At 38.5% G+C, this 72089-nt stretch overlaps 3 protein-coding genes and 1 long non-coding RNA gene across 5 annotated transcripts in view; 2 read left to right on the top strand and 2 right to left on the bottom strand.

Annotated features, from left to right (window-relative positions):
- The first annotated feature begins 6380 nt into the window (after positions 1-6380).
- On the top strand, positions 6381-6888 carry LOC136258414 (uncharacterized). Its single transcript, XR_010702784.1, has 2 exons — positions 6381-6609; positions 6658-6888. It is a non-coding gene; the product is annotated as an uncharacterized lncRNA (long non-coding RNA).
- Positions 6889-13030: 6142 nt separating this feature from the next.
- On the bottom strand, positions 13031-17537 carry LOC136259471 (uncharacterized). Its single transcript, XM_066052958.1, has 3 exons — positions 17133-17537; positions 13148-16004; positions 13031-13068 (listed from the first exon to the last, which is right to left on the bottom strand). The coding sequence occupies exons 1-3, from the start codon at positions 17535-17537 to the stop codon at positions 13031-13033; spliced, it is 3300 nt and encodes a 1099-aa protein (XP_065909030.1).
- Positions 17538-25089: 7552 nt separating this feature from the next.
- On the bottom strand, positions 25090-65938 carry LOC136258952 (uncharacterized). Of its 2 annotated transcripts, XM_066052343.1 has the most exons (16): positions 65854-65938; positions 50051-50149; positions 46447-46548; positions 44787-44885; positions 43997-44095; positions 42490-42591; positions 37758-37856; positions 36752-36850; positions 36427-36525; positions 34260-34346; positions 27202-29376; positions 27077-27143; positions 26691-27023; positions 26536-26613; positions 26090-26431; positions 25090-25356 (listed from the first exon to the last, which is right to left on the bottom strand). In XM_066052343.1, the coding sequence occupies exons 1-16, from the start codon at positions 65875-65877 to the stop codon at positions 25304-25306; spliced, it is 3957 nt and encodes a 1318-aa protein (XP_065908415.1). In that variant the 5' UTR covers positions 65878-65938; the 3' UTR covers positions 25090-25303. The 2 variants fall into 2 exon arrangements, with proteins under 2 accessions (XP_065908415.1, XP_065908416.1); XM_066052344.1 differs by lacking the exons at positions 43997-44095; positions 44787-44885; positions 46447-46548; positions 50051-50149; positions 65854-65938 and having other exon boundaries at positions 37754-37856; positions 42490-42500.
- A 4415-nt stretch (positions 65939-70353) lies between these two features.
- Positions 70354-72089, top strand: part of LOC136257718 (protein NLRC3-like) — a 3062-nt gene continuing 1326 nt past the window's right edge. Inside the window, exons 1-3 of the mRNA XM_066051006.1 lie at positions 70354-70509; positions 70699-70977; positions 71045-72089. The exon at positions 71045-72089 is cut by the window's right edge and continues 1326 nt beyond it. Coding sequence (XP_065907078.1) covers positions 70470-70509; positions 70699-70977; positions 71045-72089 — 1364 coding nt within the window. The 5' untranslated portion in view covers positions 70354-70469. The remainder of the gene's footprint in view (positions 70510-70698; positions 70978-71044) is intronic.

The raw sequence follows: 72089 nt of genomic DNA, 5'->3' as shown, positions 1-72089 counted from the left end.
ATCCCCTTTCACTATACAGAACGGGTACACGCCCAGCTAGAAGACATGGCCAAGGAAGGCATTATTCGCCCGAGCACAAGCCCATGGTGTGCCCCGGCCGTATATGTGCCTAAGAGCTCTGGGGAGGTAAGAATATGTGTGGATTTTGTAAAACTCAACCAGGTGACTAAGAAGGACTCCTATCCAGTGCCACGACCAGAGGGCCCTCAACAACGACTGGCCGGGAAGAAAGTGTTCTCCAAAATGGACCTGCGGAGTGCCTACTGGCAATTCCCAGTGGACAAACAATCAATTGAGAAGACAGCCTTTTGTCCTGGACCAGGCTATGGTCTCTGGGAGTTCACTGCTATGCCATATGGGCTGACTGGGGCCACACAGACATGTCTGAGAGCCTTGGATCACACTCTAAAAACATGTAAGGATTGTGCTGACAATTATGTTGACGACCTCATAGTGTTTTCAGATGACATGACATCACACATCAGTGATCTTCGCCGAGTGTTGCAGAAATTGAAGGCAGCAGGTTTCACACTCCGTGGATCAAAGTGTTTTTTTGGCAATGCAAAAGCTATACATTTGGGTTTTGAGTACTCTTCTGCAGGTGTGACACCCTCCCCAGAGAAGACAAAGGCTGTACGAGATTGGCCAACACCTTCTTGCAGTAAGGATGTGAGATCTTTTCTTGGCCTGGTGAATTTTTTCAGGAGATTCATTCCCCACTTTGCTGATGTAGCTCACCCATTGACTTCCTTGACAAGCAAGACTACCCAGTTTGTTTGGGAATCTGAGCAACAGGCTGCATTTGTAGCCTTGAAGCAAGCCTTACTGACACAGCCATTGCTAGACTACCCAAAAAGAGATGACCAGTTTGTGCTAGCCACAGATGCTTCTGAGATTGGCCTAGGAGCAATCTTGTCCACTCAATGAGGCACTGTTGTTGAGTATGCCAGCCGCACCCTCAACAAGGCTGAAGGGAACTACTCAACAACCGAGAAAGAATGCTTGGCCATTGTTTGGGCTGTCCACAAATTTCGTCATTATCTAATTGGAGCACATTTTTTACTGGAGACTAATCACAAACCTCCTGAATGGCTGGAAACCACTAAGAAGGCAAGCAAATAACGCTCTCAGCGGTTAGAACGATGGTCACTAGAGTTGCGTGCCTTTCAATTTTCTATAGTACACCGACCTGGTGCAGACAACCCACATGCAGATGCACTGTCAAGGCATCCCCTACAAGTTGTGACTGTCGAAAGCTCTTTAGACCATGTTGCCATTTCCCAGGCCCAGAGATCAGATCCGGTTTTGTCCCAATTAATCAGCCAACTGGAGGCCAACCAACCACCACAAGTTGCTGGCAACTGGAGAAAGTTCCCTCTTCGTCGGTACCTTCAATTGTGGCAACAATTGTTTCTCCAAGATTCAGTCCTCTACCGCAAGATGAGACATCACTCAGCTGCAGAGGAAAAGTTGCTTATTGTGGCTCCTGCCACTCTCCACAAGAAATTCCTTCACATAGCTCACGATGCTGCTGGCCATCAAGGAACTGACAAGACCCTAGCCAGACTATTAGACTTCACTTATTGGGTTGGAATTGCCAAAGATGCAAGCCACTATTGCACCAACTGTATAACTTGTCAGATGGTGAAGGCCCCAGCAAGACCACCAGCTCCCCTACAACCGATTGTGACCAGCAGACCCTGGGAATTGGTAGCGGTGGATATCCTCAAAGTCCCCATGTCAAGTAGAGGGAATCAGTATTTGCTTGTGGCACAAGATTATTTCTCCAAGTGGCCCTTTGCAATTGCACTACCTGATCAAAAAGCAGCTACCATTGTAACAGCACTTCGAGATCAAGTTTTCACCTTGGTTGGACCTCCTCAAAGATTACACTCGGACCAGGGGAGAAACTTTGAGAGCCACATCCTGTCTGAGTTATGCAAGGCATTTGGGGTAGAGAAATCCAGTACAACACCCTACCATCCGATGGGAGATGGACTAGTTGAGAGGATGAATCGCTCCTTGCTTAACTTATTGAGAACACTGATGGAGAGGCAACTCAACTGGGAAGACCATTTGCAGCTGCTTCTCTTTGCATACCGAACCTCTCAGCATTCAACAACAAGACTGTCACCTTATGAAGTGTTATTTGGACGAAATTCTCCCCTGCTCCAGTTACCCTTATCACCCACCTCAGTATTCCCTGATCCAGGTGATTACAGCTGTCAACTTCAGCGGAAGCTCATGGAGATGTGGGAAATGGTTGAGGCCAATACAACCAAATCTGCAGAGGCACAGCAGAGCAACTATGCTGGACAGAAGAAAGTGACATTCGCTGTAGGACAAAGAGTGTTCCAACAAGAGGAAAGCTAGATCCCCGCTGGACTGGTCCATGGAACATCATCAGTATCAAAGGACCTCTCACATTAGAATTACAGATGGGATCCACAAAGCGCATAGTACATATGAACCGAGTGAGACCAATGTTAACTGGTGAAGCTGACAATTCCTCCCCTTGTGAGAACTGGTCACCTCCTTTATTTACACACTATGAGAATCCAGTCCCGACCCAAGACAATCAGACCACTCATAATGCTGAGCCAGTTTCACATTCTCAAGACAATGGAAATTCACTCCAAACCCATCGCACAGTGACTAGAAGTGGACGAGTTATTAGACCTCCAGACTATTATGGAGTATCAGGAAACTTTTAACATTGTTGCACACATACTCAATTTGTAAGTACTGCTCATACTTTAGTTTGAAGGAGGAGGTGTGTAATAGGATTAATTATGTTATTGATGTATGCGTAATCTTGTATCTGGTGATCCACACGTGACCTACCTCTGTCGTCCATGTGCTTGAGTTGTAAGTGTGATCTTTTGTTGTACTTGTTATTGAGTTATTACACTTATAACCAAGATTTGCATATTGTCCAACAACGTAATCATGTCACGTGATAAGGTGGTAGTTTCACACGTGACAGGTTAAGGCTGTGGACACAAAGTAATATAATCTAATCAAAAATAGCCAAACTGTAAAAAAGGGTGCGGCCCCCAAAAAGGCCATGGTGAAAAAAGATGCGAAATCCAAGGTGGCGGTGTCACAGTGATATATGTTTCCCCGGGGTAACGTGTTTCCCGCACACATATCCCTAGAGATCCGTGTTTCCCCGCACACATATCACTAACTCGCTAGCGACCTACAAGTCACAGTGATATGTGTTTCCCCGGGCAATATGTTTCCCCTTTATAAAGTCATGTGCAACGTACATAGTGTTATAGCATATAGGCGCGCATGCACTTTTAATAATCATAGCTAGCCATACCTATACAACTAATACTATAATTATACATGTTGATGGAGGAAATCAAGCCATTCACTGGCATTCAACTATAACTGCTAAACTGTGCTGTGATTTGGCTACGTAGCTATAGCATCAGTTTAATAAAGCAGTAGCTACAAGTACATACAATAAAATACTATCTCTCTAGCTATATAGAGTAAATCATGTGATTGCAGCTATGTATAACTAATCAATGTAGCTACAGCTTTGGCATGCAGTCAGTCATTATCTACCCCCTTGCCAGTTCTATCTGGGGTTCCCCAAGGGAGTATTTTGGGACCCCTACTCTTCATTATTTACATGAATGATTTACCACCTTGTGTTACCATCAGTAAAACTTTACTATTCATTGACGACACCAAGATTTATAATACTGTTTGTAGTCCTTGAGATATTTCACTGTTTCAAAATGATTTAGATTCAGCAACTTTGTGGAGTACGAGATATAATATGTCCTTTAATCCAATAAAGACTGTCCACTTATATTAATGCAAAAGTCATCACTAATTACAAAATAGCTGACAGACAGGTTTTAACAAACAGTTCACATAAAATCTCGGAATTATAGTATCATCAGATCTATCTTGGGATCAACACTACAAAAACATAATCCCTAAGACCTACAGAATGCTAGGACTGCTCCATCGCAGCTTTAGCAAGCATCAAACAACAGTGACAGCCAAGAGAACTTTGTATATTTCCTTAGTGAGATCGCAAGTTATATACGGTTCAGTGATTTGGAAACCTAACCATATCAAGCAGGGGCGGATCCAACTGCAGGGGGGAGGGGGGGCTTTGGGGGCTGAAGCCCCCCTTCATATTTAGGCTTTACTTGATCAATGTGCTGAGAATTATAATGAAATATTGTCTTAGCATAATTATGTGATCACTAATAATACAAATATTCATAAAACCACCTTATAAACATCTTTCCAAGGTATTATCAGTGGATTTATGCTAAAGTTTATGCAACAAGGACGTGGATCAGCATTGGAGGTGTACAAGATCGAGATACTCTAATAGAGCAGTCAGCTAACTACTCTAATAGAACATTAACTGGAAACATGTAGCTAGTTGGTTCTGTTATGAATTTTTTCCAAATCTGCCTACACCTATACATACAATGAAGTGTATTGGTCTGTTTAAAGGGCTTCATTCATCCACTTGTGTAGTTAATATGTATGGCAATACTTAATTCAGGTACACAATTTCCATTGAAAATGCTCTCAGATTCAATCTTGTATTGTTCAAATTTCAAAATTTTCCACTCTCAACATTATTATTCTAACATGCACCTACTCAGTGTTGTGCAATTGTGAGAGGGTGCATCATGTACTTGGTTATCTGTACCTACCCAAACTTTTCCATTATAGCAAAATGCTTCAGAGAGCCATACCTATAATCTAAAGGCAGTATATATAATCTACAGGCAGAAAATATTATGAATTTTATGTGGGAATGTCTCCAAATTGCAGTATTTTTTTTCCACAATTTCCTGGGGGGGGGGGGGGGAGGCATGCCCCCAGGCCCCTCTAGTTCCAGCATACTTTTGCTGGGAAGTGTGCTTTGCACACCTCTACCCAAGAGATTAGTACCTTGAGTTATAGCCCCCTCTTTATAAATCCTAGATCCGCCCCTGTCAAGGACGTCACACTTATTGAGCAGGCCCAGAGAAGAGCAACAAAGTTTATTTTAAATTACTATAGTTCTGATTATTAGTATAGCTAGCTAGTATAATTATTGTATTAGCTTATATAGTAGCTATATAGTTAGTTAGCTAACTATAGCTAAATACATACAATATGCATGGGTGTCTATTAGCTAGATATACCAATATATCTACTGAATGATTGGATCGCGTACTGCTTGCAACTAGCCATAGGACCTTGGAGTTACTGCACGATGGCTATATCTTAGTGGGAAACACGGATCCCTGGTGATATATGTGCGGGGAAACACGAATCCTCAGGGATATGTGTGTGCGGTGAAATATTAAAAAATCGCTACGGGAAAAACATATCACTGACAGCTTTTGGTGGGAAACACGGATCCCTAGTATGTGTGCGAGGAAACACGGATCCCTAGGGATATGTGTGCGGGAAACGCCTTACCCGGGGAAACATATCACTGTGACAGCGGCCAATAAATGGCTGTGATGGTAGGTTAATGGTAAAAATTTTAATAACGACAATTCAGGTGAATTTGGTGCCAAGACCAAGTGGCACAAAATTCACCTGAATTGTCGTTATTAAAATTTTTACCATTAACCTACCATCACAGCCATTTCTTGGCCGCCACCTTGGATTTCACGTCTTTTTTCACCATGGCCTTTTGGGGGGCCGCACCCATTTTTTACAGTTTGGCTATTTTTGATTAGATTATATTACTTTGTGTCCACAGCCTTAACCTGTCACGTGTGAAACTACCACCTTATCACGTGACATGATTACGTTGTTGGACAATATGCAAATCTTGGTTATAAGTAAGAAACTGGTAAATAAGCTTCATTCAGTAGGCCTCGTTACTTCATTGTGGCTAGGCGTTACTCAGAGGATAACTAACGAGACTAGTAACTTCGTTACTTGTAGTCTAAGTTTTTTTAATGCACGTGACTGCCGGCACTATATAACTTGCCTACTTCGTAGCCAAGGGGAGGCATCTGCCCCCCATCACCGTAGTGGTTGTTTTTCTTAACCTCCGTCAAAAGCTTACCAGTATTAAACTGACACGCTAATGACTAAATTATGTGCGCTACTACGCGGTATCACTATCACCAGAGGTTGCTAGTGAACGCGCACACACAACATTCAACTCGCTCGTGAATCCACCGAACGAAAATATCAGAGACACACTTCTAGATTACTCACGTGATAGAACATTTTCGAATCTGAAGAGTGCCCCGCTCTAAGGACCTCGCTGCGGCAGGAGTCGCAACTCACAAGTGACAAAGGAGACCAGATAACGCTACGAACCTACTGCCTACGAGGTGATAAAGTGTTAAATGTACCAAGTTTTTTTATTTCTTTTATTTATTTATTATTGCTTTATGGTGTAAACACACCAAAGGTCTGTTGGTAACATGTACCAACAGCCGCGAAAGTACATTACATTACATTACTTATTTACCTACTTACTTACTTACTTATATACACACATACATACAGATTCTACAAGTAGTTCAGGTTTGAGGTGGGTGGACGTGACTGGTGGCATCTTGAGCAAGGACAGAGATAGTGTAATGAGCAATTGTTGTTATCTTCAAAGTTAGTTATAAAATGATCCCAGAGAAAAGTTTTTAGTTTTGATTTTAGCAGAGGAAACGTTAGATCCAAGTTAAGGATAGGCATGGCATTCCAGAGAGTTGGTAATCTATGGAAATAAGAATGTCTAGATACGTTATTTAAATGATGAGGGATGATCAATTTGTTGCTGGTGCCGGATCTAGTATTAGCTGAGCTGAAGTTGATATGATCATGAATATTGAACTGTTTAGTTTGTACCTTGATTGATTTGATTGCAAATAATATATCTTGTAACTCGAACAGGTACATCAGAGGAAGGATCCTTAGTTTTACTAGACGGGTTTTGTAACTACTGGTGTAATCATTTAATAGATACTTAGTGGCACGGCGCTGGATTTGCTCAAGAGTTAAAATGTCTTTCATCAGGTGTGGACACCATAGTTGGGTGCAATAGAGCAGCTGAGATTGAACCATTGAAATATATAATGTGACCAATGTAGAAGTAGAATGGGTAGGAGCAATAGTACGACGTATTAGTCCCAATACCTTGTATGCACGAGCAGAGATTGATTTGTAGTGTTTGTCCCAACTTAGATTCTCAGATAATATGAGCCCTAAGTCCTTGTGTGAGTCATTATGTGGTATAGTAATATCCGAAATGGTGTAGGTGGTATCTAACTTGCATTTAAATGATAAATGTACGAATTTTTTAGATTAAAATTCAGATCTGTCTCTCTGGACCAAGTAAATAAAGCGATGATATCTTCTTGCAGAGCGTTGTAGTTTAGTTTCTCGAGTCGATCACACTAGATCGATCTATGTACGGCAGTGTAGTCTATTTTTTTAACTTTATCAGTCAGTTAGGTGGATCAGTCACTAGCTTACAAGTTCTACTAGCAAGAAAGACAGGTGGGATCAGTTTCATGCAATACGTGGCATTTGATTTCGCCAAGTGAAGTGAGTGAACGTGTCATCCTGTCAGCAGTGTGCTAGGACTGCAGCAAAAGCTGTGGCTAACGTAAAGTAATTTGTATTACCTGGTAACCACTATAAAATATTAACAATATAGCTCTACCGGACTGTGGATGAATTTGTTGGAGTACAGTTGTGGCACGTGCGATGATGCTCGACGAATTATACCCCCATTGAATCATTGATACGTGATAAGCAATCAGTATTGAAATAGTTACGTAGCTAGTTGTGTAAGCTGTAATAATACAACCAGAGGCGTAGCTAAGGGGGGGCATTTGCCCCCCCATCACTAAATGATTTTTTAAAAACCTTCGTCACAAGTTTACCAGTATTAAACTGACACGCAAATGACTGTACACTACTACGCGGTATCACCAGGGGTTGCTAGTGAATGCGCACACACAACACTCAACTCGCTCGTGAATCCATCGAACGAAAATATTAGAGACATACTTCTATATTTAGCCTAGATTACTCGCGTGATAGAACATTTTTGAATCTAAAAAGAGTGACCCGCTTCTCCGCGGCAGGAGTCACAACTCACAAGTGACAAAGGAGACCAAATGACGCTACGAACCTACTGCCTACGAGATGATAAAGTGTTAGCTAAATAAATGTACCAAGTTTATTTTATCGAGTCGATCACACTGGATCCTTGTACGTACGGCAGTGCAGTCTGTTTTTACTTTGTCAGTCAGTCAGGTGGATCAGTCAAGCTTACAAGTTCTGCTAGCAAGACAGGTGGGATTTGGTGCAATACATGGCATTTGAATTTTGCCGAGTGAAGTGAGTGAATACGTCATCCTGTCAGCAGTGTGCTAGGACTGCAGCACAGGCTGTGGCTAACTTAAAGTAACCTGTATTTGCACTAAAGTATTAGCTCTACGGGACTGTGGATTAATTTGTTGGAGTACAGTTGTGGCACGTGCGTATGGAACGCCGTTTGTAACGAAAATATACCTGACTCCAGCTACCTTATTATCGCCGATAATAAAACACCATCCTTATTATCGCCGATAATAACACTTATTATCGCCGATGATAAGACTATAGTTTATCATCGCCGATGATAAGACTCCAGCTTATTATCGCCGATAATAAGGCGGTGCTTATTTTCCTAGGAAATAATTAAGACAGCGCTTAAATTATTTTTTGGGTGCGTATATTTTAGCGCTTTAAAACTCTATTTATATGATTATGTTTATGATTATGATTATGATGTGATTTGGGTTGAGGCTTAGAAGCCTGTACACCCATTCAATCACATACATATACATACATAAATTAGATGCAATGAACAAAAATTAACTATGAATATGATTATTACATTAACATAAATCTATAGTCATAAAAGTAATTATCTACAGCTGATTTAAAATTATTTAATAAAGAATTTCCTACAATATCACTCGTAAGATTGTTCCAATCATTAATTACTCTAGTACCAAAATATCACACTAAGTTAGTCATAGAAGGCTTACATGGCTGCAGCTACTTCGCGTGAATCTCAACTATGGGGATGGGAAGCATTTTTTGACAAAATTGCAGTTTTTCTTTGCGAGAGCGGTCGCCAATTTGGAAACTGCTCGGAAAATTATGCTAATTATGCCATAGAAATGTTGGAAATCTGCATTATTACTGTCTCTCGCCTTAAGGCACATTTGGAAAATGGTGCAGTACTTGTCCAGCCCGAGTACCATGAAGTTGTGACCGGATATAAGAACAATATGGCTGAGAGCTTGGTAACATATCTGAGATCGTTGTCTGGAGAATGGGAGAGATACATAGCCTCAATGGCACGTGTATCAGAATCTTTGCGATACAGAGTTGCAACAAGGGAAAGTGTAGGTAGCGGAAGACCTCCATTTATTGTAGCAAAGGAACAACTTGAATATTTGCGTTCATTATCATTTTCATGAACCAACATAGCATTGTTGTTGGGCGTTTCCAGGATGACATTGTATAGGAGACGTCAAGAATTTGGAATGCTGGATGAACCAGGCAGGGAACTGACTGATACAGAACTTAGAACTAGAGTGTCAGAAATTAAGGATACACTTCCTGGTGTAGGAGAAAAGTTGATTCTAGGCTGACTTAAGTCAATGGGGTATAGGATGACTAGAGCTCGTGTTCGAGATGCACTGAGGTCTGTAGACCCCATCAACACTGCTCTTAGGTGGCAGGGGGGATTACAACTCGAAGACCTTACTCAGTTCCTGGACCTAATTCCCTATGGCATATAGGTATGCACTTATAGTTGTCTATGTGCTATGTTGTATGTTGCAACATAAATATATTATTATATTAACTGTACAGCACAAAATTTTGAAGGATGCAGAATCTCTATACTGATTTGACAAAGTTTTTGACAGATATAAGAGAGTATAGCTATAATACATATAAAAACTATCACAGTTTTTCTTTGCACCATATACAGAGGGTATCAGTTTGATTTGCACTGTGTTTTGAATCTACATGACACTATGTTGTGCAGTCAAACCTCTCCAATCTCATGCACAGAGACATCAATTCTGTCAATTCACCTGTGTAATCCGACATTGTACAGTATCTTTTGATTATACAGTAAATTAGGAACAATGTTTTTTTTAAATTTGCAACTATTAGCTACAGCTTTTTTCTTTTACAAAAAAATGCTTGGATGCTCAATACTTATACTCTGTGATAGATGTTAATGTAGCTATTAATCTTTGCCATATTGCAAAGGTTGAAAACAATGTATTTCCGAGTCTAGGGAATCCATTTTTTGTCAGATTACAGAGTACAAATGTGTCAGATTACAGAGGTTGTTTTCTATACAAAAGTGTTGGTAAATGACAGCTTGGTTAGATTAGAAAGGATCCTGTATTACACAAGTGTCAGATTAGAGAGGTTCAACTGTATCATGGAACAATATGCCACAACTATTATCATGGCAATCCTTGGCTGTTAGACTATTATTTTCTGTACATAGAATAACATTTTTTCTGTTAGCTTTAACAGCTTATCAGGATTCGCCCAACGACCTACTGCTAATACATGTGGGTGTGAATTGGAGCTGCCTTCAACCTATCTCAGTTATCTTGAGTTTGAGAAAGAGTTCAATGCCATTTTAGCTGATGATGACTATGCTTGGGACATGAATGCTTGTTGACTGTCAGTACACCAGTTGTAGCCAGGACGCTGTGTATATTACTTTAATGATTTTTGCATGTGTGTTTTGTGCCATTCATAACATGGTCTGTTAATAAACATTGATGATTTTGAATAGTTGCATATGATGCATGTGTTAGGTATTGTACAGTATGTACTAAATGCTTTAAGGGAAAATCAGTAGTTTTGCATGGGGGTAGTTATCAGCGAAAATTTTATTGAAATATTTATAATCTAGCAAATACATTTTGGGAGTGTGTTTGCAAATCCACGAAAAAAAATTTTTTTTGACTAGATCAGCTGGTGTTTGCTCGAATTACGACCTTGTTCAACTCAATACTGCTCACTGTTGATGCCACGATTCACTGAAGCAGCCATGACTTAGCTAGCTAACATTAATATTATTAATGCTAAAAGCTAATAGATCTATATACGCGCCCTAGGACATAATTTAAGCGCTGTCTTAATTATATCCTAGGAAAATAAGCGCTGTCTTATTATCGGCGATAATAAGTTAGAGTCCTTATCATCGGCGACAATAAGCTGTAGTCTTATCATCGGCGATAATAAAGCTGTAGTCTTATCATCGGCGATAATAAGGTGAGGTCTTATTATCGGCGATAATATAAGTGTTATTATCGGCGATAATAAGTTTTATTATCGGCGATAATAAGTGTTATTATCGGCGATAATAATTGTTATTATCGGCGATAATAAGGATGGTGTTTTATTATCGGCGATAATAAGGTAGCTGGAGTCAAGTATATTTTTGTTACAAACGGCGTTCCATACGTGCGATGATGCTCGACGAATATAGCTACCTCGATTGGAAGCAGTCAGTACTGAAATAGTTACGTAGCTAGTTATTTCAGCTGTAATAATACAACACCGTATGTTGGCTAGCCCACCATTGGGTCATTAGCCTTTTCTGCAATCATGAATGATTTTGAGTGTTTCGTGGGGGCATGCCTGCCCCTCCATCACCTTCTGGCTAGCTACGCCCCTGAATACAACACCGTATGTTGGCTAGCCCACCATTGGGTCATTAGCCCTTTTTGCAATCATGAATAATTTTGAGCGTTTCGTGGGGGCATGCCTGCCCCTCCATCATGTTCTGGCTAGCTACGCCCCTGCCGCCACCTTGGATTTCACATCTTTTTTCACCATGGCCTTTTTGGGGGCTGCATCCTTTTTTACAGCTTGGCTGTTTTGATTAGATATAACTTCTTTTTGTATTTGTATACTACAAAGCCGGCCAATGGCTGGCTTTGGGGTTTTTTTAACCCATGTGTTTTTTCTTTACCACAGGAAGAAGAAAAGAACTTAAAGATTTTTAATACTTCAATTATTTTTGATTTTATTAGTAACTAGCTGTAGTACCTGCCCTATCGTGCAGGGCAGTATGTACAATGACATGGAAATGAAATGAAATTACAGTTGGTAACATACTATTATAGATACTTTATAAAAGACTAAGGAAACAATGTGGTGTAAGGATTGCATGAATGCAATAATTGTGGAGAAGTGCACTCTTATTGGAATATTTTGTGACTTAAGTTGCTCAAATTCTACCATCAACCAAACATACCATGAATTACTGTAATCTGCACTACAACGATTCTGTTATGACAAAATATAACAGCATGGGCACAGAGTGGGGGCTAGCAAGAAATAATAATAAATGAAAACAAAAAATTTTGAGTCATCCAGCCCAAGACAGCTCATGGAAAAAACCTGCCAGCCTTTTCTTTTGTTTTGCTGCACAGGAAAAACCGAAAAATGCTACACTCTGCTTTGTATGCATGTGTAGAAAGAGATCAAATCATTGCTGCAAAGTCTATAAATAGTTCCCATTTTCACAACGTGCCCCACGTTGTGAAGAACAGTCTGCCACGGGACCGTGTCATTTCACTGTGTAGCTGCAGTCATCCCTCCTCCGAGCTAACCATCCAGGATATGCATAAAGACAAAAGAATAGAAAAGATAAATAGTTTCACACATACATAAATATACAAAGCAACCATCTGATACATTTTTTTACCATAATACCTTCCTTACCACCATCCACAGGTGCTGATCCACAATATCACAAAGCAGCAGTAGCAGCAGACAAACCTAACTAAAGTGCATGTGTTTGCCTATCTAAAAACCTCACTATAGACTACATTACGTGTTTTGCAATCCCCTCTAACTAAAAGTGTCAATCTATCTGCTGAACCTACCCTAGATAGTGCCACATAAAGCATGCCGTGTGTGAAGCTTTCGTCCGTCAAATCTAATCCTACAGCCTTAAAAGTTTGGCCCTGGCTTTTGTTAATGGTCATGGCAAAGCAAAGTGCAATTGGAAATTGAAGCCGTCTAAATTCAAAAGACAAAACTGAGTTACTCGGAATGAGAGGAATGCGTGGTATTATAATATTGTGTGCTGCATATCTACCGTGAGAAATCTTGGCCTCTACTGTGTTAGCCGACAGTTTAGTAACTGCACACCTAGTGCCATTAGTAACCCTTGGAGGATCTAGAGAACGTAGAATAATAATAGGAGCGCCTACTTTAAGTAAGAGAAGATGCTGAGGTAGTCCAGATACCTCTAAAGAGTTCAAGAATTCTGTTGGAAAGTGAACAGCCTGAGATTCATCAGGTATGGTGTCCAAGGACCTGTAGTCACAGCAGTCACCAGGTAACTGCTCCACCAGAGTCACGTTGATGGAATGAGTGGTCTTGTTAAGAGGAGCAAGAATGCAGCGTTCAGAAAGCCAAGCCAAGTCGCTAAAGTTAGAGAGCAAATCTGGATACACCCTGGAAACCAGTTCCTCCTTGCTATCCACAAAGGTTCCCATGGTGTCAGGTAGCTGGACAACATCAGGTAGAGTGTCAATAGGAAACTTCCCATCTCCAATGGCCAATAGTTCTTCAGCGAATTGTCCAGCTGCCACATCCCCACACAGGTGCACTCTCATGTTAGTGTGTAGTTGTTTAACCACCACACTGTCCCACAGATGAGATCGCTTGAGGCAAGCATCAACAATGTTACCTCTAGTGCCACCTTGAATGACAGGTAGAATCTGCCTGAAGTCACCACACAGTAGCATGCACTTGCCTCCCATTGGATTATCATTCCCTGTCAGATCCCTCAGGGTACGGTCCAAAGCTTCAAAAGCACCTCTGTTGGTCATGGGGGCTTCGTCGACTACTATGGCTTTAGCCTCTATGATCACCCTACATAGTGCAGTTCCTTTCTTGATGTTGCACATGGGGATGTCCGATGCATGCAAGTCCAAAGGGATCTTAAAGGTGCTATGCAAGGTACGTCCTCCAGTCAAGAGAGTAGCAGCTATTCCGCTAGAAGCAGTAGCTAATGCTATGTCACCTACAGACCCAAGTTTAGCTAGAATAAGATTGATCAAGAAAGTTTTGCCAGTTCCACCAGGGGCATCCAAGAATAACATGCCTCCCTCATCTCTATCTATCATGGAGCAAAAGGTGTCATAGACATCTTGCTGGTCAGCAATAAGCAATGGAACATTACGATTTACGTATGCCTGTTGCTCTTCAGGATTATAGTCAATCTCCCTACGGTACACACGTGCAAACCTATTGCTATCCACTGCCTGAGGCTGGGGTAGCCCATACTCAGACAGTTCCCTACCTCCCATGGAAATAACTTTTTCCTGCAAGTCATTGAGAGCCACATTGAAGATGTCATCATTGAACTCCAAGTCATCATCCCGATGTTGAGTACGTTGCTGGTGCAAGAAGTCCTCTGCCATTGCTTCCTTGTGGTTCTCGTAAATCTCCAGAGGGTTGGATGGTTCACACCAATTAAGGATCACTGCAAACAGGGTGCGAAGACTTGCAGGTGAGTTGCTGACTGATGCCTTTTCCATAGCCAAGTGGTACTGATTATCATCCTCAAGAAGACCTAACCTCAAACATGCATCCCTAAAGGAACTACAGAGGTCACCTTCAACAGTTCTCAAGTCAGCAAAAGACTGGGGTCCCCTAACATGATGAAGCAGCAATCGAAGGTAGAAGCATTCTCCCTGACGTGGACTGATGGTGTAGACTCTGCCTATAACCTGAGCCTCCTTAACTCCAGGATGGTCAGCGACATCCTTTCCCTGTTTTCTCCTGTTCCAAGTCTTCCTGCTCCACGTGTAGTACTGAGGCACTTCTTCATACAACAGAGTCCTGGTGAAATCATCAGATTGACAGAGAACAAAGAACTCTGTCAACGTAGTCTTCGGAGGGTCACCAGAAGCCTGTTCTTTTGCAGTCTCCTCAGTGAAATACACTCGTTGGCCATTCTCCAAGTGAACAGCAAGCTGTTCAACAGGAGGGAACCTTTCATGTATGGGGAACTCCAGTATTCTCCAGGCAGCCTCGCTGCTGCTGATGTAGCGTGCATTCTGGAAGTCTGAGATCTCATCCACCTGATCAGACCTCAGAGCAAAGGTTGCCTGATCACAACCCTTGTGTACGTATTTCAGTACATACTTGATGGATTTGATGGACACGCAAAGCTCGACATTACAGTGACAGTTTAAAGAATGAAGCAGAAGTTTGTTGTAAGGCACAATCCACCTGTTGTCAATCTCTTGAGTAACGCGAGACCCCATCACCCTCATATTAATGGTAGCCACTTGTCCACCATGCTCAGGGCTCCTCCTCCTGTACAGTGGGTAACTGTCTGCACGTAGTTGGGTATCAGCCTTGAACTGCTTTGGGTAGCTCTTACTGCAGCGGCCATCTTCCATGCAGGGTGAGTCAGGGTTGATGCTCCCACAGGGCCCATGTACCATGTTGGAAATCATGATCTGATGCAGCTCAGGATCAACCATTGGATCAGGGATCTCAGCACAGATGATGTCATCAATCTTATCTGGAGTGATCTTGTGCTCTGGAATAAGCCATTGCAGCAAATGGCAATGTGGCAAACCGCGCTTTTGCCATTCTGTTGAGTAGAGCCAAGCCCATGGTTTCCCAAAAATCATCTCCTTTGTGAGCATCTCTAACAATTTCTTCACCTTAAGCCTAAACACACGGGCCACTAAGTCTGGACGGTCCAGAGGCTCTTGACCTGGTAGTAGATTGTTCCTAATCTCTGGCCAATTAGGATTGGTGGTCATGGTGATAAAGAGGTTGGGGTGGCCATACTTCCTAACGTAGGTCATTGCATCCTGCTGACGCTCATGCATGCAGCGTGGTCCACCAGTAAATGACGACGGTAGGATCACCCTACAACCAACATTCCTGGGGTCACCATCCCCATCTACCATTGCATCCTGCAAATCCTGGTAGCAATCAGCACGTAGTGCCTTTTGCTCACACCTGAGAAACTGTAAGCGCTCAGTTTCAATCTTACAGTAGGCGTCAACCAGGAATTGCTGGAAAAGCCTTTTAGCCTTAAGCAATACAGGCACTTGCTGCCTGACCATGATGTGGTAGCGGTAATATACCATGGCTGTCAATTTCCTACCATTAGCCAATTTCAGGTTGATGTGCCATCCATTGGTGCCATAAGAAAAGAGTAAAGGATACTGTAAAGGATCATACCCCCTATGAAGTTCAGAAATGCACTGCAAAGACCCATCCCTATAGTGCAAAACTATGTCCCTATTATTTACATTATCATTAGGCATTAGCACTCCTACCTCGTCACACATCGGGCTATTGTACCTCCTAGCATGCTCTCCTACAGGCCGTTTGTTCTCATTAATCACTACCCTAATATTTGCTGGCTCATCATGCTGCTCAAATATTTCTTTAGCTACCTTAATAAGTTGAACATAGTGATTATCGTCATGCAAAAGCTCAGTAATACCCCTAACTATGTCAAGCCTTAACCCATCAACTATCCCACATCTTGTAGCTACTTCAGTTTGCTGGTTGTCGATAAAATAAATTTGGGAAAATTTAGGAGACTCACCTGTTGATGGAACTAAACTACCTATACGATGATAGACTTGACCCTGTACTCTAAAAGAAGGATTGAAGCCAGCTATAGTTATCTCGTTACAGCCAAAGCTTGTCATTTGAAATGCACTATTATACTTACGTATGCTAGCTAGAAAATGTTTACCTGCTGTGTTTGTACCTTCATACAGGTGTCTCAAGAATGACTGGGGCTGTGGAAATGCCTCTAACTGGACATTACCCTTCAAGCAACAAAGAGATTCGGTCTCCTGGGGAAATTTTAATGCGCCGCAGTGTGTGCATTCTACACTAAGTGTGCCTACATCTGTAGTGTTGAAGAAGTTGTGTGGCTGATAGTTAAGCCCCCTAAAGCTTGGGTGTGTGCTTGCACGTACCTGTTGTCTGCGTGCTGTGTTAGCCTGCTGCTCCAGAGCTCTGTAGAGTGGATCAACTCGAGCTTGTTGATGGGAAGCTGTATCTTGTTGTTGCTCCTCCCTCCTTGTTACTGGGTCTTCACGCGCAAGTCGACGGGCAGCTGTTTCACGCTGCTGTTCTTCTTCTCTGGTGGCAGGGTCTGCACGCGCAAGTCGATGGGCAGCTGTATCACGCTGCTGTTCTTCTCTGGCCGGGTCCGCACGCGCAAGTCGAAGGGCAGCTGCATCGTGGATCCGTTCCTGTGATCTTTTTTCTTCGTCCTGGCGGGCCACACAATGGGCTTCTGCGTCGCGTTGTCGTCGTCTCTGAGTCCAGTTCACACCTAGCACTGGATGAGGTGGTAGCTCCAGTTGAAGCCTCCTGGCGGCGCAGTATTTGTCGTTCCGTCTCTTCTCTGGATCCAATCTTTGGTTCTGCTTGCGTCTCTTTGCTTGAAACACACAAAAAGTAGACGATCGTTTTCGCTTAGGCGGCATGCTCGGGCATGCTTACACAGCACATCAAATGAATTTGAATTAGAAATATCACGTGTGTACAGTTGGCAAAAACACATGCAGTACAGTGCGAAAAAAGGTGTACTGAAAAGGTGCCCAAAACGAAAAAAAAATTAACACCAGCTGGACTCGAACCCACAACCTCGTGCACGTAAGACAGGCACCTAAACCATTAATCTATCTACTTCACCACATTGTTACAGCAATATTTTTGTCTTATAAAGACTTGTACAAATGGACTGAGATAGGTGTATACTTGCAGTTTGCATGCGGTTTATAGAAAGAATTCAAGCGAATTTTAGTCTACACACCTGCCTTCAACGGCCCCTAGACGACTAACGATAGCTCGCACGAATTTTTCGAAAGCGTCATTGTTGAGCTCAATAATCAGCGATTCCGTGACGCCAAAGACGCTTCGAAACGCGCAGCGGTTCGAGAGTACAATGCGTGACATCAAATGGAATGCAGACAGAAGGACAGACGGCTTTTCACTCTTATAATATAGATTATACAAATTATATACATATATATCACTTTAGCGTGGGCGTTCAAAGGCGCCGCTCGGTATTTAACTCGCATATTTCCCGGGCAATATCAAGATATTGCCCGGGAAATATCATGGGAAAGCGGTTTGCCAATGACTTTGATACCCAGCCAGTTCAAAGAATCGATGCGCTTTGACTCGTTATATTGAGCAACATAGAGCTTTGTATTGTGGGACTCGGTTTTGTAGAGGTTGCTAAGCTTAGTACATAGGCTAAGATAGAGTAGTTGGTTGTTACTAAAGGATAACGAAGGCACAAGATAATTGTTTGGGCGATTGTGGATGCGTATTTCTACCCACCGCGTATCAGTCTTTGAACAGACCATGGAACAGCAAAGGTACTACTGCTACGTTGAAATAGGTTAGTAACGTACAGTTCTAAGTACTTAACTTAATATAATAACTTACTTACTGTCCCAATAGCGAAGTTAGTTGGCTTAACTTAGTACAAAAATGATAACAATATAAACTCCATCCCACAATCGCAAGTTTTCTAACATTGCGTGTTGAAGCATAGTAACGTATTAATGACGTTTTAACGTATGGACAATGTTTTGATGGCTATTAGCCCACGCTATTAAAACCACAATCGATCTTCAGATGCTACTGTATAAAACAAATGGGATGAGTTCTCGTTAGTTCTTTCACCTATTAGGTGAGTGCGCCCCAAGTGATATATATCACTTGTACCATGGCTGCTTGGGATTTTGCTGACATATACACCCGCAGCCCTCGGGCCTGCGGCCCTCGTGCTTTGGGTGTATATATCAGCAAAATCCCTCGCAGCCATGGTATAACTATTGCATATTTATTACATGCCCATTATTCCCCACAGGATATTATTTTGCAGCTGATCTCTCTCCTGGGTGACTTGAAATGTAGCTGAACTATCTATAAGGTGACCTCTATTAGCTGATCTCTCTACAGGGTGATTTGTTTCTAGATGAACTCTCTACAGGTGATTTGTTTGCAGCTAAACTCTCTACATGGCGGTTTCTTTGTAGCTGAACTCTCCACATGATGGTTTCTTTGTAGCTGAACTCTCTACAAGGTGACTTCTTCTAGCTGAACTCTCTACAGAGTGATTTGTTTGCAGCTGAACTCTCTACATGATGGTTTTTTTGTAGCTGAACCATCTACAGGGTGATTTGTTGTAGTTGAATTCTCTACAGGGTGATTTGTTTGAGGCTGAACTCTCTACATGGCAGTTTCTTTGTAACTGAACTCCCTACAAGGTGACTTCTTCTAGCTGATCTTTCTACAGGGTGAATTGTTTGTAGCTGAACTATCTACAAGGTAACTTCTTCTAGCTGATCTCTCTACAGGGTGATTTGTTTGCAGCTGAACTCTTTACATGATGGTTTCTTTGTAGCTGAACTCTCTACAAGGTGACTTCTTCTAGCTGAACTCTCTACAGGGTAATTTCTTTGTAGCTGCACTCTCTATATGATGGTTTCTTTTTAGCTGAACTCTCTACAAGGTGACTTCTTCTAGCTGATCCCTCTACAGGGGGATTTGTCTGTAGCTGAACTCTCAACAAGTGATTTATTTGCAGCTGACCTCTTTATGTGGTGGTTTCTTTGTAGCTGAACTCACTACAAGATGACCTCTTCTCTCCAGGGTGATGTGTTTCTAGCTGAACTCTCTACTGGTGATTTGTTGCAGTTAAACTCTCTACATAGTGGTTTCTTTGTAGCTGAACTCTCTACAAGGTGACCTCTTCTAGCTGATCCTTCTACAGGGCGATTTGTTTGTAGTTGAATTCTCTACACGGTGATTTGTTTGAGGCTGAACTCTCTACATGGCGGTTTCTTTGTAGCTGAACTCTCTACAAGGTGACCTCTTCTAGCTGATCTCTCTACAGGGTGATTTGTTTCTAGCTGAACTCTCTACCGGTTATTTGTTTGCAGCTAATCTCTCTACATGGTGGTTTCTTTGTAGCTGAACTCTCTACAAGGTGACCTCTTCTAGCTGATGTCTCTACAGGGTGATTTGTTTCTAGCTGAACTCTCTACCGGTTATTTGTTTGCAGCTAATCTCTCTACATGGTGGTTTCTTTGTAGCTGAACTCTCTACATGATGGTTTCTGTGTAGCTGAACTCTCTACAAGGTGATTTGTTTGCAGCTGAACTCTCTACATGATGGTTTCTTTGTAGCTGGACTCTCTACAAGGTAGCCTCTTCTAGCTGATCTCTCTACAGGGTGATCTTTTTGTAGCTGAACGCTCTACGGGGTGATTTGTTTGCAGCTGAACTCTCTACATGATGGTTTCTTTGTAGCTGAACTCTCTACAAGGTGACCTCTTCTAGCTGATCTCTCTACATGGTTATTTGTTTCTAGCTGTGTGAACTCTCTACAGGCGATATGTTTGCAGCTGAACTGTCTACATGGTGGTTTCTTTGTACCTGAACTCTCTACAAGGTGACTTGTTTCTAGCTGATCCCTCTACAAGGTGACTTCCTCTAGCTGATCTCTCTATAGGGTTACTTGTATCTAGCTGAACTATCTACAGGATGATTTGTTCATAGTTGAACTCTCTACAGGTTAATTTGTTTGTAGCTGAAATCTCTTGTTTCAAACTGATCTCACTGTAGCATAACTTATTTGTAGCTGAACTCTCTAGAGGATGGCTTCTTTGTAGCTGAACTCTCTACAGAGTGATTTTTTTTTGTAGCTGAACTGTATATAGGGTGATTTGAACTTTCTACAGGGTGATTTGTTTATAGCTGAATGCTCTGCAGGGTGATTTGTTTGTAGTTGATCTCTCTACAGGGTTTCTTTGCAGCTGAGTTCTCTACAGGGTGACTTCTTCTAGCTGAACTCTCTCTTGTTTCTAGCTGATCTCTCTACAGAGTAACTTGTTTGTATAGCTGAACTCTTTACAGAGTAGTATTTTGGTTGCTGAACTCTCTACACGGTGACTTGTTTGTAGCAAAATTGTTTACAGAGTGACTTGTTGGTAGCTGAATTCTCTACAGAGTGACTTACTTGTAGCTGAATTCTCTACAGAGTGACTTACTTGTAGCTGAACACTGTATAAACTATAAATTGACTTGTCTGTAGCTGAACTCTCTTCAGGGTTACTTGTTTGCAGGTGATCTCTATAGGGTAACTTGTTTGTATAGATGAACTCTTTACAGGGTAGTTTCTTTGTAGCTGAACTCTCTCCACAGTGACTTGTTTGTAGCTGAATTCTCTAGAGAGTGTAGCCGAACTCTCTACAGGGTGCATGACTTGTTTATAGCTGAACTCTCTTCAGTGTGACTTGTAATGTTCTGAATCACTACAGCGATATATTTGTAGCTGAACTCTCTATAGGGTGACTTGCTTCTTGCTGAACTGTCTATAAGATTAACTGTTTGCAGCTGAACTCCCTACAGAATAACCTGTAATGTAATAGAATTCTATAATGGAGTAAATAAATTAGCTGAATGCTCTATTAGGGTGACTGTTCTATTAGAGTATCTCGATCTCGCATTTGCTACACGGAGTTGGCTTTCGAATCATAACTCAGTGGTTTGTAATCCAATTCTTCTATACTACTGCAAGGACTTTCAATGAAGATTATTCCAGCTATACACCGATTTTCAGCTCATTGCTCTAAGCGGTTTGCCTAGTAGGCGTGAAAACTAATACTTTTTTATTCCTAAAAATCGATCGCGTAATTGTGACACAGGTTGGGTTTTGTGTCATATCTCCGTGGTCTTTATCTCGATTCTTTTCAAACCACCAAAAGGCACTCCTACGATGGTTACTCCATCTACATAGCAATGTTCTACTCATTCCATGAAGCGGTTTACCCTGTAGGCATGACAACATATCGATCTTGTTTTACGCGAATAATCGGTCATAACTCTTGAATCATTCATCGGAGTTGCACCAAATATGGTGCTAGGATTCGCCTTTTAACTCCCCTTCTGTGTGCCAAATTTCAAGGCGATCGGAGTACGCGTTTGCGTTTTATAGCACTTTTTGCAAGTGTGCGAAAAGACGAAGAAGAAAAAAAAACGAAGGAAAAAAACGAAACTTTGGCCACTCGTATCTCGGAAATGGCTTGAGTGATTTCCTTCAAATTTGGAATGTAGACTCCCCTAGCTAGCGGGCAACTCTGTAGCAAATTTGGTTCCAATCGGATAAGGTATCACCGAGATACAAATGTGTGAAAATGACGTTTTCTTTCTTTCTGTCAATATACTCACTGTGTGGCTGCACTGGCTTCTTGGGCCTATCGTGTGTCTTGATATGTAATATTATTACAGTTACTTTATTTTATGGGTAATATGTAACTGTAACTAAATAGTTCAGTTGCAAGTAATATGTAACTAGTTACTTTTACAAAGTAACTTGCCCAACACTGCTGATATTAAAGACATTCTAACCTTTAAAACATACTGCTTTTATGACTTCACAAAGGATAAAAATAAGGAGTAAGGCAATAATAAGAGGTGATTATTAGCTACTTTAAAATACAGGATAATCTGCTCTTCCCAACCACCTACACCTTAGCCTGTTTGTGCCCCTCCCCTTTCCAGCTCCTGGATTCGCCCCTGGTAAGCATAATAAAATTATCAATAAAGTACATATTACAGACACACATGTATTTATAGCCTGCTTAGCATGCCCTTCCTAATCTTGTACTTTTGAAAATCATGAGCAATTGAGCATGCAAAATTAAAGTACATCTTGAAATAACTTGTCAGGAATAACTTGTCAGGATGGAAGTTATCAGAAATTTTACTTGTTAAGACCTGCAAATTGTTGTACATATTACATAATGGCTAGTATCAAATATAGTGTATGGCTTTTCTGACTAATTGTAAGTTTTATGCTTTGTCTGAAGTTGTGAGAGACCATAATACATATAATTATAATATACATACATACTGTATCATGGCCTCTAAAATTGGACATTCAAAGTAAGGTACAGGTATATGGGCTGGTGCTACTACTGTACCTAAAAAATTGATTGTCTTTGTATTGCGCTGCTGCCCTCCAGCATTAATGGAGTAGATATGAAGTAATTGTCTTGGTACAAACAAAGGTCTAGGCAACAACCAGAAAACATCTGCTTGCTGGATGCTATTTGAGAGCCAATAGATGCACAAAAAGTGTAAACTACAGTAATGAGATATAGTGACTCTACTATGTATGCAGGTATAAATGACATATTATATATATCCAGGAGTTGTACAAGGTAGTTTCCTGATTTGGTAGTGAGGTATCAGTGCAGGGGTCTTGGGATGAAGCTCCCTGCCACAGACTGATTTGAAAATTGAGAAGCTTTGACATTAACTAGATTCATGATTTCATGGATAGCATTAAATATTTTCAATATAATAATAATAATAATAATAATGCAACTGTTGCTAGCAAAGTATTTAGCTACTAATGGAGAGCCTCTGTTACAAGCAGTGTTTCAAGGATCTCAGTGGAGTGGTCTTGAAGAATCACCATCTATATTTAAAAATAGGAGAACAATTGAACACCTTGAAGCATGGAAAGATAAGCCATTGCATGGTCAGTTTATTAGGCAACTTAATGATGGAATAGACGTGCAATAGCAGTGGTCATGGTTATATAACAGTTACCTAAAGAAAGAAACTGAAGGATTTGTTATGGCTGCACAAAACCAGGCTATCTCCACTAATTGTATTAAGGCCAACATTAACCATCAAACATGCTCTGCTCAATTTTGGTTGTGTGGGGGTACTATCGAGACTGTTGATCACATTCTTAGTAGTTGTGCTGTGATTGCCCAATCGTATTACAAATAAAGACATGATAAGGTAGCGAGGAGAATTTGCCATTGATGATAAGTGGTGGACTCACCAACCACTTTCTGTGATGGAGAATACCTCCATGAAACTACTATGGGATTTCACAATCCAATGTGACAGACATATACCACACAATCGACCAGATGTTGTATGTGTAGATTACCTAACCAAGATAATTTATTTAATCGGTGTGGCTATTCCAGGTGACACTAGAGTTACAGAGAAAGTTGTAGAGAAACACCAACGGTACACAGATTTGAAGATTGAACTCCAGAAAATGTGGAACATGCAGGTTGTCATTCTCCCACTTGTCCTGGGTGCTCTCGGATCAGTACCTTTGTGCCTGGAGAAACATTTGAAAACCTTGAACATTCATTACAAAGGACTACTACCAAAGTTACAGAAGAGCGTTATTTTAAGTTCCTGCCATATTACTTGAAGATTTTTGACAGAGTACCATCAATAATCTGAACTATGGTATAGATTCAGATAACTATTTACCACTCTCATGTATGTACATATGTAATGTATTCAATAATAATAATATGCTTATTATTATTAATAAGTAATTACTCTGAAATGTCAATTGTTTTGGTTTATGGCTGGCACTGTTACAAACTCTGATATAAACACATATATATTCAAATTCATCAAATGAAACTACTTTAAATTTCAAGTCATCCTTACATTTATGTATAGTTATATTATTCTGTAATTAACTGCTCTATTGAGTATATTATTTTGATCTTTATCAAGGAGTTTTCAACACAAAGCCTTGTCCCATAAAATAAGATAGTTGTGCTCCTGCCGCAGCCTGCAAGCCTACAAGTTAACATTTCAGAGGGGAGTTTCTGGATCCCAAGAAACCCCCTAAACACTCCCCTAGTATACATTTTGAGACCTCAGAATTGTATACACAGACTGTAGTAAGAGGTGTTCATCTGTGCTTTTGCAAAGAGTGTAACTCAAGATTTCAATGAGAACATCAGCTGTAATGAGTTATACATAAAACACTTTACTCCTAGATGGTGAGCACTTTATTTGGCAGAAAATCATTGTACAGTACATGCAGCAGCTGGAAAAAAAGATGCTTTCTAATGGAATGTATAAGCAGACAAAATGAATGTACAAAAATTATAAATGTTGCAAGATAAGTTGCCGCAATTTTGTAATGTAATATAAATCGTTAACATAAATATTTCTACTTGTCACAAAAATGTCAATAATACGTATTCTCGCTCTAACTCAGAAAACAAACAAAATTCTAGTGTCAGAAAATACACACAATGAATACAGTATGTTTTCACATAACAGTGCAAATATCCTACTTCATTGTTAATCTACACGGAACTGCAAAATTGAATGCAGTACATTGTCTCTTATGTAAATACTTATGTCTCTTTAAGTAGAAATAAATGTACATTACACTACACTGGCATTGCATCCAGCCCATCTGACAGACACTGATCATCTTTGCTATCTACAGTATAATGCATAACATTGCATAACGTGTAATTCTATAGTGTCATAAAGCAATATCTACATTATTATTATTCAGTATGATCAAGAGTTCATAATATATATATTTTTGATGTAGAGCAGAAAGTTTGTTTTTTAATGTTACAAATAAATAGTTTAAATTTGACTGGGTCTGGAAATATTGGTCTTAACACCAACGATGACAAGTTCAATTTTTTCATTACAAACACAAAATTTAATCTACATGAAAACCAAATTTCACTGTGAAAATCAGCAGGAGCTATGCAGTCTGCTTATGTTGAGGTGAATCACTCAGATGATCTAGGGTAATTCTGAGTTCTAACCAATCTGAGGATAGTGGCTACTACAGCTCCAAATAATGACCTGTGCTGTTAAATTCCTTTTATTTTAATCCCTGAATAGCCTGTTCCTCTTATAACAACCTTTTTATCTCCCCCCACCATCCCTCACCTAATATAACATTCACTCATACAAAAATATCTACATGCTGTTGCTCCTGAAGGATAAAACAATTGAGAATATGGTAAATGTAGCATCATAACATTTAACCAGTGGTGAGCCACAGCATGCTTCTTAACACTTGCAAATACATAGGAAATGGACATTTTCCATAGACAGTCAATGCAATGTAACAGTGTAAGTAGTAAGTTGTTATCAAAGTGCGCATAAGCTCATATATGGTAGAGTAAACCATCAGATACCATAATTCTCACCTTCTGTGATAGTTTCTGCCTTGCCATTTGTGGACAGCTGATTTCTAATGGCAAGTGAAAGACTTTTGTTATCAACACTTCCATAATCTTCCAAAATGTTAAGAAATTGATAAAACCCATCACTGCAATTCTTGAACCCTGCTTTCAGTGGATTGACCACTTTGCCCAATATCAGAGCGTTACCCCTAATAGTGGATGTACTTGGTCTGAGAATTTCTTCCTCATCTTTTGGTGATATTATTTTGTGTGAGACAAAGTGATGAGTCAACTGCTTAGCAGACAAACTATCAACTAGTTTACTGTAGTAATCAATGAGTACTGAGTACTCCAATGGTGGACATTCTGAAATGTGACTTACAGATGTTATAGCACCCATAGATCAAAATTAATGTAGGTACCATGCACACCCACACAGTTACATGTGTGAACAAAATACTGTATCTCACCATTTTTAATACCAAGTTTATCATTTAGTTCAGTGAGGGATGCTGACTCCTGGTTAACTGAATGCTGTAACAATGAACCTGTGCCAAAAATACATGTGTATACATACATGTACAGTACAGTATGAAGACACTTGCATGCCTATACAATAAGCTACCTTGCCGACTTCTCTCAGCAGCTTCAGTAAACATTCTTGTTCTCATTTCAAGTGATAATGCCTTAGTAGCATTATTACCATGATGTTCCATAATGGCAAGCATCTTGTTAAGGGGCTCAATATCATCCTCCTCTCGTAATGGAGATGACACTCTACTCAGTAATAGTTTAACTGCCATGTACGATGGAGTAGTGGGTTTAGTGATCTCATCATGATCAGTTAATGAGATCACTCTATGTGATACAAAGTAGTGAGAAAGATCACTGGTAGGCAAGGTGTCAATTAGTTTACTGTAGTACTCAGTGAACAACTTGTACTCTCCTGACTGGGGGCCTACATACACACAAAATTGGGATCCTAGCCTATAAAATAAACAGTATGCATACCTTCATGCTTTTGCTTGGTCTTCTGTGTTTCTATATCTTTTACTACTTCACAATATTTTTGGTGATCCTGATTTGAAAGAAAACTTGTATAAGGTAAAACAAAGTGATAAACAAAATAGACTCACTTCTGTTAGCCACACTATATGAATGCTGTTCAAATTCATAAGTTTCAAACTCCCATGACCACAACGAGCATAATCAAATGGAGGAGTCATAGTGGTGAGCACTGCTATGTGCTCCTCATTGAATCCTTCACACTGACAATGAAAACCATATTGGAGTCTGCCTTGCTTGTAACTCAACTGTTCACAAACACCTTGTAAAGCATCTGCAAGTACATCCTGTACTGCAAGGTGTATGGAAACTTGATGGTAGTATAACTCTCTTTCATGTCTAATTTGAATTTCAAGGTAGAATAGTTTGTCCAGCAGTGACAAGAGATAACCATGTGGTAAACTGAATGATATCAAGTTACTGTAAGTATGGTAAATGTCCCTCTGAGCAAGTACATGATTCCAACCTTTAGGAAGATGCTGTAACAGATGCACTACCAAACAGCATAAAAATCCTCTTGGTAGGAGGTTGGATACAAACTGAATCAAAAGTGGTTCACCTTGAAGGTAGCCATATTGGGATAGCATATCATCACCTTGTGACTGGCTAGTGTAAGTTGGTAGTACATAGGGAATGAAATAGTCCTCTCCACTACCACCTTCTCTTTGTATTGGAGCTATTATTTTCATCTCAACAAGAAGAGATATGAAATAGTCTTCTTTCAGTTCTCCCTCCATTCTGAGTTCCTGAAGAAGTTCTTTGGAGAAAATGCCAGAGTATTTTAGCTTTTTAACAGCAAGTAAATTGGATGAAATTTCTTTAAAGCTGAAGCAAACTAAGTTACTAAGTCTATCAAAAAGCCACTGGTGATCAATGATTACATAATCGCACAAACCAGGAACATCTGGATAATACAACAAAACTCCCAACAGATGATAATATGACAATGCACTTTTTACCTCCAACTCTGGAATCAATTTACTTTCTACAGCAATGGCACAGCATTCTTCAATTGATATGTAAGGTTTAGCCTTGCTTGTGCATACTTGACGTATTTCAAGTTCAAACAACATCCATGTAATTGGTAAATCATACACATCTTTGTCAGAAGCTAACATTTCAATTTTGTTACGGATTAAGTTTGCAATTGGATCTTCTTTGCTGTCATCACCAGCAGTGGTGTTGTCTACAGGGAACAAAACACCGCCATCTTTGTTTGACCAGACTGCTGCTTTGCAGTCAAGCTTTTCAACCATTGCAGTGAGTTTGTTATCTACATTCTGCAAACTTTCTGGAGTAACTATGTCTGCATGAGTTCCCACACAACAAAGATAAGAATTAGTATTCTTGCCAGGAATTGTGACCAGCTCTGGAACCTGACAGGCTGGTCTTTCCAAAGAGTCATTAATTGTGGACATCAGAAACTTGATCATGTCAAAGTTGGAGTACCTCAAATGATAAGGTTCAAACACATGTTCACCGTGTTCACTGTACTCCGCCAACACTTGATCTTCAAGGCTCTTAGATAAATCATGTACCACAAAAGTGACCACAGGATTGGCATTGATGGTTGGTAGTAAATGTATATACTCTGGTTGACCCCCTGTATCCAGCAATGTAATGATGTTTAAAATTTTTCCAGGTTGATGGATAGTTTTGCTGGCTGCTGTACTAGAGGAAGTAGTATGAAGGCTACTGTCTACCAAGCTTTCAAAACTTTCAAGCTTTTTACTCTTAACTTTAGGTGATCCTAAAAGAACATCAGTGAATCGTCTGCCCAAGGACTGGGCTGAGATTGAAACATCACTAGCCACATGGTTTTCACTTTTAAACAATGTTCTGGAATTTTCGTCCTGTAGAATCATTCCAGTGTCTGTCTTCTGCTTGCCAGCAGACAGTTGTTTTTCTTGTTCACAATTTGAGTTGTTTGATGACAATACCTGCCTCATGTAATTCAAGTCACTGTTATGGTCCATCTCCAACCATACCACACCTTGATCATGATCATCAGTCGGTGTTGACTCAACCACAATGGCCTTCTTTACTGCCACAGCCTGGCTAATTTCAACCACATTAGTGCTATCATGTAATTTATTGATTTTCTTTTGTAATAAAAGATTCCGGAAGCTAGTTTTACCAGCTGCCCCTGAGCCAGTAAAGAAAATTTTTATAAATCGTACAAGCACTTTTCCGTGCTGTTTTTTTGCCTTATCAAGACTTCTTTGTAATGATGCAGCCACTTTTTTCTGCAAATAAATATCCAGTAATGGTTACAGATGAGGTCACATACACACTCATTAAGTCTAAACCACTATGCATATCTGTATAACTCCCATTTCAAATATTCAGTATTTGTCTTGCATAATTATATTAGGCTTTTTGACTAAAGCATTTTCACCTTTTATACAGCAAGGTCAAACGCTGATCACAATATAATAACTTATAGAACTTTGTGTGGGCGAGATCACAGGAATAAGTGTGCTGTAAACTTCATAAAGTACACTTTAGGGCAAACAGTGCTTTATTGCCCACAAAGAGTGCTTTATTGCACTGCAATAAAGCACTCTTTGTGGACAATAATGCACAGTTGCCCACCTGCTCTAGTGTGCAATCATATGCGGTGCTCACGCCAGTATAACTGGCAGGCTGGTGAAGGCTGGTACCCCTCTCTGTGCTGAGTGGTCAATCACCCCAGCCAATACAAGTTCTACCAAGGGATTGCTTTTATAAACATACCTAAATGCCATAATTGATTATTAGGCATTATGCGCCTAACAGAGAGTATGATTTAAAAAAAAAGTTTTCTCCAAAATTATAAGCGCATGTACTTAACAACCCGACTTTACGGTATTAGAGGAGCAAAATCCTCACATGGTCACTTTGTAAACTGCGCTCCAGTGAAATTAGTTCATTTGGAGACTCAGTTTTGTAAAATTTATGTCTAATGTAAAAATTTAAAAATGATTTGATGATGGGTGGGAGAATATAATGTTGCCGTTACATTTGTTAATGTAAACGGACAAGTCCTGGAGATATCACGGAAATATTCCACCATGTGTCACAACTGAATCGATAGTGGGCTATGACCCAAACCTGTCAAAATATGCGATGAACGTCTATCATACTAAACTATGGTGAACTAGCTATGCGTGAGTTACTTTGTTAAACTACTTTGTGTGCATTCAGGCTGCTAATAGTTCATGCAACATGTGTTAATTACGAGTCCTAGTGCTTTGTCTTCGTGCTTTATTCTTCGTATAGCACTCACGGCAATACTTTAACATAACTTAATTATGATTTCATGCACCATATCAAAATTATACAGCACATAATGTCAGGCCTGTATGCAGGAATTTCAAAAGGGGGATTCTAAATTGAGGTGGTAGGCAATCTCAGATGCGGGGATCTGGAGGCACAGCCCCCAGACAGCCCCCAGACGCTGAGAAAGGTTTAATATTCAATGTCCTGAGAATAGCCTCAAATTGCTTAAATGCAGAAATGCATGCACTGATTAAATAAACTTCTCAAATTCCACTCAACATGGGCCCATCGCACACTAATACAAACACGAGATTAAAATATGGTTGTAGTGCATGTTCACTCCAGCATTTCTAAGACTGCTCAGGGTCATTCATTTCAGCTATAAGCTAAACCTTACATTTCACCATTGTCCAAACATGGATGATAACCACAATAAGGTTAATATGAAAACAACTAACATGGATGATAACCACAATAAGGTTAATATGAAAACAACTAACATGGATGATAACCACAATAAGGTTAATATGAAAACAATTGACAGACTCAAACACTTGACACTTTATAATTCATATCATTGGATGCAACAAGCCAGGCTTACTTGTGTTATAGTTGTTGCTATAATTACAGTCTATCAGTCACAGTGTCCACTAAGTCTGGTGCTCATCATTGCTATTCCCAGGCTCTTATTAGAAAATATTTAACAAATTACGATTGGAATGAATCGAAATAATATTAATAGTAGCTCTCAGTGCAGTATGGTCAAGGATGGCTTGATGGATAGCCTTATTAAGATACTGTAAGTAGAATAATAGAAGCCTTAGCCAATAGAGAGAAAACCACTGTCTGTATTCATACATCATTAAAGCGGTTTCTATGTACACAGATAACCTGGAAGCACTATGGTTAATACCTGGAAGCCACATGCGGTTCAGCTGGTAGAAGCCATGGAATGCATGTAATGAATGCTAGAACACAGATTAGTTGAAAAGATCGTTTTACAGTAAAAATAAAATTTCCAGTTTATAATAGGGGGTTCGATCGAACCCCCTCGAACCCCCTGGGTATGGGCCTGACTGTACATACTGTACAGTGGCGGATCAGGATGGGTTTCTGCTTTTAATTTAGCTCAGTGGCAGTCTAAACACATAAACATTGTTGTACTGACAATTTGTCATAGCAAACAACTATGCAGAGGTGGATCCAGGGGGGGGGGGGCTTTGGGGCTGAAGCCCCCCTTCATATTTAGGCTTTACTTGATCAATATGCTGAGTACTTTTGTCTTGGTATAATTATATGATCACTAATAATACAGATACTCATAAAACCACCTTATAAACATCTTTTTCCAAGGTATTATCAGTGGATTTATGCTAAAGGTTATGCAACAAGGACCCGGATCAGCATTGGAGGTGTACAAGATCGGGATACTCTAATAGAGCAGTCAGCTAACTACTCTAATAGAACATTCACTGGAAACATGCAGTTGGTTCTGTTATGGAATTTTTCCAAATCTGCCTACACTTATACATACAATGAAGTGCATTGGTCTGTTTAAAGGGCTTCATTCATCTACTTGTGTAGTTAATATGTATGGCAATACTTAATTCAGGTATACAATTTCCATTGAAAATGCTCTCAGATTCAATCTTGTCAGGGACGTAGCCAGGATTTTTTGAAGGGGGGTTCCAGCACCAGCATTGAGTTACCAGAAGCAGGGGTCTGGGGACACAGCCCCCAGCTGCTGAAAGACTTTCAATATTTTAATGAATCAAAACTCAGCAAATTGCTATATTTTATGCAAAAAGTACATTAATTGTGATGTATAAGTGCCCCGCGATGAAGGTAGTACTAGATAAAGCCACCTAGTGGAAACAGACAGCATAACACATAGAGACACAGTAATCTGTAAGTGATAGTTATCTCACTGTGGTATAAGATCCATGAATACACTGATACAAATGGAATGACTTATAATCATAACAATATAACTATACAAATATGCATAGCATGAATTCATTTTGCATAACACAAGTGATAAATTACTGGAGCTCTATATCTTTAAACACTGCACACCAAAGCTATAGCAGTATAAGGTCATGCTAAGTTTTGCATTTAATGTTAGAATGTCTGAAAAACTTCATATGTGACTGAATTTGACAAAACAAGGCTTCGACGCACAAAGCTTTGTTAGGAGATATGGCGATTTTAAGGAATCATTGTGTAATAACTTCCCAGTGCCTACAGCTGTGCAAACAAAATTTGCACCAATTGTTCATCTGTTCACTAGCTATCACTGAGTCGGTGTATACATTTCTGATACCCAAAATTTGCCCTGTTTTGAGCAGCTTTTTTCGAGCGGGTAATAATATCACAGATGGTAGTAATAGGGTGGGAGGGTGGGGGTAGTAATAGGGTGGGAGGGTGGGGGTGGACGGTGGTCTTAATATACGGGTATAAAATGGAGTAAGAAGACGATTGGTATAAAATGGAGTAAGAAGACGATTGGAATCCAGAGGCCAAGTTTGGGCTCTCCATGGCCCTCCATGGCCCTCAAATTACTCCAAATTGACTGAGAACACTATTGGCGAGCTCTCTGTGAAGTCCCAGCTCACTACACACCATTATCACAAAGCCATGGCCATTTAATGGTGCCAATCTCACACTCGTGGCTTTGACAGGGTCGGAAGAAAGCTGCTACAGAAACCAGACTTGCCAGTACTGAAGGAAGTACAGTGTGAAATATGATAGTGTATTAGACCAGCAATCCATTTCTGGTAAAATCGTAAGTTTGATTTTGTGTGTGTGGAAGCCTTGTTATATGAAATCCGGTCACATATGGACATGGATATATTTACATGCAAGTTCTATTAGAGTATACCTAACTGCTCTATTAGAGTATATACCTGACTGCTCTATTAGAGTATATCAATCTGTTTAACAAGTTTTGAAGAGGCCTAAGGCTCATGTTACCTCTGTAAATCCTTCCTTGAGAGATGAATGCAAGCTTTATCAATTGTTGTGCTGTGCCATTACACTATATTACTCACTCATTTTGTCCTGCCACACTAAATGGTGTGTTAGGATCCTGCTTGCAGAAGTCAAAATTTTACAGGGGGGTTCCTGAATCCCCCGGAACCCCCCTCCCTACACCCCTGCTTGTATTGTTCAAATTTCAAAATTTTCCACTTTCAACATTATTATTCTAACATGCACCTATTCAGTGTTGTGCAATTGTGAGAGGGGTGCATCATGTGAATTTTATGTGGAAATGTCTCCAAATTGCAGTATTTAGCATCTATTTTTCGAACTTTTCCTGGGGGAGCATGCCCCCAGACCCCCCCTAGTTCCAGCATGCTTCGCATGCTGGGAAGTGTGCTTTGCACACCTCTACCCAAGAGATTAGTACCTTGAGTTAGCCTCCCCCTTTTATAAATCCTAGATCCGCCCCTGCTATGTACCACTGTATTTTAGTAACATGCCAGCAGTTGCACTTAATTAACATCATTTATATCTCCATTAAACTCTCAGCAACACTTCACTTTTCATCTCCCACTGCATTAAAATGATAAAGATACTCTTAATAGAGCATTCATGTAACTACTCTAATAGAGCAATCAAAGCTACAGTTTGTAGTCACCATATTTTCCCTATAGTTAGCTATAGTATTTACAGTTTAAAGCATTGGATTTATTGCAGTTGGTAACTAAAAATAGCCTTAAATCCTATCTCAGAGCTTCTAAAATCTCAAAATTTTCTGGAGAAATGTCATCAGATGTCTTATTCAGCTATATCAACTTTCAGAAACCCCCTTTTAAAAATCCTAAATCTGCCACTGCTGTATTGGTGTCTCTATTTAATAACTTACTCTTCTTTCACATAATACTCTTTTCATTTTGGTTGGCATGGATGAGTGGCCATTTTGAACAGCAAGATCAGTAGGTATTTTTCCAAACTATAAAATAACATACTGAAATTATTTATAAGGCATAAATGTATGTATGCATATGATCATATATAATCAAGTACTTACACACAATAAACATATTATTAAGTACAGTAGCAGGAACCAGTAAGAAATCACATGGCTTTGTGCACTTAAAAACAGCCTTGCAATAAATTTTACCTGAAAAGACCACCTATAAAACCACCGAATGCATTTGTATTGCTGTAATGATGCAGCGAAAAGTCTAATGTTTAGATGTACAATGAGTTATGAAAAGTTTCAGAATTCGACTGCCTGCCTGCCTGCCCGCCCGCCCACCCACCCGCCTGCCTGCCTGCCACAAGACCTAGTAGTGTACGGCAGGCAGGAAAGCACATAAAATGGCCTTCCCAAAAAACTGGCGACTGATTGGTCCTCCTTGTTTTTCCTGAAGGATTGATCATTGTGATCACATCACTGCCTTAACACATGATTTTTGCATGTGATTTTAATGAAGTGTGAATGTATAATAAAAGGCTTATAGCATAGTTAGATAAATGGAAACAAACCAGCTATTAAAATTTTAATAGGAAGTGGGGATCAATATAGTGTGCAGTTTCATTTTTCCAACATCCAGTTACAAATGCAAGTAAACCATTACAAAATTAAGATTGTTTCTACAGCACAGCATGCTCAGCAATATCCACAGCTTCATTGCTACAAATGGGTACCTTTAATCCATACATGTACCACACTAAAATATAAAATGATCCATCCAGTTTGTATCTAGATTTTATACATGACACCAAAACTCATGGATGTATTATAACTATAACATACTTAGACTACAATAAGTTTGTTACTGAAATTTGATTGGCTGAAACAATATCTCTAAAGCCACTCTCATGTTCAATAGAGACCACACTTTGAGGCGATATGAAACACGACAATTACGTGCCTGTAACCTTTGCAATGCATGCGTAGGTAAATGGATAGTAACAGCCGTACTGAAAATTAGGGAGGGATAATGGGCTTGTTTATACTAATCAGCACTACATTTCTTGTTTACAAGCAGCTCTCATTGTAGTCCAATTAGAAACATAACAAGGCAAGCATGCGCCTATGACATTTGCAATGCATGGGCGTTTAAATGGATAGCAAAGGCCACGCTGAATTAGAGAAAGGTGTTGATGGCTTGTTTCTACTAATTAACAAGATATATCTCATTTACAAGCAGCTGTCAACTTAAGGTACAATAACAAGTGTAGCCTACATATTAAGTTAGATGTCAAGAACCAATGGGTCCCACGGGATTCAGAAAACCCTCAGGCCCTTACTACACCCTCGCTGTGCTTGGGCAGTACAGCGCAGGGAATTCGAGTTTTCTAAATCCTGTAGAACCCTGGTTTGTGATATCTAACTATTATGTAACATAACATACATGCAAACCTGCAGTACGCATGTATGAAGTGCATAATAAGTGTGTAACATCTTTTCTGCACAATATCCATGATGAAAAAAGTGACAATGATGTCTGTTTAGCAACTGCACAATGCCATAGAACAATTTTAATGGTACTGTAATATCTGAATTGTATATAAAATAGTTAGACATCGAAACACAGGGTTCTGTGGACTTTAGTAACCTGAAAGTTATAGATGGTGCACAAGCTACAGAGCCTGAGGGTTTCTAAATTCCATGGAACCCTGTGTTTCAATGTCTAACTAATTTAGACCACAGCTTGTAGTTGTATCTTCACTGCTGTTTGTTGTACCTTCACAGCTGCATGCTTGTGACATACAGAGATGTATTAGAAACAAGAGTAATGCACCTCTTTGTAACTTGTAACAGAACTTGCTATGATTTTTTTAATATGAGTTAAATGCCCTTATGTTGCCAATGTTACAAGCTCATAATAGTCTTGTTTTGTATCACCCCAGAGACAGGGATCCATTGAGACATAAACAAGGGATCTATAGGTTGTAAGTAATCAAATATTTCATCTTGCTGTGATCTAAAGGACAGTTTAAATTCATACAGATGATTGTTTGCTGCAATCTATCCAATTATTAAACAAACAAATCACATAGAGGGTAGTGTATATACGTACATTGTTTTTAGCATCAGGGTTGGCTCCTTTTAATATCAACAGTTCCGCCACTATCACTTGACCCTTTTCTGCTGCTAGGTGTAAAGGAGTATTGTCGTGCTACAAGTGCAGAAAGTTAGTATTAAAATCATTAATGTAGATGGAAATTTACATACACTAATAGAGCAGTCAATATCAAATGTGCATAAATGACTCTGTATAAAACTCAGTGATCAGTTCTAGTTCACAGGTATCACTGCTACACTGTAGTACATAAACATGAGCTGAATTTGTAGTACACAAGTACATTATGCAGGACAAACATATCATTTCAAATGCTACTTACCTTGTTCTTGCTGTCTACATTAGCTCCTCTTGACAGCAAGAGTTCTACAACTTGATGTTTGCCTCTCCATGACGCCATGTGTAATGGTGTATCACCATCCTATAATGACATGGTCAATCATATGAAACATACATAACTATATATGACCCACTGAGTGAAAATTTTAACTTGAGTAGTTCAATTATTTTTAATTTCTTGTTACTTTGTTGTCTACACATAAAATCAATGGCTGGTGAATACTCTGATTTGTAGAAACAGAAAGCAGGAGCAGCAAATTGATTGATTTACACAGTGACTACACTGAGATCACTCATAACTCACAAGTGCAACAGGCTATAGAAACTGGGACTTTCATCATTGTGTTCATCATAAACTGGTACATTCAGCAATGTATTATGTTAATCCATGCTTACTAGCAAGATGGAATTTTACTGCAATGTAAACAAACACACATAATTCGTGTTTGCTAATGGTACAGAACTCAAACAAAAGTATTTTAATCTCCATAAACAGGTCATATATGTTATTATATCATTTTGAGCCTTGTTTCACCATTTACATACATATTTATTATTTTTTTATATACATATTTTATCTGTTAGTGTAAAATTATATTAAACTAGTTGGGTTTTCACTCAGCAGGTCACATGTGCAATTCAGATGAGCTATAGTAATATTGTAGGGTGAAGTATTTGAAATAAAAGTAGTTCGTTGTATATATGTGACCGGATTTGCGAAAAGGGGTCTTCCACACACATCCAATTTACCAACTTTGACAACTCATAACTTCAGATTGGAAATGGCTATTGATTTGAAATGTAGTCAGTACTGCGCACCAACATAGCTTAGTAGTTGGAGAAAGTTTCAGGTTAATATGTTTCTTAAATACTGAGTTATGGTCTTCTGAGTTCATAGAATTGGATGTGTGCGGAAGACCCCTTTTCGCAAATCCAGAGATTTACCAGATTCATATAAAGACTACAGTATAATATACTGACTTACGTACATCATTCCTACTGTTAAGATTAGCTCCTTTAGTCACTAACAATTCTGCAACTTGTACCTGACCCAGCCATGCTGCTCTGTGTAGTGGTGTGTTGCTCCACTGTGACAAATCAGCAACAATAGTGTATAATTTATTGTTTTCATTTACTATACATGCACATATTTAATAACACTCATTAATTAAGTTTGAGGAGCATGTATTCTCTAAAAATCACATACGCTCTTCAAATAGCATTTACTAATCAATAAACCATGAGCAGTTTACTTCCATGCAAATAATTAGAACTGGTTGATAAATACAAACACATTATTACACATTAACACAAGCGCACAGTGACACAAATCTTGAATGTTCTGCAGAGCCAAGTAATGACTTCAAAAACCATACCATGGCGATCATGCATGGATATTCAAACCAAGTTTCAAAAATTATAAATCAGATTTCAATCAAATCATGAAAAGATGTGTGATTCAAATAACATACAAATTGCAAAGGTGTTGCACCCCTTGATTGAGTTGAACACTTAATAAAGATGTCAGAAAGATGCAATGTCACACATCTTTATCATTTTGCTAGTTAACAAAGAAATTGTAATGGAGAGTACAAACAATTTGATAAACCAGCATTGGTATACAAGGTTTCATCTTAAGTTAACATTCTAGTGTCAGTACTGCATATTTTTTTCAAAACAAAGTGTACCAGCATGCTGACAAATAACACAGTGTTTTATATTATTTTTCACTAGCATTCATATAATCCGAGTTACCATCAAACTGGAATTCAAGCAAGCACATATGCTTGCATTTAGTAGATGGCCATCCAATGAACCTAATTTTTGTTTACTATTATAGTATTGGTATTAATTGTACAGGGAAAGGAGGCTCAAGGAGCCTGTAAAGCCTGATCTTTACAAAACTTATGTATTATGTGTTAATACGTAATTAAAACACAAAACTATACAGCTATAATTACTATACAGCAAGAAATCAACTAATTGGTATTTAACTTAATCCTATACTCTTACAATTACAAAAAAATATTGAATTTTCAACTAGAGTAGGGACCATAATGCATTGATAAAAAGTACTGAAACAAGCTGGAGTATAGTGCATGATATTAAGTTTTATTTCTCTACTGTGCATTTCCATTATGGTATCTTGAGCACAGTAGGGATATAACACTTCTCATTGTTTTACTGTGATTTAATATTGTGCACTACTCCAGCTTGTTTCAGTACTTTTTATTGATGTGCTATGGTCCCTACTCTAGTTGAAAATTCCAATTTTTTTGAAATACTTGTTTGTTAACTCTTTTTGTGAAATATAATTATTGTGACTGGTGAACCCCCACATATCGCATCAAAAGAAAGAAATGGTGCCACGCATGCCAGATATTGATTATTGCTTGAAAAATGAAGTATTCATTATGCTTTGTTGTCAGCTATGTTCAACTCTTTACACAGCATTATGAATCAATAACTGTTAAAAATGCACCTCTACAATCAAAGTAGCCACTATAAAAATACGGACGATTTCCTTTACAAAGGGAAGCCATCACTGCTACCACCAAATCAACACTTTTTGCTGTCAGAAAAGATGAATGGGACACAAAGGAGCACTCTGGTAAGTCCATGAAGAATGTATTGTACATACTGCAGTATGCTAAAAGGCACCTCTCGGGCCGAAGCAACACTGAACAGTGAAAAAGTCAAGTCTGTAGCCTTAACCATTATCAGTCAGTCAGTCAGTTACTCAGTCAGTCAGTCACTAGAAAATTCCTTTTAATATTTTTTATAATTCCATAGCAACTTGTTAAAAGCGTTTCAGGTTGATTTTAAGGCTTGTTTACATGGGATTAGTTTTACCTAACCAATATTACTTCATCATCATCAGGGAAAAGTGAGGCTGGTTTTTGGGTGATGTTTTTTCATGGGCCATGCCCACACCTTTGTGGTCCCTTCTGTACAGTACTATCAGGACTGTATGACAAGAAAAGAGCATTTGTGCACATGTGACCAGATTAAAAAATAACTGATTCAAATTGTCCATCAGATAAAATCAAACTAACAACACCAGTGGTATATAGTTACACTAGTATTATACTATTAGTTTTAGACAATGGCATGCAGCGTTTTCTTTGATGTGTGGAGGTCTTTTATTTACGAAGCAACCTGGTATCAGGTGTCTTACTGGTAAGATACCTAACTCGATAGGACACTTGTTCACAACCATGATGCCCATAGTAATGCAATTAGCCTCTTGTGGACAATTGGTATTTAGCACATCAGTAAACACCAAAGGAAATTATGCAATTGCGAGTGGATTGTAAGAAAGAAGTACACTCAGGTATGCCGTTATCTGTGGCTATATAGCTCAGTAGGGATAAGACCATCATGGTAGCTGGTTAATCAAAAAAGCCATTGATTCAGTTTGTAGCCTTTACCATATTAAAGTGCACTCTGTAGACCTAGACAGCCATGCTGACACTGGCTATTCACGCCATTCACACATATCTATAATACACTTTTTATCAACTTTACAAACCTTTATTCACACTCCATGGCTTGCATGATCTCTCATCTTCAGTGTCTTACAATGGGAACTCTCTATACTAACTCACTGCTTTACGCGACAGTCTAAAACACTGAGATTGTGCCTCTGTAATTATTGACATCACCTCAGGTATTAAATCCTCAAAGACACTTATCACTAGTACCTAACTATTACTAAGCCTCAGCATAACTCAAGTATATACTTCTAGGCTGGTTGTAAAGAGTCATCTTTTCTAGGTAGTGTGGCAAACTTCAATGGTGCCTTAGTAAGGACCTGGCTTAAAGAGAAAATCTGTGGAACTCTGGTAAATATGCACACACAATACTACTACTGTTAGCTAGTTTGTCAAACATTTTCATTTTCATTTTCTGTGTTCATGTCTTGCTTTTAGTCATGAACCTCATCCATTTAGTCATGAGGTCTATCTCATGCCCACCCCACCACCACCATTCTCCAATCCTTTGTAAGTACTCACGATACATGCACATTATTACTACACTCATCTAACCCATCAGATTTGCTATCTCATTTGGGGGAACTGTATAATCATCAACAGTACATGTGCTGGGAATCTTCTGAAAGAAAATAAAATGATGCATCTGCTCATATGTATGCTCGCAACTCTTTGGCAAGATATAATATATTGTATTTATTAAAAACTTGAAACTACTGATGTGCAATTTGTATCAGTCTTCCAAAATCCAGTCACATGCACACGCACACACACACACACACACACACAACACACACAACACACACACATAATTATATAGAATACATACTATAATTATGAATATTTTCCTATGACTTTGTTCTAGAGAATAATTTTACCAGACAGACACAAAATTTGCTTACAAGAAGCCTTTAATGACTGATATGTATACAATCCACATAAAACAGCCAAGCTGTGAAAAATGGCATGGTTTTAAAAGGCCTTGGCAAAAAAAAGTTGTGAAATGAAAGGTGGCAACCAAGAAATGGCTGCAATGATGTTAATGCTAGTAAATTTTAACAATGCACACAGCCATCATTAAAATTTATTAACATTAACATAATTGCAGCCATTTCTTGGTCACCACCTTTCATTTCACAACATTTTTCACCCAGGCTTTTTTGGCTGCACCGATTTTTTAACAGCTTAGTTGTAAACCAGCCTATGGCTGACTTTGGTCTTCTTATCTATACAGACAAAATGATGATCATAAAGACAGACTTATAAATGTATTGTATTGCACACTTTACTTCAAGTATTAATTTTGTAATACTTTAATAGAGTACACATTTTTGAGGACTTCTACTGGAACATACTGTACATAGAACGTTCTAGAAAAGTCTAGAACTTCCAAGATGTTTCGTCACTATTAGGTAATATTCTTCTTCTACTCTAACAGAGTGCACATTTCTTGAGGACTTCTAATAGAACATGATAGAACAATCTATTCTATTGGTAGTATTATAAACTTTATTTATAAGCATATTTAAACTAGTTATAGAGCAGAAATTAAGTGAGGTGATTAGCCAAGATAGCAGTGGTTCAAGATATGGGTGTTAGGTACAGTATGGAGGTGTCCGGTTCAATCTCTGGTAACTTTGCTTTCGACATTAATTTTTTTGCCTTTTTTACTCTGCAGTGACTGCTCTATTAGAGTATCTTGATCCCAAGATTTTGCACTTGTTTGGTTTTTGCTTTATAACTTTGTACACCAATCACTGTTTACCCTGTAACCATGACAGAAGTTTGATTTTAAGTGAATAAATGCTCATAGCCCCTTGGATATTCATCTGATTCATAGCAAATTTGTTACATGAATTCTCCTTCATACACTCTTCATTAATGCAAAGATTGAGGCAATCGGTTGATTGAGGCAATGGAGTTACACTTTTGCATTTTATAGCAATTTTTACAAAGTGCCTGAAAATGAATTGAAGCCCCTATGCCTTATGGCTTAAGAAGAAAAAACAAAGAATAAAATCAAACTTTTAATGCCCATATCTCGCAAATTGTCTGCTGTGATTTTAATCAAATTTGTTGTATGGCCTACTCTACTCAGCAGACAGTTATAGTGCAATAATGGATTGCTTTGAAGAAGGGGCATACGGGCATTAAAATGCTCTGGTCACACAACACACTACCATGTGCCTTGATATAGAATATACATAATTATATATCAGACACATACTATTTCATCTTCATTATCAACATTAGCCACTCTTGATAATAAAAACTCCACCACTTGTGTATGACCACTCTCTGTTCCTTTATGCAATGTAGTATTTCCCCACTATAGCAAAATGAATGCATAGCTAAACATTGAATTTTATGTAGATGTACCCCATATGGAATTTGAAGTACAGTATTACTATTAAGTCATAACTACAACAATTTGATCCATTACTAAATGGATTACTAAATATGACATTGATTAGCAATTTATTAATTTAACTAGGCATGTTGCTACAGCCAGTTACAGGCCAGTTGTATTTGTAGGCTTGTGCCAAATATGCCAGCATAATTTCGATCATAATAGGTTAGCAAAAGCAAAGCATCAAGTATTGTGCCAGCATATTAGGACCATTTTAAGAATTTTAATTAAATTTGCAATGCGTGCACCAAAAATACTGCAGTAAAATGAACACAGTGCACATTATTACTGTATTTCATACCAAAAAGCATTGAAATGTAATTATTTTTACTGTTTCTTGGCTGATTATTACCACTTCACGGAAGTAAGGTTGAGGTACTCTAATACAGCAGTCACTTACTCTAACACAGCAGTCATAAACTTCTGATAAAACAGCCAGTTTTTGAGCATAATGTTGATTTTGGGAGCATAAATTTGAGCATAATAGGCTGAATTTTTTAGCACTGCTCAAAAGCATAATATGCAGTTTTCAAAGCATAATTGGCTCAAGTCTACGTATTTGCTTGCCTGGTTTCCTGATAATGGATTAGCAAAACCCATAATTTATGTATGCATGCATGTACCTCTGTCAACACCTTCACTTATACGGATGGCTATTACCATGGAATTTGAATCAAAGCACATAACTTCAAACAAAATCACATATTCAAACTGTTCACAAGTTATTTGTATGTTGTACTATAATTCAAAAGCTGAATTTGATATTTCTTTCAGCTCTAAATTTTCAATAACCTTCACCATTAATTTTGTCCTAAAATATAGTTAAATAGCCTGCATACTTTATGCAGTATAGGGGTTTATATCCAAACCATTATTTCCATCCTTATGTCTATGCTCCTTTAAGTACAGGTCCACCCATGCCTTTCATTTGTATATCATAATATAAAGTTATTCACAGCTTTGTACGTACATAATTATTACATACATAGATATCACCTCTGAGCCAGCTAGTGTATAGTAACAGAACTACGTGTATTGTATGCATTCGATTACATGCACAAATGCTGAAAAACTGTGTGTGTTCTAAATAAACACCTTTTCTATGTGAAAAATTATCAACATTACTACACGATAGCTAAATGTAACATTCACAAAATATTACTAAATAATGGATAACATGCTGTACTAGAAGTGTACACACAACTTTGAGGATGTGATATAATCACACATCTGTGACCAATTACCATACACATGAAATAATTGGTGATAAAACGTACTAAAATTACTTTCATATTTCAGGAAATGATAAATAAATCAAACTCACATTATCTTTAACATCCACATCAGCTCCTCGTGACACTAACAGCTCTACCAACTGAATATGACCCATTTTAGCTGCTTTGTGCAATGGAGTGATCCCTGACTATATAATTATGCATGCGTAAATTGGCAAAAATAAATGTAACTCCACTATATGTACTATCAGGACCATATTAATTTTTACCAATGCATAGTATCTACTATACTGCTTACAAGTATCTCTCAGATTCTTTCTACATATGAACAATGATCAAATTAGGAGATATAATTGAATTGTAAAATTTACATAATAAAATTACTATTTATAGTATGGAACTACCATTGTGAATACTGATAGTCTCACTGGTACCACTGGTACCCGAGTAGCTAGGAGTAAGAGCCATAGAGTTGTCAGTAGCAAGAAAAACCAAGGAGTTAGTAACTTGATAATGATGATTACAAACTATACACAAAAATTTATTGTGGCAAAATATATGTATATGGCAAGATGAAGCTATCTTCAGAACTTTCAATGGGTACTCCAGCTATTGCTATAAAGCCAGAATTGTGCAATACAGGGTGTATTAGACTAATGAATCTATAGTACAATATAACAGGGTGTATCTAGTATTCCACGATACATATTGGCTTCAGAATGAATAATATTCTTGGTTTATTTACTGACCTTTGTATTACATAAAAGCAACACATTATCTTAGATAACACAGTAAATGTACATGAAATGATTGCCACATTTACAGTCCGACAAAAGATTTGCGGCTTACACTGCATCATGCATTGTAATAAACACTTACTCTGTTCTTAGAGTTAATATCAACTTCTGTACACAGCATCAATTCCACAGCCTGTACATTACCATGCTGTACTGCTAAGTGCAGTGGAGTGTCATCATTCTGCAAAGATAATGCAAATACACATAAACAACCTTAACAATGCAACATAATTATTATGCAACATAGCTATATTGCAAAAACGCAAAGTGGTGGAAAAGAGTGCAGTCCCTACTGAGGAAAAGTTGTGAAATTAAAAGTAATGTTAGTGCCAATCATTCTAATAATAAATAATTGAAGATCACAAATACAACACAAACCACATATTTACACAAAATATTAACTAAGTTATAGAGTCAATAATGGCACCATCTTTAAAACTTAAGCAATGCCATCTTGTTCTATTTCCCCTGATACACAAGCCAGTAGCTGTCACAAGAGCAAGTTCCAGGGTTGTTCTAATCCAATAGACAACTTCTGAATAGTGCTTGTCCCATCGAAGAGTTAAGTCTTTTCAGAAAACAGGAGGCTTCGGGACCCATCAGACTGTCAACGGAAAACCAAAGCAGGGCTTGATGAACAGTAGCAGCGACAGAATACTTAGATTTCTTTTCACACGCAGCTTTTAACAAAATCAATGCTAAGGTATGATTCGAATAGGACTGGGAGTCAGTGTCGCAGACATGAATATCAAATAATTCCTCAGACTGAGTACACCACGAATACCGAGATCAGCAACCAACATGTTATCATCACATGGGTCCTCTGAAACAATTGGTTCACGCCTCACCTGCCCCCATAGCAAGTTAGACAAATCCCTTAAAGCATTACTCAGTTCATTATTGTGCTGTTGGATAACAAGACCACCTTTCTACATGACTAAAAAGTGGTCGAAGCTAGATGGGGCACTGCAGCCATCACAATTTGGAGAATGGCCAGAAGAGGCTTTCTATAATGAAGAGCCAAAGCATCATGGAACTCTTGAGCAGTGAGATTAAAGTTATTTGCAATAATGGGCAATGCAGTCAACCACACATAAAGGTCATTATCTCTGGCACGTTGAATAGCACATTAGTGGATAGGGTCTAACTTTATAGCCACAACTGAAGAGAAAAGAGTCTTGCAGTGTTAATCATGCTCTAGTTGGTAATGACCATTCTAATTATTATTATTACTGCAATTGTTAAAATTGATATAATATTTCTTGGCTATCACCTTTGATTTCATAACTTTCATTATTCACCCTTGTTATGATAATTAGGGAGCTGCACCCTTTTGGAAATCTTGTAACGAGGCTGTGAATTAAAGATTAAAGAATTCGAATTAATATTTTACAGAATCACTGCAACAAAACATGCTTAAACAATGGCAACCATCACCTGATGCTCAAATTAGTCAATATAGTAGTAAGTTAGAGTAGGGATTAAAATTACATATCATAGTCTCCATTGTCTAATCACCTTAAGCACTTGTTTAAGCATTGCATCATCCTTACTAGTTATACTATATTATTCCATCACACTTGTTTTGATAAACTCAAGCATTGCATTACAAGTTTTGTGGATTAATCTTGATGTGTCAGAGTGTATTTCCAAGTCTATATTCTGTCATACGTATGGTTTTATAATGCATTATAGGAGTGCATTTATTCATTTTGGTGTTCTTTACACCCATGAGCACTTACTTTATCTTTCTTAGTAACTAAAGCCCCATTTGATAGCAACAACTTTATAGCTTCCAAGTAGCCTTTCTCTGCTGCAATGTGTAATGCAGTACTATTTGAGAGCTATAAAACACAATAGCAATAATAAATATGTCACACACAAACTTACGATCTGTCTAAAATTCTGGGAAAGTGAAGTGTCTTGCTTCACATGCCAAGATACAATGGTATTTGTGCAGGTTAGAGAAGCATGTATCTCACTTATGGCATTAAATTTATAGTTGTAGGATGGGAATCTGCATTTAGGCTGAACATACTTTATAGTATATATAGTAACAAACAAACGTAATATGTGATAATATCACTAGTTACAGTTAGGCTTGGTTACAGCCCTCAGAGTAATATGTAACTTGTTTCCTTTTCTGGGAGCAATAATATTATGTAACTGCAGTACATTACATTGCATAGTACTGGTACTGTTACGATGTAAAAAGTTATATATAAATTTAGAGTAACGACCCCAACTCTGGATTCACTGTACAGTATAAAGTAAGCGTACATCTGTAGCTGGGCTACATATGGCTACATATGAAAAGTACTGTAGCTCAAGCTACGTTTGGGAATAGACGTTTAGGCCAAAATTGACTGTGGGATCAATTAACAGTCATGTGATCACGTGATTAGTATACGTGACTTGGATTTTGCCATGAAAAGCACTAACATGACGAGTATTTTGTTATCCTCACTATCCTATGCCTTGAAAAACATTGGGCTAAAGTGAAAACTAGTGCTATCGTTTCCACACATTTCTGAATATGGACCGCACCCAATCACAAAGTTACCACTCTGCATGAAGTAACCACTCTACAACCAAGCTAACCTATCTAGGCCTTTAGTCAACTCTGTAATTATACCATAAACTATTCAATAGCACTGATTGAAACATTAAACTTGTGTTTATTCCATAAACAATTCAATAGCACCGATTGAAACATTAAATTCAATGACATGTAATCATGATATCTCTAGGATTTGCCGATTCATTGTAACCAAATGTAACTAGAATTTACTAATGCTGATCCTCAATCGAAATTTTTTTTAGGTATGAATTAGGCCTGCGCCGATTATGCCAACATAATTTGGGGCATGGGGCATAATAGGTAGCCAAGAGCATTGGCATAATGCCAGCATAATAGGCACAATTTTTTTGCATTGGTTATCAGATAAGCTGAAACTCTGCTTATTTTGCATGATTCAGAACGAGATAGTGTGCAAACATGGTAAAAATCAGATTTACAGCTACGTTGTGAAGAAAAGATTAGTTAAAGATCGATATACTGTAATAGAACAGTCACCGCATATTGAAATATCCTAATAGAACAATCACAGATGTATTAAATACTCTAATAGAGCAGTCAAGACACAATTTATGTGAGCAAATTTGGAGCATAATGGGACACAACTGGGAATAATTGGAGCATAATAGGGGAAAATTTGGAGCAATGCTCAAAAGCATAATAGGCAATTTTAAAAGCATAATAGGCTCAGGCCTAGTATGAATATTTAATACATCTAGTGGTTGCATTTGCATTGGCTTGGGTGATTGATCACCCTGTGCAGGCTATCAGACTGATTTGGTTACATAATCAAAACTCACAGCAATGAGTTGCACAGCCAGTAAAGCAGAAATGTGCACTGCAAACAGCAGTTGTAATATGGGGCATTTGAGCTTTTGCCTGATATGTATATATACGTATATATATATATATATATATATATATATATATATATATGCCCTCACTCTGGGGCCTGTGGCCCTTGGGTTGTTGGGCCTACATATCAGGCAAAAGCCCTTATTCCCGTGTTACTATTTACACAAATGTAGAGTAGGCTTGCACTAATGATCGTTAATTCCAGCATAATTTCAAAAACAAAACACTTGAAGCAGTGGCTAAAATAACTAATTTTTACACCTAGACCTAACCTAAGACCAGGGGGTACACATAGTGTTTGAGGTAAGTACTATTTGTGCTGTACATTGCCATGATTGTCCAAACAGCTAAAGTAAAGAGAGGGCTTGTGTGACAAAGTGCCATAGTAAAGAGGAAAACTGTAGGAATTTCTATCCAGTTGGGTCTGGGGCACACTCGGACATATATAAGTGTGCCAAGATTAAGCCTGGAAGCAATTTTAGAGAAACAATTGAGATCTGGAAGTAATAGCAAACTGAAGGAACAAAGTTTAAAAATAAGAACTACGTAAGTATATAGTTACGTACATACATGTGAGCCTTGCTTTAGTGGATTTCAATTTTATTGCTGACCGTAAGAAAGAAAATTAAAACTACAGTAGTTAGATTGCAAGACAATTTTTAATCAAATAGTAGACCATGAAATTTGAAAGATTGAAAAATGGCTACCTCAAAATTGGATTTTGAGGTACTTTTAGCCAAATCCCCGAGAGTTAAGATGTACAGCACATAAGTATATGTAACTTAACATTTATACTTTTATGTGGTACAGCTGGCTATTTTTTGTCTAAGTTCAACTACAACTAGCCAAATCACCATTTACAACTAGCCAAAAGTCACTTACAACTAGTTTTGTGGCCACAACTAGCCCCTTTTTAGTCCCTGGCTTGAAGCATTAAAGCATTAAAGAATTATTCCTGCATGATGAAATGATTTTCAAAATTTTAATCAAAATGTACATGCCAAACATACAGCAAACCATGAACAGACTACAAAATATTTCATGTGGAATATTTTTTCCACAGGTAAACTGTGTTGGGAGAGGTTTATAAAGACTTTTGACTGTCCTTAATATGTGCATTAAAAAGAAACAATGCATTATAAATTCCAAGTACAACGATATCTGCAATAAATTATATTACTCGTTACTCTGCATGTAGCATGCCATGTTATATTACTTGTTATGTAATGTGTTACCCCCAACCCTGCATAAATCAAATGTCTAGCCACGTGCGTGTCAAGAAGTCATTACAGACTTTCACGGGCTCTTTGATTCTACAGTAAAATTAATGTCATTATCTGGAAAATGTATGTATCAAGTCAGTCAGCTCCGCAAACTTTTTATTCTTGGCTTAATCGCATACAGGGTGTAAAAAAAACAATAATCATTTAAATGGTGTCATCTGCTTCCCCAGATGACACCAGGCCACCAGTTCCCCACTATACAGCTGGGTAGACTGGAGGACAATAACAAATAAATTAGCATAACTGGGAATTGAACCTGGAACCTTTCGATTATGATACCAGGCCAATGCTTTTGACACTTAGCCATACTACCTCACTCTCTCTCTCTCTCTCTCTCACACACACACACACACACACACACACACACACACACACACACACACACACACACACTACACACACACACTACACACACTACACACGTACACACACACACATGTACGCACAACAAACACACACTACACACGCACACACACATGTACGCACACATGTACGCACAACATACACACACACACACTACACACATACACACACACACACACACACACATGTACGCACAACAAGCACACATACATGCTGTATCATATTTTGCAGTAAAACACTTAACTACCATCATCATCATCAACTAACCATAAACTTTCCATTGACATTGACTTTGTTGTGAAGATGTTCCTTGATATCAATAATTCGGTTATCACTTACTGCATCCAATAATCCCCAAATATTATACTGCAGAGTAATATTATATTGTTATTATGTACATTGTTGTACACTTTAAATTCTATATAATGGACACTTTAGGAGAGATGGATGACCTGCATTATTCTGAAGCAAAACAAGCTGTTGGGATCAAAGTGTTTATCTTTGTATAGGATTTCCACTGACTTATTATTAAGCAGGAGCTGTTTTTAAAGCAACACTTCACTATACTACAAAGATAGGCCTAGTGTAAGGCCTAATATTAATAGCATGAAGGACTGGATTCAATTTGATGCTTATATAATCAATACAAAACAAGAGTTGGAAATGAGTTGAGTACTTTAGTGCATAATCACATGGTGATTTAGTTTGCCATACATTAGTCTCAATAGTAGGAGTGCAATTAATCCCAAATTGCATGGCCTTATTTCTGTAATTGCACCGTAAAGCAGCCAATAAAATAGCAGAATAACAGAAGCCTTTTAAGTGCAATGATAAAGTGACATGATGAATAGCCTATCAGATTAGTTGACAATAGAAACCTTTCAATTACAACAAATGTAGACATTATCAATAGCCAATCAAAATTGCTGACATGTGAAGCCTTTAAGTAAGTGCAACAACAAATGATGTAGTAAAAGATCATGCAATCACCTGGTAGAAGGTAATGGCCATGTAGAACTGGATAGATGTGTACTACAAGCCATAAAGGTTGGTCACTATGTGGCAATCACACACATTTTTTGTGCAATTGTGGAATAATTGTACTTGTAACAGCCAAAATTGCACTTGGCTTCGCTTCGTACAATTTTGACTGTTACTCGTACAATTATTCCCTAATTGTACTCAAATGTGTGTGATTACCTATACAAATTGCAGTCATTGATGAGTACTCTGAATTTGTGACCAAACTTTGGAAAATCATTTTATGGTCATGCCTGACTAGCATGGTGCTGTTAATAGCAGTAAACAATTTTCTAAATTTTCTTGTGATCCAAGGTATCTATGGATTATTCTACCCTTCAATGGGCATGAATTTAACTTATAATGCTGTGTTTTGGAACCAAATATTTTTATTGTGGCAAATGTGCACATAATATAAGGGTGACTTCCCAAAATTCGGTTGTACTGTATTTGAGTATTATCCATACAGTAAGTAAGAAAAAACATAAAATTTGTGCTTGAACAGTTGCAGTAAGCCAGCATGATAACTTTCCATAGCTACTAAGCTACAAATCTATACAACAGCTGTGGTGCATGCATACAACCTATGTAATGCTCAGTTAGCCACCATTTTGACAACTCAATGGCTTAATGAAGCTACATAGTTATACAGCTAGCAAACTATGCACTTCAGTGCTATTCACTTTCAACAAAACTACATGCCAAATCACAATGCAATGCACTGTAGCTGCAGTACTATGTAGTCATTTGCATTAACCTGGATATAGTAATATCAAAGAGTGAACATATTATGTTCACTCCCAATGGTTTTGTACTTGAACAAGTATGTTTTATGTTGTAAACATGTTTGCACGCTTGAATAGTCTATACCAAATGTATGGGATATTTTTATAGCCTCATAACTCACTTGCTCTTGCCCATATCAAAGCGCTTTATTGAAAAACAGTTCCAGTGTTTATACGGTTTCACCGTTCTACTACATATTTGCACATGTAATGAGAGTTATTAACTTTAAAAAATTTGTACAGTGTACAAAAGGAAAGCGAAGTGGTATCCAGTTGAATGGTGAGGTTGTGTATAGTACTATCACAGAAAATTATACATCTTCATTTTAATTTGACATAAATTATAGGTTGTTACCATCCCACTATCTTGACCCTCGCACACAGCTATTATTAAGTACAGGTAAGGAAGGCATTACAGATGCCTGTTAGTATAATCACACAGTGTATAAGTCAGAGTTGAAACTGGGTGACACAAATGACCAACCAATTCATAAAGCAAGTGGCATAGCCAAGAGTAGGCAGGTGCCCACCCAAGGATAGTGGCACACGCCTGCTCATCAATATTGTAATTAATGTAACAATGATTTATTGCATCATGATATTAATGTGCTGACATCAACATTGCTGAGATTAATGTTAGTTAACAAGGATGTTACATGATCCTGTTAAGTCTTATATTCTAATGCAAAGCATCACATGATTAAAGAAGGTAGGAATGGAGCAGAAGAGGAGTATGTTTTAGGAGCCTATCACATTCCAAAAAAATTACTGAGTTGTGTGCAACAGCAGCACATGGTGTTTTGAGTGGCTAAAAGTGATGAACTCATCATCTGGCACTAGGCAAGTGAATGAATTCAGTGAGAGATACTGAATACCATGTGAATTAAGTCTTATCTCAATGTAAGAACTGTATACAATGATAGATGTGTAAGGAGGTGTAATATGTCAGTTTTCAAGCATCTACTGTATAACTTTTATATCATTCAGGCATTAGCATTGGACTAATAAAATAAATTAAGCTGTGGGAACAGCAACATTGAAAGGGCATCAGAGTTGGAAAAACCAGTGAGACAAGAGTCTCACCACTTGTTGTCCTATAAGTGGGTGTGGTTTCATTCATGCTTGCAAAAATTTCAACACACCTTACTGTAAAATAGTATAACACATTCCTAATAACTGGGTATGGTTCACAAAAGAAGGTGACCCTCTGCAAGAAAATGGAACAGACTACAACATACCAATAATGGGAAAGGTTCTACATATGTATGCAGTAACACATAATTCCTATTATGTAGGTGTGGCTCACCAAAGAAGTTATTATAATTATGATGTGTTAATCAGGGGCGTATCCAGGAGCTGGCAAGAGGAGGGGCACAAACAGGCTAAGTTGTAGGTGATTGGGGAGAGCAGAATCTCTTGTTATCTAGTTGTTGTATTTTTAAGTAGCAATGATCACTCCTTAGTAGGTTGATTTTTGTCATTATAGCCTATGAAGATGGTTGTGAAAAGTTTTTAAAAGCTATGAAAGTCTTAACACCCAGTAACAAGATAATTATTTTTAGAGGCACTTAAAACGTACAAAGGTGCTGGGTAACAGTTTGACAGCTGTTTAACTTTGCTTTTGAGTGAGTTTTCAATAAATAGTAGAAATATGCAGTTTTCATGTGTTATATATATATATCAAGACACACGATAGTGTGTCGTGCGGCCCAAGAAGCCGGCGCGCCACACCGTGAGTATATTGACAGGAAGAACGAAAACGTCATTTTCACACCTTTGTATCTCGGTGATCACTTATCTGATTGGAACCAAATTTGCTACACAGTTGCCCGCCAGCCAAGGGAGTCTACATTCCAAATTTGAAGGAAATCGCTCCAGCCATTTCCGAGATACGAGCTGCCAAAGTTTCGTTTTTTTCTTCTGTTTTTTTTTCTTCTTTTTCTTCTTCTTCGTCTTTTCGCACACTTGCAAAAATTGCTATAACAAGCAAACGCGTACTCCGATCGCCTTGAAATTTGGCACACAGAAAGGGAGTCCAAAGGCGAATCCTAGCATCAAATTTGGTACAAATCCGATGAATGGTTCAGGAGTTATGACCGATTATTCGCGTAAAACATGATCGATTTGTTGTCACGCCTACAGGGTAAACCGCTTCATGCAATGAGTTGAAAATTGCTATGTAGATGGAGTAACCATCGTAGGAGTGCCTTTTGGTGGTTTGAAAGGAATCGAGATAAAGACCACGGAGATATGACACAAAACCCAACCTGTGTCACAATTACGCGATCGATTTTTATGAATAAAAAAGTATTAGTTTTCACGCCTACTAGGCAAACCGCTTAGAGCAATGAGCTGAAAATCGGTGTATAGCTGGAATAATCTTCATAGAAAGTACTTGCAGTAGTACAGAAGAATCGGATTACAAACCACTGAGTTATGATTCGAAAGCCAACTCCGTGTAGCAAATGCGAGATCGAGATACTCTAATAGAACAGTCACCCTAATAGAGCATTCGGCTAATTTATTTACTCCATTATAGAATTTTATTACATCACAAGTTATTCTGTAGGGAGTTCAGCTGCAAACAGTTACTCTTATAGACAGTTCAGCAAGAAGACAGTCACCATGTGGAGAGTTAAGCAAATATATCACTATAGAGATTCAGAACATTACAAGTCACACTGAAGAAAGTTCAGCTATAAACAAGTCATGCACTGTGTAGAGAATTCAGCTACAATTAAGTCATTCTCTAGAGAATTCAGTTACACGGAATTCAGCTACACACAAGTCACTGTGGAGAGAGTTCAGCTACAAACAAATTACCCTTTAGAGTGATCAGCTACAAACAAAACACTTTGCAGGGTGTTCAGCTGCAACAAATCAACCTTTAGAGCGATCAGCAATGAACAAATCAACACAAATCTACCTGTAGAGAGATCAGCTAGAAACAAATCACCCTGAAGAGAGTTCAGCTACAAAAAATCACCCTGTAGAGACATCAGCTAGAAACTATACACAATGTAAGGAGTTCAGCTACAAGCAATCACCCTGTAGAGAGTTCAGCTAAAACAAATCAACCTGCAGAGAGATCAGCTACAAACAAATCACCTTATAGAGAGTTCAGCTACAAACAGATTACCTGTAGAGAGATCAGCTACAAACAAATCACCTTATAGAGAGTTCAGCTACAAACAGATTACCTGTAGAGAGATCGGCTACAAACAAATCAACCTGCAGAGAGATCAGCTACACACAAATCAACTTGTAGAGAGATTAGCTACAAACAAATCACCCTGTAGAGAGATCAGCTAGAAACTACACACAATGTAAGGAGTTCAGCTACAAACAAATCACCCTGTAGAGAGATCAGCTACAAACTAGACACAAAGTAAGGAGTTCAGCTACAAGTAAATTACCCTGTAGAGAGTTCATCTACAAACAAATCAACCTGTAGAGCAATCAGCTAGAAACAAATCACCCTGAAGTAAGGTCAGCTACAAAAAATCACCCTGTAGAGAGATCAGCTAGAAACAAATCACCCTGAAGAGAGGTCAGCTACAAAAAAATCACCCTGTAGAGAGATCAGTTACAAACAAATTGCCCTGTAGAGAGATCAGCTACAAGCAAAACACCCTGTAGAGAGTTCAGTAACAAAGAAACCACCATGTAGAGAGTTCAGCTACAAACAAATTACCCTGTAGAGAGATTGGCTACAAACAAATCAGCCTGTAGAGAGTTCAGCTAAAACAAATCAACCTGCAGAGAGATCAACTACAAACAAATCACCTTACAGAGAGTTCAGCTACAAACAAATTACCCTATAGAGAGATCGGCTACAAACAAATCAACCTGCAGAGAGATCAGCTACACACAAATCAACTTGTAGAGAGATCAACTACAAACAAATCACCCTGTAGAGAGATCAGCTAGAAACTACACACAATGTAAGGAGTTCAGCTACAAATAAATCACCCTGTAGAGAGTTCAGCTAAAATAAATCAACCTGCAGAGAGATCAGCTACAAACAAATCACCTTTTAGACAGTTCAGCTACAAATAAATTACCTTGTAGAGAGATCGGCTACAAACAAATCAACCTGCAGAGAGATCAGCTACAAATAAATCACTTTACAGACAGTTCAGCTACAAACAAATTACCTTGTAGAGAGATCGGCTGCAAATTAATCAACCTGCAGATAGATCAGCTACACACAAATCAACTTGTAGAGAGATCAGCTACAAACAAATCACCCTGTAGAGAGATCAGCTAGAAACTAGATACAATGCAAGGAGTTCAGCAAGGAGTTCAGCTACAAGCAAAATCATCCTTTAGTGAGTTCAGCTACAAACAAATCAACCTGCAGTGAGATCACCCACAAAAACGCACTTGTACAGAGTTCAGTTACAAACAAATCACCTTGTAGAGAGATCAGGTAGAAGAATTCACCTTGTAGAGAGTTCAGCAACAAAGAAACCACCATGTAGAGAGTTCAGCTGCAAACAAATCACCCAGTAGAAAGATCAGCTAGAAGAAGTTACCTTGTAGAGAGTTCAGTTACAAAGAAACCATCATATAGAGAGTTCAGCTACAAAGAAATTACCCCGTAGAGAGTTCAGCTAGAAGAAGTCACCTTGTAAAGAGTTCAGCTACAAAGAAACCACCTGCACAGAATTCAACTACAAACAAATAACCCTGTATAGAGATCAGCTAGAAGAAGTTACCTTGTAGATAGTTCAGCTACAACAATTCACCCTGTAGAAAGATCAGCTAGAAGAAGTCACCTTGTAGAGTGTTCAGTTACAAAGAAACCATCATGTAGAGAGTTCAGCTGCAAACAAATCACTCTGTAGAGAGTTCAGCTACAAAGAAACCGCCATGTAGAGAGTTCAGCCTCATACAAACCACCTTGTAGAGAATTCAACTACAACAAATCACCCTGTAGAGAAGAAGTTACCTTGTAGAGAGTTCAGCTACAAAGAAACCACCATGTAGAGAGTTTAGCTGCAAACAAATCACCTGTAGAGAGTTCAGCTAGAAACAAATCACCCCGTAGAGAGATCAGCTGGACGAAGTCACCTTGTAGAGAGTTCAGCTACAAAGAAACCATCATGTAGAGAGTTCAGCTGCAAACAAATCACCCTGCAGAGAGTTCAGCTACAAAAAATCACCCTGTAGAGAGTTCAGCTAGACGAAGTCACCTTATAGAGAGTTCAGCTACAAAGAAACCATCATGTAGAGAGTTCGGCTACAAAGACACCACCATGTAGAGAGTTTAGCTGCAAACAAATCACCTGTAGAGAGTTCAGCTAGAAACAAAATACCCAGTAAAGAGACCAGCTAGAAGAGGTTACCTTGTAGAGAGTTCAGCTACAAAGAAACCATCCTGTATATAGTTCAGCTACATTTCAAGTCACCCAGTAGAGAGATCAGCTGCAAAAAAATATCCTGTGGGGAATAATGGGCATGTAATAAATATATGTATATAATTTGTATAATTACTAATAAAATCAAAAATAATTGAAGTACTAAAATTCTTCTTTAAGTTCTTTTCTTCTTCCTGTAGTAAAGAAAAAAACATATGGGTTAAAAAAGCCCCCAAAGCCAGCCATAGGCCGGCTTTGCAGTATACAAATACAAAAAGAAGTGATATCTAATCAAAAACAGCCAAGCTGTAAAAAAGGTGCGGCCCCCAAAAAGGCCATGGTGAAAAAAGATGTGAAATCCAAGGTGGCGGCCAAGAAATGGCTGTGATGGTAGGTTAATGGTTACATTTTAATAACGACAATTCAGGTGAATTTTGTGCCGCTTGGTCTTGGCACCAAATTCACCTGAATTGTTGTTATTAAAATGTAACCATTAACCTACCATCACAGCCATTTCTTGGCCGCCACCTTGGATTTCACATCTTTTTTCACCATGGCCTTTTTGGGGCCGCACCTTTTTTTACAGCTTGGCTGTTTTTGATTAGATATATATATATATATATATATTATATATATATATTGATTTTCATCTGACATTCAAGGTGTAGTTATAGTATTTCTATCAAAAGAAGTAGCTATGGCACAGAGTGAGGAAGGGTGGCATTTGCCCCAAATTCCCCATCCTGGATCTACCATTGTTAATACAGTTTCACATCTTTCCAGGGGTTTCCAACAACAACACTACAGTTAGTTACCAGCAGTGGGGGTCTGTGGAAGCAGTACCAGTCACTGAGAGATCTAAGCTCAACAGATTGCTATTATTTTTTTATTGGATGAATTAATTTGATAGTTATTTATATTATTTGCACAACTCCCTGGGACACAGCTAGCTATAGTGCATGGCCTTACACGTACAGACAAGAATCCATTGACAAAAATGGAATAATTTGTAACCAATCAAATTTCTAATTACAATGAAGATTATCAAGGATGTGTCTTGTACACCCAAGTGTATGATACAAATACAGGAAGTCTATCTATTCCCATGCATAACTAAAAGAACTGCAGACCATAGCAGTAAGTTTTGCATCACTCACATTATAATGCTACATGTCTAGTCTAGAAATATATGCCTTCCTCAATAAAACCCCTAAAATTTAACACTTCACAGCATTGGCGCACAACAGTAATAAAGTTCCTTCTCACGGTAATAATTATATCTGTTAATACATAGATTATTTATATGAGAGAAAAATAAATGTCATAATAATTTGACAATTACATATAATTACAAGGGGTCAGGAGTCTATTCTCAGGGTTACCAAGTTACTAAAAATGGCAATAATAACTGGAGCCCTGGCAAGATAAAAAATACGTAATAAATCTTAGCTACTTATAAAACTAAATGATATAATTTATTATGGCATGTCAACAGTTCAACAGAATGGCTACATACAATGATGCTGAAGCCCGAGAGTTAAATATCCTGTACAAACAGGAAATGGCAACACGAGCTGCCTGCTGAAGTATGCAACGTATTGTACTCTTCGGTAGATGGCATAAAATACTAAGTTTTGTAAAGGTCATTGGCCTAGACAGCCAACTTCCAATTGTCACAAGTTCAAACAAAAATCCAGCATGTTCTATGGCAAGCAGTAATGAACCATACCGATCTTCTTTACAATTCCTTGCAGCCAAAAAGTGATGCTGAGTATTAGTAACCACAGAGAGTTCTAATAGCACAATGGAATCCGTTGAAACTGCTCAGGTCTGCTTAGAGTAAATGTGATGTGAGATGGAATAGTACTTTGGGGACTAACACGTGCCTGATAGCCAGGAAGATCAGCATAAAGCTTAAAACACAGTGGTAAATTCTTCTCAAAGTTGTGAACAAAAACCCACAAAATGGATTCATGACACCAAGTGTATCTCCAAAGATTAAGTGCAATGGAACGTTCAACCAGTTAAGGTTGTAGGTTTAGTAGAGTGACAAAGAGTACATGCATACTGGACTAATGATTATATTCCAGCAAGCCTGATTAAGAGGTGTTGGTAAGGTGTCACAACCAGCTTGCAGTAAGAAAGAAAGTTGCTTTTCAGGTAAACCATACATCATTTTTTTCCACAGGGGCAGTGGCATAACTAGACTAACACTGATACCAGGACCCAGTGCTAGACTCTGAAAGAAAAAATGAGTCACTAGCTACCTGCTGGTAATGGATGGCAGCCTCCTATTATATCACTGACAATCATAATCATTACTGTTTTAACTAAATAGTAGTTGGCTACACCGTTTCCCTGAACACTGCAACTGCTTAATTAGAGTTATTGACTGCTCTATTAGAGTACCTTGATCGTTCGTGTGTGCTGGGCCCAGGTTTATTTATGCCCCTTCACAGGAGACAATTTTGCTCTATTATCCAGAAGTTTATTTGGTACAGTCAACAGTCTATGAGTAGAATTCTAATAATTAACATGAGAGGAATGTAAACTGCTATGAGCCTTGCTCTTAAAAGTAGATGAATGGATGCTAGAAACTGATGTTTTAGCAGAAGAAAGAGCATCAAAAAAACGCCTGACGCATCCTGAAAGTCAGTAGATAAAAGAGACTGATGCGATTCAACAATCATCAGATCAACAGAGCATTCAAATGCTCTATTAGAGTACATGGCTAGAATGCAAGTGACTGCTCTATTAGAGTACCTTGGTTTTTAAATGCACAGTTCCTTCTGTGGATCCTTCCCCGAGAGATTAATCAATGTATCATATAAATTTTTGTTTTGTAATGTATGCTACAAACCTACAACTCACTTTGTGCTGCCAAATTTAGTGTGTTCGGTTCCTGCAGATCTAAATTTCAAAGGGGGCTTCCTTGCAAACCCCCTCCCCATTGTAAAACCATAAATATTATATACTACATACCCGAGATTGCATACTGCCCATTTCAAAGGAACAATCCACGTTGTACTTGTTAACACTTTTCCTTTGCAGTGTACCGTGCAAGTATTGTAGCTACTAGGTGGCATAGTATTGGAGCTCAACAGCATCATATCCGCTACCCTCTACAGTTCCAATGGCTAGAGGACAGATCCTGATCGGATAGGTGTCAAAGCCAGAAAATCAGCACAAGCTGAGTGGTAAAACAGTGATATCTGCTTCGTGTTGTTGGAAGGTGTTTGAGGATCTCAGCTCTTGTTAAATGGCTAAATATGTCACTTACTATGATGCTGTTGGCTGAGTGGACACAGACGAATGGTTTAAGATAGGCATGACAAATGTAGCCTGGTTTTTTGAGTCGTTATTCAATGAAGCATGGTAGTGAGTTTGAGGCTTGTGAAATCACTTTCACAATGCTTATGCTGTATTTCAAGTGTTTTCCTGGTAATTCAGACTACTGGGAGGTGTTCTAGTGCATCCTTTCACTGTCTAATAAATGATGAAGAGGTTAAATCTTTCGTGTTATTAAAATCACCAGGAGATGGCCAGTTTTACAGGAAATATTTACGATTACTAACAGAAGACCGTATATTGTAGTACAACAAGGAGTACTAGTGGCGTGTTGATAATTAAGAGTTAACGAAGTCAGTACGCAATCCCAGGTACGTAGTAATATAATATATATGGTAGGGTCTGCAAGCCAAAAAATCGATATCTTCAAATCGACTTATAAATAAACTATAGTCATGTGTAGGGGTAGGTATAATCAAGAAAACATTAGAGTGGCAGCAAATTTCGTCTATCTCTTCTAGCGAAAATAATGCGAAATACCTTGAATTCGATCGATTTTTCACCTTCGTAATTAATTTTGCAATGTTATTCTTTAGGGCCAAAACTCTCTCTATCTTACTATGGAGTATAGTTAGTGTAATAAAATTAATTGTGGTGGATGGCTGATCAAGCTATTGTGTTTTACAAACGTCTAGCTTCCCTCATTTCAGAGAAGAGGAAAGATCAATATGCTGCTGTATTGGGACTAATTAGATGTTGCTTGTCTTTTTCTCTACTACACTCTGCAATTAGATGTCTACATGGTTCCCATTCTTCTGCTGGCAGATTCATTCATGAGAATCCAGTTGCTGCTGACAATTTGATCCAGGCAGAGACTGGGTTCTCTCATTGTTAATTGTATTTAATGGCAATAGTAAGTTGTTATTACATTTGTTACTATATTGAAAAAAAATTTAAATAAAATTAATTAATATTTGGTGGTGGCGTCACGCACATCATCAATTCGTTTCATTATCTGAAGCACAGCAGACTTGCAGAAAATACTGCAAAATCTACTGCAGTAATCACCTACAAATCAAGTACCTGTATACAGAATATGGTGTGGATTGAAGTTTGTTGACCATTTATCTGGCTGAGTCCAGCCTTGCCAGATTTAGCAAAAAATTCCTCCATGATCCACCAGATACTGCAGTCTCGTGCAAATTAACACCTTTAGGTGTGCTGAAGTATTGTAATGATTGCTCAGAGCAAGTATAAACTTACAGCAATGGCTTGATTACTGACAGTAAATTTTACAGTTAACCTTTATTGTGTAAAACTAAAACTCTTGTAATGAAAGTTTTACAGCACTCAGCATAATATTGCTGACTTGATATGATTATAAAGATCACTGTGAGCACAGTAAGATGATCATTTCTGTAGCAAAGATGGAGTCCAGAGGTCTTGAGTGCCTGGCCAGATCTATATAGCTATAGCTAGATACATACGTGCAGGTCATGCAGCATACGTAGTCATAATTATGCACACCTTTTTGATAGTTAAATCAGAGTTTATAATTATTTGATCATCTATTTTCATGAGATATTCAAATGCAGTAGCATGCAAGGTCAGATGGTATGCTCCCCAGACAGTTTTTACATGCCTTGAAATCACATCTGCATGGAAAACTATCATACAAAATTGTGATATTTCCTGGTAGCTAATTTTTTGTACCAAAGTACCAACTCAACCATGTCTAGTAGCTATTATCATATCCTGTGCAAGGAATTAAAAACACAGTATTGCTTCCATGACACAAAATCTCTAAAAATGAAGTTTAGTTATTTGTGATTTAGAAGAAATTTTATTTTATTTGTTAAAATGAGATTCCAATCAGATGATTTACAGGAACTTGAAAATTGACATGGTTGTAATGTACAGTATTAGATCAAACATTTAATAAGAGCAGTAGTCACATGTCACATAATTTAGAGTAATTATTGCGATGACTTTGTCGTATTAATGTATTAAGATCTTTTCACAAAATTTAAATAGTTGAAAATTTGTCCTGTACTGGGTCCTGATTTAAAAGTTTTTGAGGTAGAATTTTAGTAGTTTGGAAAATTACATGAATGTATAAGAGTGCATGGTCCACACAGATAGGATATACAAATGTACATACATCAAATTGTTGGCTTGAAGACTGCTTTCAGGTGTATATTTCAACTTTTGATTTTATTTTATTTATCTTCACAGTAGTCGGCAGAGCCACTCTTCCCTACCATCAACTATGGAATTGGAGCAAACCCTTGGTTTCTGCTTTTGATAGCTACTATAATTATTGCGAATACTGCCCCCATGCATAAGTGGGCTCAGCATATACATACCAAATAGTAGTACATTGCATATCATAACGAAAAATAATGCAGATGCTATGTCTAAACTATACCTTTGATATTTTTCAGAAAAAGGCACAATGAGTTTACCATATCATGCAACATGTCAGCACTAATTATATAGGTCAACTTACACCAATGCAACATAATTATAATATGCATAACTTGAAGAAAACTCTTCAATAGAGCAGTCAGATATGCATATTCTTACAGAACAGTCAGAAATTGATTTTTCATACATAATGTCACTAAAATTGATCAACAATCACAAAAATTATTGTTTAACTGCACTCAGAGTAGCTGTCAAGTAAATCCCACAATATTTTTAATATTAGCTATGAGAGGCTTGCATGGTTTTGAGCAATAAATCGCGTTTCGCATGCCACAATTGATTAATGTGTTTGTACTCTAACCTTCTCTGTAAGTTTGTACTTGTGCTGAGTAATCATTTCCAGAATTCAACACACTTAATAATAATAATGCTTTATAGAATAGTAATTCTGAGGGTCTAAAGGTGCTTATGTGCACGAGACTGCAGTATTTGTTAGGTCGCGGAGGAATTTTTGCTAAATCTGGAGAGGCTGGTCTCAGCCCAGGGGTAGATTCAGGAGTTGGCAAGGGGAGGGGCACAGAAAAGTTCAGATTCACACTATTACAAAGGGGAACCAACTATTAGCTGCAATCTGTTGTAGTCGATATACACATAGCAACAAATAATCACCTATCAGTAGTGTTTCACTGTTGAATTGTGCCATTTAGGCCATTGCAGAAGGTTGTGAAGTCTTAAAAGGTGCTACAAAAGCTTAAACACCTAGCTGTCACATGGTAATATTTCTAGAGGCGCTTAATACACACAAAGGTGCTGGGTGACAGTTTTTGAAATAAAGAGAGGTAATACGTCTGCCATTTAAACTAAAAGTATTCATTTCTTGAGTAATAAACTGATTATGGCCTAACTAGCATTGTCAAAGTGATAGCTAGCTATTCTTCCTGAAAGGAAAAGGCAGTGCCGGAAGGGTGGGGAGGGGGGGTATTTGCCCCAAATGCCCCATCCTGGATCTGCAATTGCAGCCAGATGGTCAACAAACTTCAATCCACACCATATTCTGCACACAGGAACTTGACTTGGAGGTACAGTATTCCCTGCAAGTCTGCTGTGTTCCATATCATGAAATGTCTTTTTTTTTGGACAGTCGGCGTTGCATGCGACACCACTATCAAATATTAATTAATTATATTAAACTACCTATACTCCATAGTAAGAGTGGACAACCTCTGAAAGCTTGACAAAGAGTTTTGGCTCAAAAGAATAACATTGCAAATTAGGATGGCAAAAAATCGACTTGAAGAGATGGACGAAATTTGCTGCCACTCTAGTGTTTTCTTGATTAGACCTATTCCTACACATGACTAGCTATAGTTTGTAAGTCGATTTGAAGATGTCGATTTTTCAGTTTGCGGATCCTATCTATGGCGAAACTGACCCAATCCAGAATTGGGTCAGTTTCGCCATAGATAGGATCCGCAAACATGTGTGAAAGGTTGGTCAGTAGCTACGCGTTCACCTGACCCCCCACCATATCAAAGGAGCAAACACATGTTCACTCCCAATGGTTTTGTACTGGAACAAGCATGTTTTCATGTTGTAAACATGTTTTCCACCCATACTATAAAATGTATGGGTAGAATGTATGGGTGGAAAACATGTTTACAACATGAAAGCCTCATAACTCAATTGTTCTTAACCCTAGCTATCAATGCACTTTTTGACTAATAGTTCCAGCATTTAAAGGGCTTCACAGTGATACTAAATGTGTAACAAGAATAACACGTGTTATTAAAAAGAAGGCAGTGGTTACTGAACCGAAAGTCGGTTCAATAGGCCGGACTCGCTATTGAACCAACAGTAAAACTTAGACAAAAAAAGGGTCACTAAACGAAAAAAAACACAAAACTCAACCTGGGCTCGAATCCTGGACTATTGAAACTGTAGGCAGTGGGCTTGCCACTGTGCTACCACTGCTAGCTACCCACTGCCCCTACTTTTCTACTTTATAAATGCTACTCACGTAGTAGTCTCACTATATAGACAGTAAGAAGAATGTAACCTAACGGTGAAGAAGAAACCAAAGCTGAATCCGAGCCTATCCCTAACGCTAATGTTACTTTTCGCGTCCCCTAAAGTCGAATGTTCAGGGAAACTACTAGACGCGAAAATAAAAAAAACCTTTAGGTTCAGTAATGCACCTATCAATGTATTGCCCCACTACCCCCCCCTCGGGCATATATGGGGCTATAGTGGGGATTTGACACAGCCAAATGTCAAATGCCCCATAGTAGGGCAAACCTATCGTGTCAAATCCCCACAGTTGCCCCCAGTTGCAACGCGGGATTTGACATAGCGAAGGAAGTTACAACAAAAAAATATTTGGGTGCTTACTGAACGATCGTCAAATGGCCCCATAGGGGGGGGGTAGTCTCGCGTGGCCAGACCGCTTTTTTCCGTATATTGGGTGGGAAAAAAAGGGTCTGGTGCAACTCCAATAGCTGTTTACTTCTGAGCCGTCCCCACATTCCGGGGACGCTAATTGAATAACATTGGTCACAAAGGAGGTGCCATGACGTCAGTAAAACTATGAAGTATTCCTACACTCCTGCTCCGGTTGTGAGTCTTGTTACACGATGAGGATTAACTTTCAAGACGCTATAAAAGAGACATCGGAGCTTCGTTTAAAGGATAAACAGATCTCTAGTTAACTTACTGACGTCATGGCACTTCCTTTGTGACTAATGTTATTCAATTAGCGTCCCCGGAATGTGGGGACGGCTCAGAAGTAAACAGCTATTGGAGTTGCACCAGACCCTTTTTTCCCCACCCAATATACGGAAAAAAGCGGTCTGGCCACGCGAGACTAGGGGGGGGGGGGGGCAATACATTGATAGGTGCATATTACCACTACCTAAAAAGAAACGAGGGCTCAGGTAAACGCGAACAGACTAGGTATCATTTTCAATGTATACCTCTACCTACCACGAGGACGGAGGACCATCGTTTCTTAACATTTTAAATCTCAAAGGTCTCTGTATAAACTTATTACTTCCAATAAAAAGTGGGGCGTCACCCGGTACGAGTAGCAAATTAACGTCACATGAAATCAAGTTACTCCACAGAGTATTCTATTTTCATTAGAGGTTATAGAAAATTCACGCGTGCACTGTAACAGAATGTACATGTATACCTTTACATCGTTTCCATGTGCCATCGCGGTACAATAAAAGAGATCATGAAATTCCACGCGATACTTTCAGTCGTGTCCGCGGCCGCGTTGTTAGTTATATACACAGGATGTGGCATGTGCGTAATTCGGTAATGCGGTTAAAGCATTATTATAACTAATTAAAATTCCCCACTTATCAAACCCTATTGCCTATGCAAGGCTGCAACAGTTGTGTTTCTGATTGCCCCTCTATGGCATTTTGGGAGTTAGTGTGTGCCTACAGTACCTTGCATGTAGCTACTATCTATCAGGCTTGGTGTTTACTGGCTGTTTAGTTATTGTTTTGTCATGTAAAGTCCTTTGCATAAGTTAAGTCTAGTACTAAATAACATGTACAGTTGAAGTATACAGGAATAACTAGTTGATACATAATTACAAGTGTACATGTTTGTGGTTAATTCGTGCTGTTACAAACATGTTATAATAATAATCCATAATACAATTTCAATCACACACATAGCGCAATTCATCACACACTGCATATCACTACTCTCATGTGATCTTAAAGCTTGAGATTAGGTCAGCATTTATACATGTCGATAACAACACAGTATTGGTAGTGTTGAACTGGAAGCCAGATATGGCTGCTCCATTGTATGATGCCTTACTAGGGGATCCCCCTACCACTAACACCTTCACTGAGGTATCTTCAGTGGATTTCCAACCTGTGAATAAGTGTAATAGGTACACATAAAAAACTAAAATATTAGATAAATAAATTGTCATGTATTGCAATTTATGAAATCATACTGTACAATCACAAACATACTAACTACTTGGACATTATAACCTTGTATAGTACATTATTACTATACTGATTATACAATTTGATTTGGCTTGATTTATGTACCTTACACAAATTACATGTACAACTACACACATATACAAGTAGACTGAAAACAAAAAATTACAACACAAAGAAAGAAAATTTATTGCCTTTCATTGAAATGGAAGCAAAGTTCAGCAGAAGTTATGGGATGGATCCATGCTCGATTAGCTTTTGCCATCTTATAATTTATGTGCCACTGGCCATGGAATGTGTATCCGTGGATCTCGCACCAAGTGGAGGTCCATTGGACTTGATGATGGTGTTGCAATTACTTTGGACTAAATAATTGATCTGTTTGTGTTTATTTTGTGTGTATGTATAGTAATACCAATGATAATAAGAAAATAATAATAGTTACATCAACTTTTACACAAATAAGAAAATAAATCCTCCTGAAAGGCTTGGGATGTTAAAATGTCATTAGGAACAGCATTCCACCAATGGGCAGCTTGAGATCCAAAAAAATCATTAAGAAAAAGAAAGTCTATACCTTCTTGCTGGTGACTGAAGTCTGAATGAAGTCAACAAAACTCTTGAAATGCTGGGCTGATGATAACCTAGCACACTAATTTCATAATATTGTTAGGGACCCGCCGATTATGCTGACATAATTATGAGCATAATAGGTGTCTGAAAGCATTGAGCATAATGCTAGCATAATAGGTAGAATATTTGTGTAATAGTATTAATTCTTGCTTATCAAAATAGCTATTACAGAAAGATCGATATACTCTAATAGAACAGTCAGTAACTCTAATAGAACAATCATATAGCTGACTGTTCTATTAGAGTATATCGATCTTTAATGTGATATGCATTTTGACAAGTAAGTTTGTGCTTTAGCCACTTATTATTAGCAGAGCATGAGAACTGAGGCATAATTAATTGGGCATAATTTGAGCATAATGGGTAAGTATTGAGCATAAATTTAAGCATACTAGGTAAATTTTTGAGCAGTGCAGCATAGCATAATAGGTAAAATTATAAGCATAATCGGCGGGTCCCTAAATATAGTTATCAACCCTCAAATGACCACATCCTGCGAGTAGCTGTATGTACTCTTTTGCTTCCTAGATCTAGCTGCTTCAATGTGTTCGGGACAAGTCAGTTCCAGTAAATATAAGGCTACAATGGATGCTTCAAAATTGTAGACAACAATATTTGGCATAGTCTATCATCATCAAACATCAATCTGTAGCATATTTCATGCTTTAGCTACAAGGTGCTGTAGCTAAAAATCTACTTTATGACCTTACTACGTATAGTTACATGCAATGTTTATTCTAGGGCTGTTAGGGGGGAACTTTCCCCTCCCCTAAAATCTCAGACTCACCCCCTAAAATTGTGAGTGACTATTACACTATGTTTAGGTTATAATAAGCTTGGTATTAAATGGCACACAAAACTTATCAAAAATGCTATCAGATTCAATCTCGGGGTGGTAAATATGTAAAAATTTTCCTGGTTAAACACTGCAAATGCAACCTTAAAATTAATGCTTTGAGATTCAGTTTAATTTTTAAACATCTCCTGTATAAGGTACACACATATATATATATATATATACTACTAACAAAAATTCCTACATAATTGTAGTGATGGCTTCAATATCTGAAAGCCCAACTTTTCTAAATAGCATGCTCAGTTAACACTCAAAAAATAATGTCTTTAAATTCAATCTCACAAAGTGGACTTTTGTAAAAATTCTAAGCCAGCTGTAGTTTACTTTCAAAACGGCATGCTATGCACAGCCAGTGAAGCCAGATTTAATCTCAGAAAGCCTAATGATAAAAAATTTAATAGTCATGAAAATACTCTAGTATTCTGATTTTCAAATAGCCTAAGTTTCTTGGAATACATCCACCTACGCAGTTTACTAATGATTTGTGGTATATTATGATGATCGATGTAGCTATATGTTATATCTCACACAAATTGTTTATTCTGGCAACAGATTCAACATACGCAGTGTACTGGCTGTATACTAATAGAATTGTGTACATGAGGTGCACATGGCTGCAGTGGCGTAGCCAAACCCGGGCAAGCCAGGGCATTGCCCGGGCATCAGACTTCTTTGTCCCACCATCAGCTCCTAGAGTAATTATAAAGACGTGGGCTGGATAGCTCGAGATTTTGCTAATGTTACTTAACTAGTCACTGTACAAGAATAAGTATAGTATAACTTATACAACACTCACCGTGCCATTTTTGCCGATGGTTTCCTTCTTTTTGGCTAAACAGAGATGGGGTTATCCAAGGGATTTTCACTCCGAGTAACTTGATTGTGCACAAATAGAGGAGGCAATAAATAGAAGCAAGATCACGTGATTACAAAAAACTGCGCAGCATTGTGGCAAGGAGTGAAGGACAAAGAATTGGTTTCACTATAGTGGGCTGGACGGTTTACATTTGGATTAAGTAATCACGGTAGCTATTGGTGTGGTCAAAACTCGGGAGGCAAAGCAGTCTAGAGGTATTTGTGAAATTAGCACCCATCTATCCGTGTGGATACTACTCAGTTCAAACGGTATGGAGTACTTGTTCAGTCAGCAATTCTTTTCTTTTTGTTTCCACTTTTCTAGGCTAACAACTGTAGTGGCAGAGCATTAGTCATCACGTGATAGAGCGCCTCGTGCTTTAATTCAAGAATCTTAGTAGTCTGGTATTAAGACACATGTAGCTAGATGTATGTAATGTGTTAGAAGGCCAATAGCTAGCTAGGCGTTCGCTTCTATTAGGTTGATATTAGTCATCTTGCATACAGTAGTGTAGGATGATACATAATGCATTTTTAAAATGTTATATTGATGTCCATATGAAGATGGGCATGTGTACGTGTGTTACATAGGAAATGGCTTGCCCACCCATTGCCCAGGCATGGCGAAAAGTCTGGCTACGCCACTGCATGGCTGTCCTAGACATCAAATCATTATAATGTCATCACTACTACCAGTCACAAAAATCAAAATCATCAACACTCGTCACAGCCTTAAATGACTACCTAACCAGTTTCACAACTGTTTCAACTGTTGTGAACTCAGACAATTATATGTAGACTTACATCTGGTCACCCCCCAAATTCCTGATTCCCCCAAATTCCTGATTCCCCCAAAAGGAGAAATCCTTGAATAAATACTGGTTACATGTGTCCGAGGTATTGTAATTAGTTGTTTAAACATCCTAACGCTTTTTTTTTTCTCTCTCTCAGGCTCAAATGTGCCATTCCATAATGATAGCTAACTATTTGTGTAACAGTTTTACAGTGAGTACACTTGTATACTGCGTGAAAACGTTGGTTCCGCGTCATAGCCCGGCACACACACACAAACGCACGCACGCACGCACACACCCACACACAACACAACACAACACAACACAACACAACACAACACACACACACACACACTCAACCCGACACTCAGTGAAAGATCACCTGTGACTTGAAGTATTTATCAATGTTTGACCACTGACTTGATCGCTTCAGCTTCTCGAAGTTTTTGCCGCTGCTTAAAGCTTTATAGCTACATCTTCTTGTCAATCAATGCACCGGCGCTTCTAGTTAGTATTTTAATCATGCCGGGAATCACAGTCACTTTTTGGAGTGTATATCAGAGTGTTTACGTGGTTAGTACATAAATGAAATTACATCACGTGTGCAATGCGTTAACTGGGCGCAGGTAACGCCCTCTGGGTGTAACGCCCCGCCTAAAGTTTACAGCGCACAGATCATTAAACAGGTTCTTCTATTATGTCCGTGAACTTTAATATTGTGCCGGATGGAAAATCAAGTAAGACTAGAAGCATTTGTCATGTAAGATCTTGCATGTACGTAGGTGAACAAGATCGCCAAACTTAAACCTTGTCATGTTAAAAATAAATTTCATCTACACATCATCTACATCGTCACGTCTACACTATTGCCTCGCCAAAATTACTTATGAAATCAGTAAATGTATTAGTGTCATTTGTTCCCACAGGGGATGATAGACCAGAGCTGGGTGACCTCTTTGTCAACGTCATCCCACAATATGCAGCTCACTGGGAGGCTTTTAGTGCAATCCTTGGGTTAAAAGATCATGAAATTGCTGCCATTTCTAACGACAATGCTAACCAGTCAACTGAAGGTTGTGCAGCAATGTTGAGGAAATGGCTCCAGAGTGTTGATCAACCAACTTGGGGTAAACTGGATGATGCCATCAGCCTCCTTAGACCATCACTAACTGGTGCAGTGACTGATGATTGTCCTGATGTGAGAGGTACGCTGTTATAAAAAAAAGCATTGGAATCAGTGACATTACATATGCATACATCATATCACTACAGGAAATAGTGTACTCTCTTCTCACCTAAAGAGCTACTACATCAATACAAGGTTCATCACTGAAGATGATCAGTGGCCACTTGAACAGCCCAAACACTTCAGTCCGCTTGTCCTAGTCCATCAAGAGGGTAAACGAACTAAGAAGGAGATCACTGGTATGGCTTCAGTTACAATGAAGGGTAACATTGATCAATACATTTCAACAACCAGCAGTAAGACTACTAAAGATCTACAAGAGGTTCTCTCCCAGTTAGAACAGTCATCCAATAATGAACGACCATGTACCCTCTTAGTAGAAGGATCTCCTGGCATAGGCAAGTCAGTGTTACTAAAGCAAATCTCATACCTGTGGGCTAGTAATACATTATTAACAAAAAGTGACTTTCTATTTCTTCTTCACCTCAGAGACCCAACTGTACAGCAAATGAAATCACTTGAATGTCTTGTCCACCACTTGTACAAGTATGAGAAAGAAGCCCAACAAATTGTTCTCTCTTGTGTTGCTCACCTACTACAAGATGGTGGAAAATCTGTCACTATACTCCTTGATGGTTACGATGAGTTGCCAGCTGACTTGAGGCAAAACAGTTTCATTGCTCGTTTGTTGCAACATGAAGTTTTACCAGCTAGCACCATAGTGGTCTCCTCTCGTCCTCATGTCTCAACACATCTTCGTGACAACGTTACTTGTTGGGTAGAGGTACTAGGGTTCTCTGAAGAAGACCAAACTCATTTCATTCAACAATCACTGGAGGGGCAAGAAGAGAAAATCTCACATCTTAAAAGATACCTTACAACTCACCCCACCATTGTTAATCTCTGTTTTGTTCCCTTCAATATGACCATCCTTCTGTTCCTTTGTAAGCTCCAAAGAACTCCAAAAAGCTCCACTGACCTGTACAACTTGTTTATCTGTCTGACCATTTGTAGACATCTTGCTAAGTCAGGAAAACCTGTGGAAGATGATATCACAGATCTTAATGACTTGCCACAACCTTACAGTAACATCATCAAACAGATCTCACAATTTGCTTTCAAAGCTTTAAG

The sequence above is a fragment of the Dysidea avara genome, chromosome 6 (assembly GCF_963678975.1).
Source record: "Dysidea avara chromosome 6, odDysAvar1.4, whole genome shotgun sequence".
Classification (NCBI taxonomy): Eukaryota; Metazoa; Porifera; class Demospongiae; order Dictyoceratida; family Dysideidae; genus Dysidea; species Dysidea avara.
The sequence above is the reverse complement of the archived record's forward strand: the minus strand, read 5'-3'. Positions and strand labels throughout refer to the sequence as shown.

What these genes read in the sequence shown, in the direction of transcription:
- LOC136258952 (XM_066052343.1), bottom strand. Translation starts at nt 65,877, where the DNA reads ATGGCACATGGAAACGATGTAAAG. An exon ending in TAGTTACTAAGAAAGATAAA is followed by an intron (nt 44,886 to 46,446) that starts GTAAGTGCTCAT and finishes TTATCTTTGCAG; the next exon opens with AATGATGACACTCCACTGCA. An exon ending in TGCTGAGAGAAGTCGGCAAG is followed by an intron (nt 26,614 to 26,690) that starts GTAGCTTATTGT and finishes TTTTTGGCACAG; the next exon opens with GTTCATTGTTACAGCATTCA.
- LOC136259471 (XM_066052958.1), bottom strand. Translation starts at nt 17,537, where the DNA reads ATGCCGCCTAAGCGAAAACGATCGTCTACTTTTTGTGTGTTTCAAGCA. An exon ending in GACTTGCGCGTGAAGACCCA is followed by an intron (nt 16,005 to 17,132) that starts GTAACAAGGAGG and finishes GATTGCTACCAG; the next exon opens with GATTTGCAGGATGCAATGGT. An exon ending in AGAGGCCAAGATTTCTCACG is followed by an intron (nt 13,069 to 13,147) that starts GTAGATATGCAG and finishes TTTTGAATTTAG; the next exon opens with ACGGCTTCAATTTCCAATTG.